Source organism: Pogona vitticeps, chromosome 1 (genome assembly GCF_051106095.1).
Source record: "Pogona vitticeps strain Pit_001003342236 chromosome 1, PviZW2.1, whole genome shotgun sequence".
Lineage (NCBI taxonomy): Eukaryota > Metazoa > Chordata > Lepidosauria > Squamata > Agamidae > Pogona > Pogona vitticeps.
In genome coordinates this window covers 306,710,593-306,782,681 of record NC_135783.1, presented here as the reverse complement: position 1 = coordinate 306,782,681, position 72,089 = coordinate 306,710,593, and the positions used below count along the sequence as shown (strand labels likewise).

Here is a 72,089-nt window from a genome sequence, read left to right as displayed (position 1 = left end):
ATTTCCACGGCTGCAGAGGGATTTAAATACAAGTCCCCTAAACTCTAGTCCAATACCCTCCCTGGCTCTTATTTTTCCTAAGGAAGCTGTGTCTTGGGAAAATGAGAACCAATCCACATTATTCCTCCCCCTTTCTGTTTTCATTTGAGAAGTGCTTGATTGGAGCTGACTTGTTCATAAAAATACCAACACTGTTTAAAATATAGTTTAATCACCTGTGGCAATAGCAATCTCACTTCTTCAAATGATGGTCCTTATGTAGCCAGTAAGGCATATCTACTCATCAGAAGGAGGTATAAGAAGAGTGAAAATTTATCTGCAGAGGTACAAAATATATAGAATGATCTGTGGAGGGGATGCATATTAAACTTGCAGGTGACATAAAACTAGGTAGGGTGCCTAATACTTCAAAAGACAGAGTCAGGTTCCAAGATAACTTTAACAGTTTGAAGAACTGGGTCAACCAACAAAATGAATTTCTCAAGGAAAAATGCATATGTAAAATGGGTGACTGTGATCTGAGATCTTGAGACTACACTGGAAAGCCAAAACATTTCTATTTAATTCACAGCTTGTATTACATTGGAAATAACAATTGGTGCTCACACAGTGGCTGTGGATTGATTTGGGAGTTCATTGTTCATACTGGATGCAATGCAAGTCACATTCCACAGCCCCCCCTCCTTCCTCTGGTCCCATCCTTGCGAATTCTTTTATGCTTTGCTGTGGGGCTGCTTTCTCATTTGAAGCTTCAGACTACTACATTTCCCAAAAATGTTTCTATAGAAAAATAACATGGAAAGGTACTTAAACGTCTAAGAATATGGAACATCAAAAGTCTGAACAGTAATTCACACATCACAATGATTTCACAACAGGGATCACCACCTTCCCCATCCCATTTATTATTCTTTTACCTTACTTTCAAGTAATGCATACAGGAACTACCTCATCTCTAGTCATAGTTTATCATGCCAATGGCTTAAAAACATATGTGACCAGAAATGAAATAATTCTTGCATGTATTACTTAAAAGTAAGGGAGAAAAGTAATAGATGGGAAAGGAAAGGTGACTTTAATGACATTTTCAGGTTTGTCAAATAAGTAAATTGTGATCCTAGCATAAGCTGAAGCTCTTCAAGCCACGGCCTCTGCACTTGCAGTCTCAAGCCAGCCAGAATCAGCAGGCGAGGCACCCTTGACACCACAACAGGATAACCAGGGGTATGAAAAAATTCTTGGCCTAGCTAGCCCTTCTGACTGATTTCAACAAGGTAGCCATCTGGCAGCAGCCTTGGGAGACAAGGGCAAGCCTTCAGTTACATTCAACTACATCAGGCAGTGTAGGCTTCAGAGTTTGTTTTGATGGGCGGTGGTGTCCGCAGAGGTGGTCCACTGGGTGGGTAGGGTTTGATATCCTGAGGGTCCTCACTTTTCTGGAATTGTTTCCCATTGTTGGTAGTCATTGTTTGGTAGGGAGAGTAGACCTTTGGTCTAGATGGACGGGGTATAAATCTAATAAAATACATAAATAAATCAAAATAACATAACAGATGCGTAAAAATTTTTTAAGTGCCAAACAGACAGTTGTTATGGTTTTCACCCCATCCCATTCTACCCTTGAAAACAGCCTACATCTTAAGACTACACTTTTTCCCAGTTGGCAAATTGCTCTGCAGAACTTCCCACTCAGCCATCTCATGGTGGTGCAGAAAGAGTGTGCAGTGGAGCATAAGCTCCTGAAAGTTTTATCCAGTGGTAAATTTTCAGGAATGTCTCCAGTGGTGGAGTGGATGAATCAGCCTCTCTAAGTACATCAGAAGCCTCACTGCCAGGTGATAACTGACCACAGCAATTACAAATACAATAATAGTACTGAATATTTGCTATTTGCCTTGATGGAGGAGTATATGCACTGGAGAAGTCATGGATCTTCAAGGTATTCAAAGTAGGTAAAACATACAGATTTTTTTTAAATTAAGTAAAATCTAAAGGAATATATCTTTCCACCACAATCAAATTACATTGTAATGTCACTGCCTTCTGGAATTCATACAAAGAATTTTGTTCTCAACATCTCTGAAAAAAATATTCATACCCTGAAAAAGTGTACACATGTACACAGATTTTCTGATACTTCGTGAGGGTTTATATTGCTACAGAAAAATGTGCTGCAAATTTCTGTGAAGCTAGTGGAGACTCGATAGACATCTGCAAGGCATCTTAAAGACTGCCCAGAATCCCTGTGTGTTAATAATGTCTTTGTATCTCAAATCCAACTTAAAAAGTACAGCTGAGCAGAAAGCTTTTGTTAAAAGTAGCATTTTGAAACGCTGTCAGTAACTATCATAAATATTTGAGAAGTTAATATTTTAATCTTCAGCAATCACACTGAAAACATTTTGAGTGACAGACAGTGCTTCATTAATAGAGTTCTGTATGTCTAATTGCTTTAGGCAATGAGAGTTGCATTATTTTGACACATGACATGCAATTAGTACATGGTCACACGGCTAAAGGGAGATTTTACACCTTTTTTCCTTCTACATTCAGAGTGAATAATTAGCATATTTTTTCTGCTTAGAATAATCATCAGAGCCTTAGATCAGAAATTGTCTAATGAGGTAAAACTCTAGTTGTTGACATTAATACTTGTGACTCTCTTTTTTTGGCTGTTATAAAAAGTAGATCTGCTACTACTCAACTTCACCTTTCCCAAGATGTTCAAAAAATTCAGAAGTATTTTCTTGTTATGGAAGAATTACATTTTTTTAAAAGACAACAAACAATTATTGCAGAATTGCTATAGCTTTCATAGCTGCAGTTGCTTCAAAAAGACATGCAGGGGATGATTTTGCTTGTTGTAACACAAATCTCATACAGTGATCATAATATTAATGTATTATCCAGGTGTGGAGTTCATGTGTGCTTCTTCATAAAGACATACACGTGTAAGCATGTGTGTTATTTGCCTGTTGAGTACTAAATTGCTTGCTTGCTTCCCATATAGAGTGTGTGCAAGGTTTTTTTCTCAGTGAAAATATGACTTGATTGCATTCTATTTGATAAATAATTTGAATTAATTGAGCTAGCCTGTTCTAACAGAACAGAAAACAGATAGTTCACCTATGCTTTAATCCAAGTGAAATCCGTTGCTAAAACTTGATGCAACTCATATTAATCGAAAATAGTGGATTCCATAATGTGGGTAGCCTATTTAAAACACCAATTTCTCCCTTTAATTGCTAATAATTAAAAAACCCTTTTGGCACCAACATCTGAATATCAACACAAGGAGCTGGCATTAGGATACCTGTGAAAAGTAAACAAGCTGGTGTCAGCAAGACTTGATGGGTTACACAACTTCTGTTTAAACAAAGCTTTAACTATTAATGGATTTACCAGAAGATTATTGTGGAACAAAAGAATGGAAACCTTTACACACAGTCTGCTATCACATAGTGAGATATGTAGCCGAGGCATGCAAGGTTACTACAGCTCAGTGCTACAACAGTTGCCTAATCCTACGCAGTTTTATATGCTCACACAAACCCAATTTTCAAAAAAAATAATTTTACATCAGGATTGTCCTTGCCAGAGGAAAAATATTCCAACTTTAAGCAGGGTAAAATTATCCATCTCTCTCTTAAATGTAAACTAATGGAATAACATGAACACTAGGTTTCAAAAATGTTGTTGTTGAACATGGAACAACTTGAAGCATGCTGTACTCCAGTGTATAAAGGAATTCAGTATTTGTCCACTAGATTCCACCTTAAAAAGCTTGATCTCAATTTTTTAGCGATGCAACCCATGGTTTTCATTAGCCACAGACTTTGGTTCAGGGCCCTACACTTGCCTTTGTTGTTTTTTTTTAAAGGCTTTCCCCCTTCATGTGGGTCCATCGACTTGAATGTTAAATACACATACATTAGAAGCTTTTTAAAAAGCATAATTTTGATGTCTGTAAAGACTACATTGTGGTGGAAAAGACACTCAAATTTGTAGTCTAAATTCATAGTGATGTACTAGTCGGTGGGAGACTCTTTCAAGAAATACATCAAACATTTAGTGTCCCTTGTAACAAAGGGCTGACTTAAGCTTGAACATAGTAAAATACATTTTATTAATATTCTAAGATCTTTCTGTTCATTTGCATGCATATGAAAGTGAATTTAATTTGCAAGTGGTATAACAGATACTTGGAAATTTCCTAAGATTTGTGTGGATTATATATATTGTAGAACTGCGTGTGAGTGTGGGTGTTTGATGTCTCAAAGTAGTGGTATGTTTTTAGCACAATTTTTGTCATAGCAAGAAAGCAAAAGCAATGTGCTACTTATATACTGCCCCATACTGTATTTTGAGGTGTAGTTCTGCAAGCCATTGATAAAAGATGGAATTAAGCATTTATCTTCCAAAAGACACTGAAAGATTGCATCTTTCCCTCATACTTGTTCGCTGATTAAGCTGTTTAGCTGCAAGGTTGCATATAACCTGTTCAGGATGACACAGAATGTATCACTGAGAATCTGGTTAATGTATTTTCTTCTAGCATAAACTGCAAATGACCCACACAGGGAAAGGACTATACATATTTTAGCAGAGATTTAAAGTGGAAATAGATTTTAAAAAAAGCAACAACAGAGAGAAAGAAAGTCAAGCTGGAAAGAGAGCTACATTTAATAAAGGAGAAATATAAAAGGTGAGAGGATTGAAGGATTCATAAGGAAGCCATGAATTCTCCCCTCTTTACATGGTTTGTAGGAGCGAGAGCTGTTGCAGAGAGTCTTAGAACCATCTATGACCATTCTTCACACAGTTCAGAGGGGCTGAAGATGAGTGATACCAGCAGTCCCCTTGGACAAATATTGCACAATACGATATTTGAACTCAAGCCCAATGTAACTGGCTTTGGCCATTATACACCTTGACTTGTGAGGGAGGTGTCATTTGCTGCTTTGATTCAGGCAGCAACCTCTATCAGAGCAACCTTTCCTACCAGACAGTTGATAAGAGCTGGAAGCTGGCTTGGGGGAAATTTCAGCACTGCTGCAAGCCAGCTACTAAAGGGCACTTTCCTGGGGGAGGGGGGAGACACAATTTGTGGTTGTATAACTCAGATACATGAAACCTAGTTTTCACTAAACTTGGAGGGATTATAGAAGAGAGTCTGGACAAACTTCTCTGTGATTTTGGTGTCTCGGGGTTCCTGGGAGAAACTTTCCTGGGGGACTCCTCCTTGTGAGTGTATAACTCAGACATCTGAAACCCAACCTTCACCAAACTTGCAGGGCTTGTAGAAGAGACTCGGGGGAAGCCATTTAAAAACCCTTCTAAAAGGGTTTTAAACTCAATATGAATCAATGAATGAATTTGTGAATTCATCAGAAAAAAATATAGATTTGTGATTTGTGATTCATCGACCTTGACGAATTACAAGTCGTGATGAATCACCATTTCCCCCCAATTTTTGTTCATCTCTGTTTAATATGCTTGAATGTTTACTGCCAGGGAAGAAAGCCATATTTGAATATTTTTTTCCTCAAGTGTCAGAAAAACGTGATCAGTCTAGAGGACTGTGAAGCTACACTTTGGAAGGGTGGGGTGGCATTTGATGATCTGCCAAAGCAAAATTCTTTTCATAAAATGTCAGAACCTAGCCTTGGGCTTTTTAATTCCTTCTCTTGTTTTTAGTAATCTAGTTATTTAGATTTGCATCTTGCCTTTCCAGAATTTTGGTCACTTAAATCAAGAACTTGAACTCCCTCACAAATCTGTGAATTCAGGAAAATGGCTGCACACAAATGCATTTCCTTATACATACACATCACATCATCACTCCCTGCACAAACTTTGTACAAAATAATCAAAATTTACAAATTTCTTCATAAACAACATGGAAAGAACTATATTTTTGTTTTTAAACAGAACAAAGAGAAACAGTTTTTAGTTCTTAGCTCTTAAATGTCTGACTTTGAAGCCTTGTATATTAAACCACATTTATGTTGTTAAATTAAGGTTGCCATCTCTTTTTTTCTGACATACATCTCATCTCTAAGAACTATATAGGACAATAAGCAGATACAACATTTTCTTCTCAAATGTGGGAACAGGTGCATCTATTGATTCTGGCCAGTGTTGATTGGTGACCATTCTGTTCTGCTTGGTTTTGATAGGAATTTAGAAATTTAAACAATTCTTTGTAGCTGAGATGAAAAAAACTTGAGATTTTTAAAAAAATGAATATGGGAGAGGCCAATATTGAAAAAATTCCCTAGATTTTGCTTCATTACTATGAATGTCACTTCTTACACTGGACCAAATTAGCTCACATCAGTTTCTCCTATGTAAGAACAAACTGACACAATCCAATATTCATCATGTTTTCCAGTGCACGTGTGGAGCACATGTGCCAGTTGACTTATTTGAATAGAAATGACAGATGTGCTCATAGATCTACTGCATCTACTGAAATGACCAAAGCAGCCTTTGTGGCCGGAGGTGTTCCTTATTTTCAATGAAGCTCATGCAGTCTTGTACAAAATAGCTGGACTCAGAGGACAATGGAAACATTTCATGCAGCTAATATTGGACACGTACGACTGGATAAATAATGTACTTTTAATTAGAAGAGATTTTCTGACATTATCTACCTTGTGAATTATAATGGTGAAAAATCAGCCAAAAGCTTCTTTACATTTCTGTTATTTGCAGTTCTCGGGTTGAATTTCTATCTGCCACAATTGCTAACAGAAATTAGGTTGCAGCTAGCTCAACCAGAAATTCAAAAAGGATGTGACTTTTTCTTTCAAAAGTCACAATTTATAGCTACAGGGTCTATTCTTCTTTCAAAGAGCACATATTACACTAATTAAGGGTAACGGGAATGACAGGTCTGCACAGAGGAAGCTTAAAGTTTCATAGAAATAATCTTTAGCAACAATAATAGTATGGAAGGAAAGGAATGTGGTCCCAGGTCTATAAAATATATATGTAATACTGTTGCTGTAAAGGGTATTATTCAAATATGCAAAGATAAACACCGATTTAAATGCTATGATGAATTAGAATCTAGATGCAGAATACAAATAGAAGGAATCATTGTCAAAGATTTTACCCTAATAAACAAATATATAGGTTTGTTTTATTTTAGCATAATACAGTGGTTACCGGAAAGAACTATCTTTTAGAGGCTGCATCTTTTTTCTCAGTTTTCTTGTTGTTGCAGGGAGGGGCTCCAGGGACCACGCATGGCCCCTCCAACTATGTGTTGCTTGTCTATGCAAAGCTGTAGCCAGATTTCTTACAGGATGGAATATAGGGGTCATTTTCATCTCTCATATTTTCACCAGCTACATGGACTTCCTGTTTCTGTATAACATTCAAAGTGCTGATTTTCACCTCTGTAACTCCTGAATCACTGAATGTATAACTCCTGTAACCAGGTTACCCAAAGGACGGCCTTCCTCTCTACTAGGGCTGTTGTCACCATCCTTTTAGGTCTTTGTGAATGCTCCTCTTGACACATACAATGAAATCAGGAGATGCTGTGGGACTGCCTTATGCCACTTTCAAGCACTAATCCAACTAACTCAGTGTTGTCTACACAAACAATCAATGGTGGGGAAAAAAAAATAATTTCTTCCCCATTTGAGGGCCGCATTTCCGAGGGGCCAGTCTTTTGGGATACATGTAACCATGGTGGGAGTGTCTAGAGCCAGTAACCTACTATTCTTTCCCTCTGACATCCCTTTTTTGCTTTTCCTATGTGACACCTGTTCTCCTCCCCCTCTTTCTTTCCCAACCAAAGAAGGGGAAGATTGCTTTTCTTAAAGAAAGCTGATTTGGTATCTTGCTGATGGCCAGGCTTGAGGGCCACCTGTGGAAATAGGCCCACAGACTGTGGGTATATTATGTGTTGTCATATCAGAACCTTATAAGTGGGATAGTTAAGACGTAGTTTTGCTAGCTCCACTCTCCACTCATGAGTTTCCATGGCTGAGTAAGGATTTGAACACAGGTCTCCTGAGTCCATTCTGTCCCCTACACCACACTGGGTATTCGAACCCACAGGTTATCCAAATGAAAAGGTTAACAAATTACAGCATCCCATTGATTTTCTGTTGAGCAGAAAGTCCTGAAAGCAGGGTAGCACAGAATTGTACCACTTGGACAAACAGTGCTATTGCACAACCATAGGACAGGTTTTCCTTATAGGAACTATAACACAATGGTAATGGGTAGGTGGCATGATTCTACATTATTACATTGGCCAAGCCTTTTGCTGAATAGGGCGCTGGCCATAGTGTCTTTCCAAAATACCAGAAGGGAAAGGTGACAATAGTTTGTGTTGATGAAAAGTGTGAATATTTGCTTAAATGCTTTTGGTAACTCATCATGCAGTTTTCACTTAAATGCTAACAGTCAACAACATCCATGCCACATTGCACTTAAGTTTTATTTTGATTACTTTTTGATCTTATGGATCATAAGGAAAGCTTATTTCTCTTGATGTCATTCAAATTTGAAATTATTCCACAGCCTTCTTGAAAAGCAATTCTATTCTATTTATAATACATTCTCAAGCAGTCTATGATCCATTGCCCTCATTAAGGCTTAATAACAATAATGTGCCATTAAGCCTATCCTGACTTATGGATATCTTTCCAGCAATTTCTAGGTATCAATATTTGCCATTCCGTCTTTATGGTAGCACTCAAGGACTTTACAGCCTGTAGTATGTACTGCTTGCTCAAGGCCACAAAGGTGACAGGGCACATAACCCCACCAGAGAGATAGTTGGGATTTAAACTCCAGGCGTTCCTATTCACTAGCTATAAGAGTTCACAATGAAGAGTTCTGTACAGTTATGCAGGAATAAGGCCCACTAAATAAAATGATACTTATTTCTAACTAGACAGGAATAGGAGAGCTCACAATCCTGTGCTCTTTTACTTGAGGAGAAGCCCCAGGGGATTCAGTGGAAATTAGTCCTGAGTAGCAATGTATAGGGTTGTGTTAGAACTGTTCTCTTGCAGATGATCTCTGTTGCTATTACTCTGTCATTATTACTCATGTACCAAACTTTTATTTAATATAGTCTTGTGAGAGTTAAAACTTTCTTTTTAAAATCCTTGCATAAATTATTTACTCTGCTCATTTTGGAAACCAGTGGTAATTATGGTGACTAGTTAATTATAGCTTCTTCAGAACTTGACAACAATGCTAATAATGCAATTGAAGAGGTGTGTGCGGTTGATCTTAATTGGAGGAGATGACATTATTTACCAGAATAAGTGAAGGTACATAATCTCACATTCCTAATTATCAGTGACGAACCAACATCAAAAGAAGTAGAGGCTTCACTCTTTTCAACTGAAGGCCCCCAATATTATTTTTTCCTCTACATGTCTGAATTATTCAACATTTGCATTAAGTACAGCAGACAGGTCAACATTCTGCCTCTTTAAGCTAACACTTCTCACCCCATTACAGCAGTCTTCTTTTAATTCACACTTACCAGATTGCATTACATGACCCAGTAAGTGCTAAGGGTTATACTAACCCATGAATTGAAGTTAGTGAGGGTTCAATAGTTTGTGACAGGTTGATTTGTTGGGCTACAACACATCTCATCTTTAGCCACCATGGTTAATGGTCATCTTGATTGGAGATGATAGGAGTTGCAACCTGAAATATTTGGAGGACATCAGCATGGTAAATGCTGCCCTGGAGCATAGGTCCTGTGAAACTTTAGACCCTATTATGATTTGATTTTGGAAAAGTTATATTTCAAGACTACAGTTCTCATACTGGCTAAAAGATTTTAGGAACTGCAGTACAAAAAAAACTTGCAAAAAACCTTTTGTAGTGGTGCAGTTCTACTTCTGCACAGCCTCACTCTGTTACTAGGTCCCTGTCTAGAGCTCCATACTTTAATTGTTTTTCTTCCCCCATTAACTTGGTTTGTTTATACCTACAGCTAAATAAAGGCGGTTAATCAGGGTAGGCAACGGAAGCTGAAATCCAAAATAGAGGGAGAAGTAACAAAGGTCTTCACTCTTGTTTTAAAATGCCTACCTTGCCCTGGAATATAATGAATTCCCCTTATTTTAAAATATCCACTTGACTTCATAGTGTAGCATGGGATGACCTATAAAAAAGAACCCTTTCAAGGATTGCTGCCTTGCCATGGCAAAGGGGCTTGAGTAACTCAGAGAAGCTATGGGCTATGTCGTGCAGGGCCACCCAAGACGGACAGGTCATAGTGGAGAGTTTTGACTAAACGTGATCCACCTAGAGCAGGCTTTGGCAAGCCACTCCAGTATCTATGCCAAGAAAACCCCATGATCAGAAACAAAAGGCTAAAAGATATGATGCTGGAAGATGAGCACGTCAGGTCAGAAGGTGTCCAACATGCTACGGAGGAAGAACAGAGGACAAGTACAAGTAGTTCCAGAGCTAATGAAGTGGTTGGACCAAAGCCAAAAGGACGCTCAGCTGTGGACGTGCCTGGAAGTGAAAGGAAAGTCTGATGCTGCAAAGAAAAATACTGCATAGGAACCTGGAATGTAAGATATATGAACCTTGGTAAGCTGGATGTGGTCAAACAGGAGATGGCAAGAATAAACATTGACATCTTGGGTGTCAGTGAACTAAAATGGACAGGAATGGGTGAATTTAATTCAAGTGATTATCATATCTACTATTGTGGGCAAGGAGCCTGTAGAAGGAATGGAGTAGCCCTCATAGTCAACAAAAGAGTGGGAAAAGCTATAATGGGATATAATCTCGAAAATGATAATAGAAAGATAGAATGATTTCAATACAAATCCAAGGCAGACCTTTCAACATCACAATAATTCCCAATTTAGGCACCAACCACCAATGCTGAGATGACTGGAATTGAACAATTTTATGAAGACTTACAACACCGTCTAGAACTGACACCAAAGAAAGATGTTCTTCTCATTCTAGGGGACTGGAATGCTAAAGTAGGGAGTCAAGAGATAAAACGAAAAACAGGAAAGTTTGGCCTTGGAGTTCAGAACAAAGCAGGGCAAAGGCTAATAGAGTTTTGTCAAGAAAACAAGCTGGTCGTCACATACACTCTTTTCCAACAACACAAGAGGCAACTCTACACGTGGAAATCACCAGATGGGCAATACCGTAATCAGATTGATTATGTTCTCTGTAGCCAAAGATGGAGAAGCTCTATACAGTCAGCAAAAACAAGACCTGGAGCTGATTGTGGTTCTGATCATCAGCTTCTCATAGCAAAATTCAAACTTAAACTGAAGACAGTAGGAAAAACCAATGGGCTAGTCAGGTATAATCTAAACCAAATCCCTTATGAATACACAGTGGAAGTGAAGAACAGATTTAAGGAACTCAATTTGGTGGACAGAGTGCCTGAAGAACTTCGGATAGAAGCCCGTAACATTGTACAGGAGGCAGCAACAAAAACCATCCCAAAGAAAAGGAAATGCAAGAAAACAAAGTGGCTGTCCAACGAGGCCTTACAAATAGCAGAGAGGAGAAGGGAAACAAAATGCAAGGGAGATAGGGAAAGCTACAGAAAACTGAATGCGGACTTCCAAAGAATAGCAAGGAGAGACAAGAGGACCTTCTTAAATGAACAATGCAAAGAAATAGAGGAAAATAATAGAAAAGGAAAAACCAGAGATTTGTTCAAGAAAACTGGAGATATTAAAGGAACATTTTGTGCAAAGATGAACATGATAAAGGACAAAAATGGTAGGGACCTCACAGAAGCAGAAGAGGTGTCAAGAATACTCAGAGGAATTATACCAGAAAGATTTGGATATCCCGGACAACCCAGATAGTGTGGTTGCTGACCTTGAGCCAGACAACCTGGAGCGTGAAGTCAAGTGGCCCTTAGAAAGCTTATCTAACAACAAGGCCAGTGGAGGTAATGGCATCCCAGTGGAACTATTTAAAATCTTAAAAGATGACTCTGTTAAAGTGCTACATTCAATATGCCAGCAAGTTTGGAAAACTCCACAGTGGCCAGAGGACTGGAAAAGATCAGTCTACATCCCAATCCCAAAGAAGGGCAGTGGCAAAGAATGTTTCAATTACCGTACAAATGCACTCATTTCACACAATAGCAAGGTTATGGTCAAAATCCTCCAAGGTAGCAGCAGTATGTGGACCGAGAACTCCCAGAAGTACAAGGTGGATTTCCAAGGGGTAGAGGAACTAGAAACCAAATTGCTAACATCCGTGGATTATGGAGAAAGCCAGAGAGTTCCAGAAAAACATCTATTTCTGCTTCATTGACTATGCAAAAGCCTTTGACTGTGTGGGCCACAGCAAACTATGGCAATCCTTAAAGAAATGGGAGTGCCTGAACACCTTATCTACCTCCTGAAAAACTTATATGTGGGACAGGAAGCAACAGTTAGAACTGGACATGGAACAACTGATTAGTTCAAAATGGGGAAAGGAGTATGAAAAGGCTATATATTGTCCCCCTGCTTATTTAACTCATATGCAGAATACATCATGCAAAAGGCCGGACTGGAGGAATCCCAAGCCAGAATTAAGATTGCCGGAAAAAATATCAACAGCTCTGATATGCAGATGATACCACTCTGATGGCAGAAAGTGAGGAGAAATTAAGGAACCTTGTAATTAGGGTGAAAGAGGAGAGTGCAAAAAACGGTCTGAAGGTCAACATCAAAAAAACTAAGATCATGGCCACTGGTCCCATCACCTCCTGGAAAATAGAAGGGGAAAATATGGAGGCAGTGACAGATTTCACTTTATTTGGCTCCATGATCACTGCAGTTGGTGACAGCAGCCCCTGAATTAAAAGATGCCTGTTTCTTGGGAAAGCGATGACAAACTTTGACAGCATCTTAAAAAGCAGAGACATCACCTTGCCAACAAAAGTGCAAATAGTCAAAGCTATGGTTTTTCCTGTAGTGATGTACAGAAGTGAGAGCTGGACCATAAATAAAGCTGACCGCCGAAGAATTGATGCTTTTGAATTGTGGTGCTGGAGGAGGCTCTTGAGAACAAAGAGAAAAAAACCTATCAATTTTGAATGAAATCAACCCTGAGCGCTCAATGGAAGGACAGATGCTGAAGTTGAGGCTCCAATACTTTGGCCATCTCATGAGAAGAGAAGACTCCCTGGAAAAGACCCTGATGTTGGGAAAGTGTGAAGGCAGGAGGTGAAGGGGACAACAGAGGATGAGATGGCTGGACAGTGTCACCGGAGCGACCAACATGAATTTGACCCAACTCCGGGAGGCAATGGAAGACAGGAGGGCCTGGCATGCTCTGGTCAATGGGGTTATGAAGAGTCGGACATGACTTAATGACTAAACAACTGCAACAATAAAAAAACAAGGGTATTCTTCTTTCTGTTTGGAACAAAACAGACACATGTGAAGCAATGTTGAACCAGCGAGCCCTTGCAACAGATGCAAAAGAATAGAGATACATTCCCTAGTTTCAAAGGCTCCTCACAAACAAATATCAATCTATCATCTCCTCAAGCATCCCTCACTGTGAACCTGGTCTCTCTGCTTAGAGAACTGAAGAAACATAGAAACTCATTATAACTTTATTCAGTGCCTACCCTCACTCACAATATTCAGATGCAATCTTCTAACATGGTGGTCCCAACTCTGGGTAACCCAGGTATTCTTCGACTGCAATTCCCAGAAGACTTCACCACCATCTGGCTGGGGTTTCGGGGAATGGCAGTCCAAGAATACCTGGGTTAATCCAAGGTTGTGCTCCACTGTTCTAATATGTCCATTTAAATATTACAGTTCTATATGGCTCTGTGGCAGCTTGCAGGCAAGACTTACTGTACTGCTATTAAATTACTGCTGACTCCAAGCAGTGCTGATCTACTTGACAAGGCATGGGCAGCTCCCAAAAAACATTGCCACTAAGTTTTTATTCTGAATTTTAAGAATCTGTAAAGTCTTGTGTTAAGAAAGCTGCATGATTCAAGTTTTATATTCCTGTTATCTTCTAATATCTTACTTATTCTGTATATTTTATATAATGTTTCCTTGTATTTTCGGATCTATGACTGTACAATAAACTCAACTCAACTCATTGCCACTGTTTATAGAATGCTATTGTTATGATTTAGAAACAATTTAAATACTGTATCCATACAGCCCTACTATATTTCCCCCAAAAAAACCTGTAGGTTGAAGTCAAATCAATGGCACAATGGATGGGGGGGGGGGAACAGTCTAGTTCTAATTATATTTGCAGAACGATATTGCATCTAACCTTCCCTCTTTCTTTAATGGTCACATGAAGACAAGGCATAGGTCTAACTTACCCCAGTATGCTCCATAACCAATGGGTTAAATTAAAGATTCTCCCAGTGATGAGCCTCAGCATGGTCTGAATCAATTGCAAAAGAGTACTTATATCTAGTAGGTGATAGCAACAGACATAAACCTTGTCATTGATTTTACAGGTTGAGTTTGTATCATAATATATTGACACTCTATTTTATTCAGGACTTGCTTTGGGGTGTAGCCTCATTCGCCATTGAATAAGAGGCTAATAAAAATGGTAGTAGAAATAGCTTTATGACCCTCCATTGACTTGTATTTTACATCATATTATCTTATTGCTGACATCTGAATTAAAGGTTAACAAACACTAGTTAATGGGTTATCTGTAAGAACCTACACTCCATGAATACCTACCACTGTCTTTCTACATATCGTACTCTACATGCATTGCGAAGACAAAAAAAACTGGCAAATGCCTAATGACTTCTGATTGACTCTTTTTTTAGGAGTACGAAATATCACATTTTTGCTATACTACTTCCAATTAAGTGCATATCTACCATTATAGCAATCTATCATCGTTTTAACAGCATCATTAACTTCCTCAGTGTCTCACAGATGCTTTGTGCTTCTTTCAAAATTAGCAACGGCTTCATTTATACAAAGTGCAGAAAGATGGAAAACAACTGTAGAAAATCACAACCTCTCAGGTATATAAATAATTAAAGAGTGCTTACTGAGAAAAAGATGTGGCTACCTTGAAAGATAAGATAAATAAATAAAAGAAAATGGGTGATGGGGGGAAGAGAGAGAGAGAAAATAAAAGTACTTACTCTGCAAAAAAAAAAAAAGTACAGTGATAAAAATGTACTAACCTTATAAAAATATAAATTATTTCTCTCTCCCTCTGGTAATTATCAGGAAATATGGTTTATCATACTATAAAAATGTACCAACCCCATAAAAATATACTAAAATATTTTACTATCTATAATAATTATCAGGAAATATGCTTAATAATTGAGCAAAATGTACTAATCCTATTAAAATACAGTAAATTCTGATCCTATCTATAGCAGTCTCTCCACAAAAAAAGCACAATAAATTTGGCTCCAGAACAAAATGTTTGAAAATACGGCTGTGATTATGGAAGCGTGAGGAATCTGACATCAGTTTGAGATTTGATGTGCTCATTTTGGTATATACCAGGCAATTTATGCTCCCAATTCTTCTCAGATTGATGGATAGCTACAAGTGTGCCTGAAAAAAACATACAGGTTTGAAAAGCACACATAGAAAAAATATATACATTTCAAATGTGTGCAACACACTGCTTCAGCATATTCTAATACATTGGGAAAGTGTTCACAGAATTGCTTAAAAGGCACACAGTGAGAGGGGAAAAACAAGTGAAGAAAGAGAGTGATCTAGTCCTGTTAAAAAAACAAAAACCCAAAACTGGATGAAACTGGGATCAAAGCTGGTATAAAGATGGAAAATGGAGGGTATCTATAGATGTTGATTTTTAAACGAGCACATATCTCCCATGTTCCAATTAGCTGAAACTGGTTTTGATTCTTCTGAAAAAATAACAAAGGGAGAAAAGCCTTAAATTAGCCTACTCTTCCATAAACTGGAGAAAGTAACTTTATATGACATATGAAAAATATATCCAGAACATTTAAGAGGGACTTATATTTATTAATTTCTTCAAATTAATGTTACTTTCTACATTAATTTGAAGAAATTGACAAAGTAGTGGCTTTGTTGACATGGTGGTCTATCCTTTACATGCACTTACATGCTTCTCCATTAATTTAAATTTAAATCTGTACAGTATTAATCAAGTCTCTAATTTTGTTGTAAACTAAATGACAAATAATCAATTTGCATAAAACATTTAAATTATTTTAACTGAAATTTGAAACATGAACAGATGTATACAGTATTCAGAAAATATGAAAGCAACTCTGATTTGGAGATTGTATCTGAAAGTCATCACATACTGCTGGTTTTAGAATCTAACTTTTTTAAACTGTTATAAATGAAAGTTAAATAATACAGTACTTATATTCCCCAGCATGTGCCTATCACAGGATACAGGGTGAATCTATAGCATTACAACTTCAGCTTTATTTACTTGTAAAGTTCTTTCTTAACTATCAATGAATTTCATGAGATGTTCTATGCAACAAAGTTGCATTGAGAGGATAGTGTTATACATGTCATAAAGTAAGATGGAAGAAAAGAAAAGACAAAATATTCCAATTTTTAAATCTGGCAGCAGCTACATCTTTTCTAATCTCAGCTGAATTTTAATACTTCTAGAAGACATGCACAACTTGTGACCTGAGACAATTGACCTAGTAATCCTGAAATATTAAATTTTCCTCCAGGAATGTGATTGTCCTGGTTTTGCTAGCATTATGAAATTTAGAATAGATGAAAATTTATTTCAAGTTATTTGTGACCCAAGTTTGCCAAGATCTGCATGTGGGAGAAAGTGCCAAATTTGCCATAGCTGATGGATGGGAGCACTGGCAGCATGTGATTTGAGGGTGGGTGCTCCCCTGAAATTTAGAGGTGAATCATCCCCTCAATCCCACTCTACAGACAGGAGTCAGCATAGCTATTCACATATGAATCAGGCAAGAATTACATGGAATCAAATGAAAGTGCTGTGCTTTCAAAAGCAATCCCATGCAGGAAGAGTAAAAGCAAGTGTCCTTAAAGACAGCTACACATTAGGCCAACTATTTCCCACTAGCCAAGAGGGCATGGGGAAAGGCTCCATGTTCTTGGCTGAAAAAAATATTTTTTATAAATCCAATATCTGTAGTGATGCAACAGTGGGAAAATCATGGTTTTTTTATCACAGTAAATTGTCACAAAGCCAAAAGTAGACAGGTGTAACACTACATTATAAGATAGCCAGGTGCAAGGGAGAGGAGATGCTCCATCAAAACAACCAACCCTAATACATAGGAAATTAGCAGGAGAGGACCAAGTCTACCGCTGAAATTTTCCCAGTAATGTCATGTTTTTAAAATGTGGGAGAACAAATTTGTGGTACTGTGTTTGTGTACAGATTTCTAAGATGTCCTATATCAATAGTTCTCAGGGCAGGATAAAATAAATAAAAGTACCTTAAAACTATCTAAAATAATTAAAACATGTTAAAACACTTCAACAATTTAAACAAAAGTAAACTAGGAAAATGACCAATTGAAGAGAAAGCCATGCTCTCACTAGACCCTGAATATGCAGGTGAACAGTCAGGTTTTAACCTGGCCCTGAAATAACAGTCAGTCAAGCTTCCAAGTTTAGATAGCTGGACAAATGAATGGTTGAAAATTAATGGCAAATGTAGAGAATGTACTAACAGTTTCTATCATCACATGAAGACATGCAGAAAGATGCTTTGAAAAAGGGGGTAGTAAGTACAGTGGTGCCTCGCTTAATGAGGATAATCCATTCCAGCAAAATCGCTGTAGAGCAAAATTCTCATTAAGCAAAATAAAAAAGCCCATTGAAACGCATTGAAAACCCTTCAATGCGTTCCAATGGGCTGAAAACTCACCGTCCAGCGAAGATCCTCCATAGGGGCAAGGAATCTGTCCTAGAAAACAGCAGGGGGGCATTTTGAACCCCGATGATCAGCTGTTTTTAGATTGTTGTAATGCGAAAATCGGTTCCCAAGGTAGGGAACCGATCACCGTGATGCAGATTTTTCCCATTTAAACCATCGTTTTGCGATCGCAAGAACTTAATCATGAAGCGATTTCCTCACTAAGCGAGGCAATCGTTAAGTGAGGCACCACTGCAGAACTTATAACCTAATTTTGGAACAAGAGGAAAAAGAGATAGAAACAGAAGTTTTGAAATCAATTTGGCAAAACAATATAATGACAGAAATTTAAAAAGAGGATTGGACAAAAATTTGGAAGATGAGAGTTTTAAGATTAATGTTGGTAAGAATAAAGGATTTATTTAAAAAAAAATAGATTAAAGAGGCATATGACTCCGGTGAAATTGAATATAATAAATTCAGACTATTCTAAGGCCTGTTGGAAATGTGATGAAATTGGCACATATTATCATATGTGGTGTGAGTGTAAGTGGATTCAGAAATTTTGGAAACTGATTTTTAAGGGAATATGTGATATATTTGGAAAAGATATCGAACTCAATTCTAAAATTGCTTTGTTTTCAATTTTTTATAAGACAGAACTTTGATTATTGCTCAAAGGTATTGATTTCCAATTTTGTGACAAGTGCTAGAATATTAATACTGTAGCTAGATTCTGGAAAGATAAAAATGATATTAAATAAGAAGATCGGTATAATGAAGTATGGGACATTGCATTAAATGATAAATTGACTACCAAACCTAAGATGAAAAGAGGGGAAATAAGTTCAAATATGTTTATGCTATTTGGGTACATTTGTTGAATGTGTGAAAGGAAAGGGGAAAGCCTCTGAACAACAATCAATACAATTTTGGAAAGGAGGTTTTGTTAAAAGTATTGTTCCAAAGGGTCCTGTGGGTATAGGAGTGTACAGTGGTTTAGATTGTATTAGTAAGTATTTTGTATTTTTGTTTTTGTTTTTGTTTTGGAAATTTAAAAATAAATTTTAAAAAAAGGTTAAGGCTGTTCCACAACCACTACAGCTGAGAAAGCCATTTCCAAAATCTCCAAATGATAGGACACAGAGAGGTCTTCTTTCCACAGAGTTTAACAATTGAACAAGTATATATAGGGAAAGGTACTGCCCCAAATATTAAGGCAAAGTTTGCATGGTTATCTATTTCACTAAAATGTAATTATTTCAGTCTCTTGTTTCTAAGAGATACATGCTCTGGAATGGCAAAAAGAGATTTGTTTAATTTATTATTGTTGTATTTTCATTTCCACACAGAAAGACAGTAATTTATGGAATTATCTCAGGTGTCAAAACAAACTGGCTAGCTTAGGATACTAAACTCCTTGATTTTGGAAGGTGGTACCTTTTACTTCAGGCAGCACATGTCATCAAATTACCCTAATTTGGCCAGATTATGACACAGATTATCCACTTGAACTGATATGCATATAGCTGTCCCAGAGTGCTTTAAAAAGTTGCTTTCAAAGAGACCATGAGATTTATGAATAGAGACAGACCACCTGAAGATACTATGAAGCAGCACAAACTGTCATCCTTATACATGTTTGCACCTAATTGTGAACCCCCAAATGCCCCTCATCCTGAATTCACAAAACAGCTGATTTCCTTAGACCAGCAATATAATTCCTCTGGCCTGAACCTCTCTTACAAAAGCGTGGGATATGAACCTCCTTTACAGTATGAATCCACTCTAAAGAGGCAATTCAGGAACTAACCCTTGCAGCAGACCTACACCAAGATAATTTTGTCCAACGTAATCTTGTTAATTCTTCCAACAACAGGATCATTCATCCACGTTCCTGACAAATTTAGTTGAATTCTATGCCTGTGCTCTGGCAGCAAGTACGTTTTGTTAAGACTATTGACTGGACATTACTTATGGCTTTACTTATAGCTATTGGAAAACTAATCATTTTGTTGAATACCATGCAAGCATGTAAAATGGCAGTGACAACAAAATATATGGAGATAAATTATGTTTTTATTTTTATCATCATGTGTTATTATTCAATTAATCATATGTAGATGGCCCCATAAAGGGCCATGTATATCTTCTCTTCCCTTGCCAGCTAACTGACGTCAGCTGTAATGCAGTGCAGTGCTGAGGGTTTGGCAACACAATCAATACTTAAGTAATTTATGATCAGCTTCAAATAATCATATCCTATTGATTGACGTGCCAAATGGCTGGCAGCTTCAGAAATTATGGGTCATGCAAATTGCTCGCTTCCCACAAGTTCAATTAAGCATCTTTATGTTGATGTAATTAAAACAGCAGTGGCATCTGAGATTTATCAAACAAATGATAGACCTAGAAAGATAGCCTACTAAAGTGATAAAAAGAACTTTATGAATAAAAACTGTAAGCATTTATCCTCAAACCATTACTGGACTGGGCAAAACAGAAACATGTTTGACAATTCTCTTTTCTTACTTCCCATAAGAGCTGAATATTTTTAATTCATTGATTTTATCTCTCAGATACAACTGAGAGATAAAACATTACCAGGAAATGATACAAACCAAGTTCAAATTACTGAGTTATGCACTAAGAAAATTCCATTCATTAGACTTCACGTAATGTGCTATTAAGTCAATTCTAATTAATGGTGATCCGCTAGTAGGGTTTCTGAGATACATGAGTTATTTAGGGGGTGATTTTACCAGTGCCACACCATGGTTTCCATGGCTGCATGGGATCTGAACTCACATTTCCTGAGTCCTAATCATATTCTATATCCAGTACACAATACTGACCCTCTACAGTGCACTGGTTTCATTGGAATATGTCATATTTCATTGGAATATGTTTTCTATGCTCTAACTATTGTACAGAACGAAATAACCAGAATGACCACAATTTATGGCATTGAATCATGTCTGATAAATGAAAAACAACAACTCTAGAAATTCAGCAAAATGTAATTAAATGTATAAGGGAGAGTGATTTTGCCCTGACCTCAAATGTTCCACAGAACTACTGATTGTTTTTGTATCTGAAAAAGCCTCTCAAACATGAGCTCCATGAGCTGCTCACCTGAGGTAAAACCCAGTTTTAGACCAGCAGGTTCTTCCTTCAACCCCTAGAATCCTTGATGGGTTTTTGTGTCATGTGTGAAGTCATCAGTTAAATATTGTCCCGTTCCCTGAGATTTCAGGGTCAAAACCTGAAACCTAGCCTTTAGTCAAAGAATCCCTATATGGCTGTTACCAATATACATGTAGAGGAATAACTAGTTACTGCTTTTTCCACATGGAAAGGGATGTATCTGAAGATAAGAAATGTCTACTTGCATGTAGGCTGTGCATATGAGCAAGGCTATGGAAAATCTGGGTTCTTGATTGTATTTAACCAGCAGCTTCCAAACAACCATACAGGGAGCAGCAGCTTCTTCTTTTCTAAAACATTCCTTTCTGGGAGAAGAAAGGGACGATGGAGAGAGAAAGAGATAGCTTCACTTTTCTAAGTGTTTTGGAGGGAAGCAAATTCATAATGACTGTATAGGGCCCCAAAGCTATACCAGGCAGACTCTTCAGCAACGTATGCAAAAAGGTGTGTATGACTGACAATGTGAAGACATCCTGATGAATATAAGGGCTAATAAAGTAGTTACTGCTAGGGGCTCTGCCTCTCAGGGTTGGTTGGTGACAGACAGGAAAGCTGAAAGCTACAATATCTAGAGGGGAGCAAGTGAAAAAGGCAAAGAGCACAATGTTTGAAACCAAAGTTGGGACAAGAATAAATGTAGATCTTCTGGGAGACCTCTGGATGATCTTCAGTTTGCAGGATGAACCAAGTAGCAACTGTTGACTCTAATTCTGGGGTGCTGTGAATCCACACTGAATTTTAGACTGCAATTTACAGGAGCTATCCAAAGTTCCCAGAACTGGGCCAGCACCATCAGGAACACCTCTGGAGTGCACAAAGAGTAGATTCACAGCACCCCTGAAATTCTCATCACCAATTGCCAGGGGAGGAGGCCCAAAACCAAATCAGTGGCAAATCCACAACATTCTAGTCCTTGTGACTTTTGGGCCGGATCCTGAGACTTGAAGAATGAAATACAAAACCTGAGGGCAGCCCTTCATTACATCCCTGAAAGAACCTTAGCAACCTTCTTTCTTAAATAATAGAAACAGATGTTTTCAGTTTAGTCTTGAGCAGCTTTAAGAAGTGGCAGGATCAAGCTATCTCTGCTTTATGTTAAAGACACTTCTAGCAATATATTTCCAATTTATTATGCCTTTGTGTGTACATAGAAAGTTTTCTCTTTTAGATGTTTTTATTGTTGTTGTTTTGTCTTCATAAGCAGCAAGCAGTGGGATGGCAAGTACAGTATATCTCATCAAAGATTATTCAGTGTAGCTTATTCTTTTCCCCGTTTTTCTTAGTTGGAAACAGTTGTAATGGTTTACAGTAGCTCCTCCGCCTAAGATGGCATATAGGGGGCAAAATCGCCACCACCTGATAAGGAAATGGTAACAGGGCAGACTTTCTCAAATGTCATGTTCTTGCTTGACCAGTGAGAGTGACTGAAAGTGGTGGATCGCCTTCTGGGAGTTTTTTACTGGATGACATGATGGGCAATATCCTATTGGCATAGTTATGTTGGCATAAACCAGATCTGGGCACTCAAAACAATGAATTTAAATTAATGAAAAGCTTCCTATCCTTCCCCCCTGCCCTTCAGGTTCCAAGGCTCTCTATAACTCCTTTTTTTTGCTTTGGAGAAGCCATTAGGAGCCCTGGGTGGCAGGAAGTACCAGCAGATCACTACCAGAGGCCCCAGTCTTAACAGTGACAGTCCAACATTGATCTGATCCCTGATATGATCTGATTCAGATCTTTTACCTGGTATGACTCAGCCTTCGTCCCTTCCAATCTGGGCTTGGATCCAGGCCAATACAGTATATCAATTTCTAAATAGATGATCACTCAAAACCAAGAGAAAACAAACATCCCATATAGTCACACACCTATCCATTCCCAAATCAAAGTAAAACCAAACAAACATGCACTTTAACTTTGCTAGAACCTGAGTGAACTGAATAGAAACACAATGTGATAAGTGTGGAAAGCTCACATGATCTCACAAAAGGACCTTTCATACACTTTCAGTGATTTAATAGCGCAGAAGTCTCTTATCTTCACAGGTTGGATGCAATGCGAATGGTCAAAAATCTCTTTCACCTTTTTCATCAGCTCATGTTACTTCAACATCTTCCTTATAAGGCATTCTAACTTTCTGTTTCCATTTCCCTGCTTCTCTGCAAATCTTTGCATGTCTTGAACTCTCAGAATGTTGAATTATCACAGTGTGAATTAGAACAGTCCCAGTTTGTTACCCAGTCAGGCCAGAGTTGTCCAGTTTAGTCTAGTTCTTACTAGAGTCAACACAAATAGCCCTGACTTCACCCATAAATTGACATTGGCCAAAAATCACACACTGCCCAATTCCAAACTGCTACAGCAGAAAGATTAGGAAGAAGCAAACTCCAGTCAGTATGTCTTTTTCTTGTATATGATCATACAGTTGTTCACTGAACTGAAATACCACCAAAGTCAGAAAGCTAGAGTACCTACTAAAAGCTTTAAAACTGGGTGTTTATACAATAATACTGAATTAAATTTCATCATACCCATCACCTAAATTTATGACTTTTTTCTTGAAACTTCTGGATGGTTGACTATCTAGATTACTGTTTCAAGGAAAACAGGTCTAAAATCCATACTGGAATCTTTTAGTACTCTAAAATTATGTTAGTGAGTTGAATATGTTCTTGAAATTTAAAAGGGTGTTAATTAATTTAAAAGTAACACAGAAAGCAGGTTTTATACAGAATGTCTGCTGAAGCTGTTTAAATATGGTGCATTTTAGAGTCCTACTAACAGTAGTAAACATCAGTCTTTTGAAGAGATGCAATATCTTTTTCAAACACCCAAGGCAGTGCTCTCATGAAAAACTCAATGCAAACACAAAATAAAGACTTGTTTCCTAACCATAGCCAAGGGAGTGCATTAAACACCATAAATAACACAGGCACAAGAGGTTTTAAAGCTACCAAGCAATTCTAAGAAGAAAAAAGCCATGGGAGAAGTGGAGATTTACTAGCACCTTTTAATTTGGAAAGTGGGAGAGCAACAGGAAGAAAGGAAATATATGAGGAGGTCATTGGTAGTAATGGATTAAGAGAAAGTGATGCAAAGACCTCCTTAAGGCAGGAAATTTGCAATCCTAAGTAAACAGGGAGCAATTCCCAGGAAGCAGAAGGAGTCAGATGATTGGAAGAGTAGTATTTCAAATTGAGGTATAAATAAGTTTAAATCCAAGTACTCTAGCTTGACCCATTAATGCATCAAGCAGGTGGAGGTTGTTATTGTATAAACTCAGATCCTGAAAGACCTCTTTCTCCTGCATAAATTTAGCTATCTGACATTAACCTCACAGTCAAGGTCAAAAATCACCAGCAAAGCTAGGAAGAAGAAAGGAAATGCAAAAATTAACTTAATTTTTGGCTAGAACTCATTACTTTGGCCATCTCATGAGAAGAGAGGACTCCTTGGAAAAGACCTTGATGTTAGGAAAGTGTGAAGGCAAGAGGAGAAGGGGACAACAGAGGATGAGATGGCTGGACAGTGTCTGCGAAGCAACCAACATGAAATTGACACAACTATGGGAAGCAGTGGAAGACAGGAGGGCCTGGTGTGCTCTGGTCCATGGGGTCACGAAGAGTCGGATACGACTAAACAACTAAACGAATGAACGAATGTTAATTTACTGTTCAACACTCTTAGACTCACAAACAGTTAAATAAAATGAGTAGGTCAGTCAGGTACTTAGTTAGGTATGAATTTCATGCCTCCATCAAAATGAGCAGACTTCCCCATCCACTATAATCATCATTTTATCTAGACTAAATTTTAGAAGGATCACATGGTTGGCAGTATGGAAAGATACCATGAGTCAAAACAACGTAGTTCTATTCCTTCTCTGCACAAATCATCCAATAAGGTGGAGAAAACTCCGAGACAAAATTTTTGAAAGCATTCTTGATGAGTGCCCTGTCTTCCCTGATGCTCTGGCTCAAGGGGGGCGGGAACTTGCTAACAGTGTTGGAATGTGGGGCAAGGTGGGGTTTCCATCCTCCCCGCAATCGTTTGCCCATAACATTAGCCTGCTACTGTGTAGACTAGAAATTCTATAGCTATGCGTCAAGCTTCATGGCATATTAAGCATTGCATGTGCAGCTGTCTCTCTCTCTCTCTCTCTCTCTCTCTCTCTCTTTACTCTAGAGTAAGTCTTCATGATCCTGATTTGGATCAGAACCAGTTAACAGGGTGGGAGAAACTTAAACCTTTCCTATTTGTTTAGAAAAAAACAGATGCAAAAAAGAAATACAGAGCGGCATGCTATCTGTCTAACATCAATGACTGACACCCCACCCCAATGTAAATAAATGTAAATGTACCCTGCTTCGAAAGCTACCCCAGGACGGATAATTGCAGATAAGTGAATCCCATATACAGCAGAAGAAGACCTTTCAGCAATCACATTACTGAAGGCTGGGTAGTCTCAAGCCGTGTTTCTTGCTGTGAGAAATAATAAGTGTTATAGATATACTAATGTACTTATTTAAACCAAAATTGGGATGTTTGTATGTTTGTAACACTTATTACTAAAATGTTGAAGGGTAAGCAAGTAATATGAAAAGTGAGACCTAAAAAATATGCTTGAAGATGCAAATACTGTTCTGCATTATCAATTACTACACAAACGATTTTGTATCATGAGGGCTCTCTGCCTTTGCCAATGCGCAAAACATTTTGGCAGAGCTTGAAAAGTTGCTTTAAAAAGAAACAAATATAACAGTTGAAATTCTGTAGCACTGCTATACAAAAGGCATAATATTTGGAAGCAAATCACCTCAAATAAAGATATCTTCATAGACATCATCTGTTGCACACCAAGTCATGTGGCTTGGCATGCATCAGATAATATCTATGGAGGGTGCTTTTTTATAGCTTTTTGCAATTCACATCTAAAAGCTAGCAATGCTACAGAATTTCAGCCAATGGCACCATATTGTGGTAGGATGCTGTTGCTCCCCCTCCCCCCAAATTCTTCCATTACTGCCCAGTTATGGATTGCTTCAGCCTCATTCCTCTTTAAATAAATTTCCAAGTTTTCTATTCTAGGACTTCTTTTTGGAAATAAATTCTGCTTTTCACATGATTTCAAGGCATAAGTTCTTGGGAACAATGGTGGTGGGAAGATAACTTGATAGTTGGGAAATGAGGTACAGTACTGGAAAGGCCCTGTTCAAAGAACAATTAAAAGGATCTTTCAAATTTTGAGTATAATCTCTTGGTCGTCCAGTTGGAGGGTTTTTTCCTGCATTTCTTTGATGCACTCAAAAGGGATGTCAGGCCTCCAGGAAGTCTGAACTGAAGCCCTGCCTTCTGATTTGGATGACCCACCCCTTATACGTATCAAGAAATGCTTGGTTTAATTAAATGTACTCCACCAGGAAAGAAATAGACCCTGCACATGCTTAGACAAACATTCCTGTGAATCAGTATTAATTCCTCACATGAGCCAAAATGATATCCTGGGATTGAAACCAGAATTCTAATTAATGCCACAGGCTCTACAATTAAGTCCTGACAAGCCCAAAGTAAACCAGGTACACACAATCCCACTGAGCAGTTTGTGATAATCGAGTGCATTATCATAAGGTTGTTATGTTGCATTGCCTGCTCTTTTATTTATTGGCATTGGGAGGAAATGCAGTTGGCTGCATATTGTTTTGCCAGTTTCCCCACCCTGTTTTTAACAACATGCTAATATCAGGATATCAGTATAAATACACATACAATTGTCAGTTAATATTATGGTATGATTTCTGCAGTGCCTGAGGCAACAGATCAGTATTGTCAGAGGGGGAGAAATAATATGGGAAAAATAATGCTTGTTGTTGTGTGTTTTAAGCATTATTCCATTACCAACACATGCTTCTGTAAAGTTCAGTTTGACTAACCTAAATGCTCTATATATCTATGCAATATCATATGCTACACATGCATACTTGTGAAGAAGCTATATGTGATGCCAAAGGAGACTTGTATTTTCAGGCAAACCATTATCCACTCTGAAAGCCACTAGATATAGAAGAAAGGATGTGTGTGACAGTGTATTCATCGAACAAATATTGATGCACAGGACAAGTTAGCCTTATACTAATGTATCTTGGGGTGCATCTGGGCCAAAGCCTTAAAGCTCATCTGGACCACATTGTCATATCAGATGTCACATAGGGCCTCCCCTTATACATTATTTAACTTAACTGCAGATTTTTGTATAATCCACTCAGCAATGGACGGGATGACCTTTGACTAACTTGTCAGCTAATAAATCATCCAACAATATGCCTCTCCAGCTTACTTAGAGGAAGTTATCATGTGCTCACATGACCAAACTGCAGTGTCTGTAAGGTACAAAGAGGGAGAATCCACCTAAGTCCTTCCATTGACAAAACTGCACAAACAGACGTGTGGTGTTCCCATTCCCTTTAAACCCCTCAAAAACTGCTTCAGAAAGTGAGGGACCTTCAAGGGGCTGTAAGAACTGTCTGGAGTGGATTTCAGAACTACGGCAGCTGCAGGTGGAGTAATGGAGCACGTTCCACCACATAAACAGATGACCATTAGCTGAAAGGTGGCCCAAAGTACCATTAGCCCGAAGTACATTCAACAAATTCCTACACAGAATGACTTCAACACTGGAATTTCTTCATGTGTGAAGCAGCCCTTATAACGATAACTGACTCATGTAAGCATGCTCTGTTGTGAGTAGAATTACCTGTCACTCATGTTACTATAAAATGCCTATGTTGCAAAAGCCATGCGTGTCATTATAGATTTAGCAGTACTAGCAACATCCTCTTTTGTTAAACAAGGAGGCAATAAGACTAATTAACACTCACCAGGGAACCTGAAATAATGATCCCGCTATCTTTGGAGAGCCAATTACCCCAAATATTCACATTAGCTACTTAGTGCTTCTTTGAAAGAAATGTCTTGATTTCTTCTTCTCTTTTTAATTTAAAGCATTATATAATATGTAGCATCACATTATAAAATGTTATGTCACATCCTGACAGAATACAGCTAAGGGTACATTGAATACATTGGGAGCTTATAATCTGTAGAAATTAATATGAGCCAACTTTATTTGGCAAAGGAAGCTTGGGTGATACCTCCACCTTCTTATCATTGGGGAGAACACACCAGAACAAATCAGTCTGCCACAGTGTGTCACTATTGCCTCTCACAGAGACACAAGAGAAAACATCATTTTCTGTGGAGAACACTTGTAAGATACGCAACTGAACTGTGCACTTGACTTACTTGTCTGTGCATGCAATGTGCAGCATAATGACCCCCTATCACTAAGATAACTTTCTAGGAATGCTAGTTCTAGAAATCTCTTTTATTTCATATAGACATACAGTACAACTGTTAAAACAAAAGGGGAAGTAGGTGTTACTAATATCCTATTGTCTAAATGCAGAGCAGAAGGACAATCATGTAAGTGTCTTTCCCACACTTCCAGGAGGCTTCCGGTTGGATGACCAGTTGCATGACCAATGCTGTAACTAGATGAAGAACAGACACATATCAGGAAACTTGCTGGAGTGCACAAGGTTGCTTATGTTTTTGTGCTCTGCACTTAGGCAGTGGAATAACAGCCAGTATGTTTAGTTTGTGTGTGTGTGTGTTTGACTGGGCCATCATGGAATTGTTCAACTGACCATATGGGTGAAAAATGAATGAGATGACATTTTCTGCTAAATGGGCCAAATAGTCCCAATTGAGATCAGAAATTGCTGTTAATGTGAATTTTTCGATTCTACACTGTAGCAAGTATAGTTGCTGAGATAATTCTACATTTTTTTAAGAAAAGAAGGAATAGAATAACTTTGACAGTATTTGTGTGGCTACAACTTGATCAGTGATACCATGCTTGCATTTACAGCATAAGTGCACATCTCTTAATGGCTTGGCCTTTTGTTCCTTGTTCCTTGATTCTTTTTAATGTTGTAAGCTTACTTAAGTTTAAAAAAAACCTGAAGCCTTTCCATAGATTGACATACAGTTGTGTTGCATGACCACTTTAATGCTATGTATGAAAAGGATTGTGTGACCTCTTAGTTGACATTCCTATGGCATTTTAGTGTGTAGGAGCAAAATCACAGGTGCCAATTATGTGCAAGGCATGTGACAACAATGGTACCTTGTGCCATTCACAGGGACTTCCAGGATTTCTCATCCATTCACAGTATAGGATTACTATTCATTTGACCCATGGGATTTTAGCCCAAATGAATAACACCCTTTTCTGGTCTGTATTTCAGAATTACTTTGAAGATAAGATCTGGCTAGATAGGTCAATACTGTAGTTTAGGTATCTAGCTGCAGAGCCAGAGGTTGGGAGTTTCATTCCTCACTGTGCCTTCTGTGAGTAGAGCCAGGCTGTGTAGCCTTGGGCACACTGCACAGTCCCAGGGGGCCTCCACAAGAAGTGAATGGTAAACCACTTCTGACTGCTCTCTATCTGGGAAACCCTGAGAAGGGGCAACGTAAGCCCAAGACAGAAGGAGATTGATCACTGGGGTACCAATGAAAAGCCTAAACTCTCTGTAAAACCTCAAACCCCACTTTGGAGAAGGAATTCCTCTGCTTATGTGGTTGGTAGTCATTTTGTTAGGGCAACATGTAGGAGAATAGAAAATATTGGCATTTGCTTTGCTCTCATTTCCAGGAGGTAGGGAAAATTGGGCTTTCTTGTCTTTTTTTAAGTGGCTACAGATCTCATTGCGATTGATTACATGTCTGTGTGTGTGAAGCTGGTGCCATTGTGCAAGATTTGAGTGAAATAGGTGACAGTACATTAGGAATAGGGCCTAAACTATCTAGATTGTGTGATCTTTGGTGAGTGGGAGTAAGGAAAATGGTGGGAGCTTTGCCCACACATTGAAGTTCCATCAGTAATTGATGGCACTGAATTTCACCCATCATCCCAGCTCTTTATTTTCCCCATGCTCATGTTTTTCCATTGTTCAGACATATACGCATACATACAGTAACATACAGCTCTGCTCTCACCTGTCCGTCACAGCTGGGCAGGGGACCATCAGCCAATGAGAGGATGGAGGGTGGTGCAGAAGGGGGAGGAGCTGGATTATATAAGGGGCGTGTGTGATGTGTGTGAGAGAGTTTTTGAGAGTTTGAAGAGATGAGATAAATTGATTGAGAGAGTGAGATAGATCTGTGAGAGTTAGTCAGTGAGGGAAAAGTCTGTGTGAGGTACATTAAATGAGAAACTTGATTTACAACTTGATTTACTACCTGTGATTCACTCCTTTTATTTTGCCAAATCAATAAACACAGTTTTTGTTTTAGAACACTTGTCCTTTTTGATTACTGAATAAACTTTGGTGACAGCAGTAGAAGAAGAGTAGTGAGCACTCTAGGAGGCCTGTATTGGTAGAGGCTGCAGAGTGGCCCGCTATACATACAAATACTTCAGAATATTTGAATACAAATCAAAGCAGGTAGGCTACAAATCATATCAAAGCAAAGTAGTTGTGAGTTGTAAGACAAATAACCCTGAGTGAAAAAAAGAAAATTCACGCATTCCTAGGAGGAACATAGCTTGGTGCTTTGTCCCAGAATCCTGTGAGGGTATCATATGAGGGAGCAGCAGATGGCCCTGTTACGCTGCCTGTGACGTGGCACAAGTACAGCAGTTTAGAGTGCCCTGCCTTCCCTGCATATTTCTTGTTCCTTCCCTCTAATATGGAGAACAACATCCAGTTGAATTCAGTTATCTCTTACAATGTTTGCTACCTTGTAGGAGTACAGTCAAGAAAGATGTGATCTGCCTTGTTCTCTGCAGGTGCAGCTTCTGTACTCATGCATGAGTTCAGGAGAACTCTTGCCATTGTCAAGATTTTGAGTAACCAGCAAAGTGTGATATCATCACTTCCTTTGAGTATTTACCTTAAGGTCTATATTCTTTGATTCTTCCAGTTGAAGATCACACCAGGACTTTGATAAGTACTGTACCAACTATTCTCCAGTTATTCCATTTATTCAGTTCAGCTCTATTTAATTTAATGGATTTATAATTTTCATGTTGAGGGTGGCTTTTTCTCCTTGTTTGTACTGATCTTCTCTTACTCTTCCAACAGGAATCCCAGGGTTGATTTCCTACTGAGTTAAAATTGCTTGAATCGCATCATTCATATAAAAGAATCCAGGCAATTAGATATTTGTTTTATTGTAAGCCCCATTGAGTTTACTGTTATTCACATACTTAAATCATTTCCATTGATCAATGGTCCTTTGACCTGATGGTTCCCATTGTTAATAATGATACACATTATCAATATTTAGATGGCACCTCACTTAGCATAAAACTCCGCTGATTAGGATAGACTGTAGAAAGTGGTGCAGACCAATAAAGCAGTACAGCTGAAAATGTGAATGGGCTGCAAAAATAGCTGCTTAGCTCCAGCTTTATGGTGACGCTTTGGGATTATTTTTTCTTTTAAATTTTTCTCTAACTACAGCTGAGAAAAACTGATGGAGATTGACAGAGAAAGTGACACCAGAATGACATGAAGCTGTCAAGTAAAAAATCAACCTAAAAAAAAGAAAAAAGAAAAGGAAGGACCAGGCAAACATTAGGAATGTTCAGCTCATGGATGGTGCTTCCGGCCTTTAATGAAAAGCCCACAAGACTTCTTTCTCTCCACACAAACTGGTGGTGCAAAACAGGGCCTGTGGGAACACAAGAAGAGGGGGAAGCCTGTTTCTCAGAACGATGAGAGAGAGAGAGAGAGAGAGAGAGAGAGAGAGAGAGGCTGTGAGCATCATAGCACTTTCAGGAGAGCGTTTTCTATGCCTTTCATTAACCTTTTATCATATGTAAAAGCATTTGAACAGCTGATTCTGAGCTGCTGGATAGCTCAATAATGTAGTTATCTGACTGCCTGACTGCCGAGCCAGAGGTTGGGAGTTTGATTCCCCGCTGGGCCTCTTTGACAGGGGCTGGACTCAATGATCCATAGGGTCCCACAACTCTGCAGTTCTAAGATGATGATGATGATTTTAACCTGCAGTCTTGAGTTGCACCGTGTGATTCTGTAGACAACATTGCTTGATTTGTAATCTACTGTTTCACAAGCATCACTTCCACTGCAAGGAATCCTTTTAAAAAATCCATCCCAAATTATCACATCAACAAACAACCAGTAAATAAATATCTAAAACAAAGACATTGTTTATATGGGCTGGAAAAGTATATGTTAGAAATCTGTCATTTGCCTTTTGTAAAGAAACTAATTTCTAAATTTTTATCTTTTGGCAGTACATCATTGCAAAGACATGAATTAAGTTATTAGAAACACACACTTCTCATGCATCTTCTATTTGAAGTCAATGTATATGAGCAGTTCTATAGGTATATATATGCAAACATATAAGTTTATGTATGTGTAATTTTCTGCTTTCATTATCTTTGTGCCAATCATGGCATACAGATGACAATGAATGGACAGAGGCTGTCTCTGTATACAGTCTTTCCCAGAGCCTGTAATAATGGTTGAAATCAATGTAAATTTGTTTCATGTTTAAGAATAACATTCTGAAAAAGAACATCAGCAGGAGTTTTACTTCTTAAAACCATTGGCTGGATATCTCCCTTTAGAGGGGATTTAGCTCAGTGGTTCAGATATCAGGTTGCAGAGACAGAGGTTGGGAGTTCGATCCTATGTTCCTATGATAGAGCAAGCCTATATGGACAAGCTGCGGACTTCCAGGGCACCTTCCCCCCCCCCTCAGAAGAAGGGAATGGTAAACTACTTCTCAGTATTCTCTGTCTGGAAACCCCTAAAAACGGTTGCCATAAGTCAGAATTAACTTGATGGCATATGATTATTATATTATGTCAATCCATTCTCCAGAGAAGGAATGGTCTATTGCTCTCTTTAAAAACTCATCATCGTTTAGTCGTTTAGTCGTGTTCGACTCTTCATGACCCCATGGACCAGAACACACCAGGCCCTCCTATCTTCCACCACCTCCCGGAGTTGTGTCAAATTCATTCTGGTAGCTTCGATGACACCGTCCAGCCATCTCATCCTCTGTCGTCCCCTTCTCCGCTTGCCTTCACACTTTCCTAACATCAAGGTCTTTTCCAAGGAGTCTTCTCTTCTCACTTTAAAAACTAGACTCATATTAGTTATCCCAAATTTGGCAATATAAATACAATTGGACTATAATACCCAGGTACCTTAGCTGACATAGTCAAGAGTCCACAGTATTTCTTTGGGTCAGTCAGAGTAACAGTTAAAACCATGCACAGGCCCCAGGTCAGAAACCATTACTGTATAACATGCAAATTGGATACTTTCAGTACATTTCACCATAGCACTGTAAGAAGTTTGGGGAGTAAGGATAAATTTATCAAAAGGGGGTTGGACTTGATGGCCTTGTAGGCCCCTTCCAACTTCACTTTTATATGATTCTATGAAAAGAGGTGTAAAGCGGCTAACCTATTTGATCCCAGGCAGTTCCAGAGGTTATAATGAACCGATTCCTACTGCACTCATGACAACTGCACTGCCCCACAAATTAAATATATAAATATACTGAGTTTATTCTTCCATGGTAAACTGTTGAAAAACAATATTACTACAGAAAAATCATACTCCAACAGGCTCCATTCAAGATGAAGCTGGGATAGTTGCATGCCCCCACAAGGTTTTCTGTACACAAGAAATACCCAGCCTACTGCTGAACTACCCATCCCATGATGGCTGCCCATTTGAAAAAAAAAACATCTTAATGAAATGATTAAGCAAGTTACACCACTGAACATTGGTGACAAATCAGGGAATTAAAAGCAAGAACAAAACACCATTACAAGCCAAACGTGTACTTTAAACATATGCCGTATATCAGCAGCAATTTTTTTTAAAAAGCCTAGATTTTAAATGCTCACTGTAAATGGGTTACTGCCGAATTTCACTGTCAGGGAGGACTACACATCCCAGGACAGGGGCCAAAACTGGTTCCCGGATCCACCTGTGCTTTAAATCATAAGCAAACTGAAGTGAAAGTAAACCCTACTGAATTCACGGAATCTTGCTGATAAGTAAGCCTGCCTAAGAGCAGGTTGCAAACTACATGCTTGCGCCTCCAAAAGGCATCAAAATAACACCACGATGATTGAAACTTCTTCGAAGCAAAATGACAAATAATTGAAACACTGTTCGTTTGAGCTGCCTACGAAATTGTTCTGAAGCCAATCCAGTGAGTTAATAGTAAAGTTAATGGATACAGTGTGTTGCTCTTTGAAATAGACCAACACCAGTGACAATGTGGTGCCTACAAACTGTTGGAATTACAGGTTAGATGTTGTACAAAGAGATACCATGTCCCTACTGCAGGCTTTTGTCCATGGGATGTAAAGAGAGAAAAACAAGAAAATTCAGTCCTGATTACAGCTATTGCTGAACTTATTGTCTCTGTCTCTATCTTTACTCTTGCTGCTATTACTGTACTTGGCCCCACAACCTTTCCTACTCAACTCAGTTATCTTTAAACTTCTCTTGGGCAGGTATTCTGTACTGGCATCTATGCCCCGAAGTGTTCTGTTATTTTCTAGGTGCATGTCGTCTTCCAGACATAAAATTTTTGCTTTTCCTTTTCTGTGTGAAAGTCAGAATGTAAAAGCTGAGCTTCTTCAGCATCTTGGTGTCTTGTGTGATTCTGTGTAATGAGATCAATAGGTCAGCTACACAAACCACTTATTATTATTATTATTATTATTATTATTATTATTATTATTATTGTTGTTGTTGTTGTTGTTGTTGTTGTTGTTGTTGTTGTTGTTGTTGTTGTTGTTATAAGTGAAAATTGCAAGAAAAATTGCAGATCTGCTTGCCAGACAAAATGTACCCAGGAATTCAGGGTCCCTTATCCATCCCACTGTAGTATATCACTACTACAAAGATACACAACACTCACATTTCATTCACATAGAGAACCCTATTTGTTCACCTACACATCTTATTGAGACAAATTATTGAAATATATACACACAATTCATCCATATATTCCTCTTACTCATGCATATCACTCACTCAACAGCAATCATAATGAATGGGTTCAGTTCTCCCCCCTTTATCCTACAATGGTGATATCAATTTTTGAATCTTTTTAGCTACTAGGGTAGGTATGTCCTGGGGCTTCACAGGTTATCTAATAAAGACTTAAATATGCATGTGATCATCTATTATTATTATTATGCTTATTCATGGGATTTTTATCCTACCTTTCCACTAAAAAAAAAACAGCTTTCAAGGCAGCCAACAAATCTTGTTGTTTAGTCGTTTAGTCGTGTCTGACTCTTCGTGACTACATGGACCAGAGCACGCCAGGCCCTCCTATCCTCCACTGCCTTGGTTTAAATTCATGTTGGTCCCTTCGATGACATTGTCCAACCATCTCATCCTCTGTCATCCCCTTCTCCTCCTGCCTTCACACTTTCCCATCATCAGCGTCTTTTCCAGGGAGTCTTCTCTTCTCATGAGATGGCCAAAGTATTGGAGCCTCAGCTTCAGCATCTGTCCTTCCAGTGAGCACTCAGGGTTGATTTCCTTCAAAATGGATAGGTTTGTTCTCCTTGCAGTCCAGGAGACTCTCAAGAGCCTCCTCCAGCACCACAATTCAAAAGCATCAATTCTTCGGCGGTCAGCTTTCTTTATGGTCCAGCTCTCACTTCCATACAACACTACAGGAAAAACCATAGCTTTGACTATTCGGACTTTTGTTGGCAAGGTGATGTCTCTGCTTTTCAAGATGCTATCGAGGTTTTTCATCGCGTTCCTCCAAAGAAGCAGGTGTCTTTTAATATCAGGGTTGCTGTCGCCCTCTCCAGTGATCATGGAGCCAAAGAAAGTGAAATCTGTCACTGCCTCCATATCTTCCCCTTCTATTTCCCAGGAGGTGATGGGACCAGTGGCCATGATCTTAGTTTTTTTGATGTTGAGCTTCAGACCATTTTTTCCACTCTCCTCTTTCACTCTCATTACGAGGTTCTTTAATTCCTCCTCACTTTCTTCCATCAGAGTGGTGTCATCTGCATATCAGAGGTTGTTGATGTTTCTTTCGGCAATCTTAATTCCGGCTTGGGATTCCTCCAGTCCAGCCTTTCGTATGATGTATTCTGCATATAAGTTAAATAAGCAGGGGGACAATATACAGCCTTGTTGTACTCCTTTCCCAATTTTGAACCAATCAGTGTTTCCATATCCAGTTCTAACTGTTGCTTCCTGTCCCACATATAGGTTTCTCAGGAGACAGATAAGGTGGTCAGGCACGCCCATTTCTTTAAGGACTTGCCGTAGTTTTGCTGTGGTCCACACCGTCAAAGGTTTTTGCACAGTCAATGAAGCAGAAGTAGATATTTTTCGGGAACTCTCCGGCTTTCTCCATAATCCAGTGCATATTAGCAATTTGGTCCCTAATTCCTCTGCCCCTTCAAAATCCAGCTTGTACTTGTGAGAGTTCTCGGTCCACATACTGCTGAAGCCTACCTTGGAGGATTTTGAGCATAACCTTGCTAGTGTGGGAAATGAGTGCAATTGTACGGTAGTTGAAGCATTCTTTGGCACTGCCCATCTTTGGGATTAGGATGTAGACTGATCTTTTCCAGTCCTCTGGCCACTGTTGAGTTTTCCAAACTTGCTGGCATATTGAATGTAGCACTTTAACAGCATCATCTTTTAAGATTTTAAATAGTTCCACTGGGATGCCATCACCTCCACTGGCCTTGTTGTTAGACAAGCGAACAAATATAATTAAAACAAATTGAAAATATAGACACTGAGACTATTAAAATATTACAATTATCAAAATATTTAAAATTAGGACAGTGCTCAGTAAATATCTGAACAATTTAAATATCCAGTTTGAATATAGCTTTCTTCACATTTTCCTAAAAGTAATGAAACTGGGAACTAATCACAGCCTTGAAGGGGTGCATTTCACAGTCTAGGAGAAAGAAGAGATAAAAGCCCTATTCTGTGTGTTGATCAAACCGCTTTCTAGAATTGTTGGTATTTTAATTATTGAGCTGAAATTGTGGCCCCTGTACAGTGATAGCATAGCATCTCACCATGTCACTTATGGTTTATTTTAGAGTACTAGTTTCGTCTCTCCTCTGTCTTACTTCCATGTCATTTCAGTGGAGTCAATGAGCTATTTGTGTATTTTGGGACCGGGCAGCACTGTTCTGTTCACTAAAATTAGTGATGAAGCCCACTTTGGCAGAACCTGTGCACTGACAAGATTCAGGAGAGATTAACATCATGGTGCCATTGCACAAGGAACTTTCTTCATACCCATCAAGTATTTGAAGGGAGGTAACCATTGAAGCAGCATAAGGTTGTGCAGTCTATACAGTGGATTTCCAGCTGTCAGCGGAAGAGTCCCAGTGGGAAAGTCCCCAGAATTCAAGGGAATCTTCCTATGCTTTGGGTTATGGTCTAGACTGCAAATGGGGAACATTTGGACACATCCTCCAAAAATCAAACATCTGGGATTCCCATTGCCATTTTTTTTAAAGACATTGATTACCAAAATTTTAATAGAAGAACAATTAAAGAAACACTCCTTTCACAAGTGCTGGTACAGCAAGAAATGAAACTCTAGCATGCTTTTCAAATGTTAAGCAATTTACCTTGCTAGAGGCTACATATTTAGAGCAGGAAAGCACTTCAGCTAGATTGATACAGTTGTTGTTTCAGCGCTTGTCCAAATAGCCTTTTATGTTGCAATCAAGTAATAGATACAAGATTGACAAGTAACAAAGAAAAGGAGCTTTCAGTCAACAAACAGACTAAAATCCATTATTGCCGTGTGTGCACTGTGTCCTAGACTTGTAAACACGTCTTCATTGATCCCACAGAAAGATAGCAATATCTCCCCTTGTATAGCTCAATCAAGATGCTTTTCACAAAGAAAAAGTGCAAACAGTACTGAAAACACAGAAAAAAGACTGTTACAGTCAAGCAGTAAATAATAGCTGATGTCTGCAAACCTATATATAACCTCTCAAAATCCTGTCAGCTGGAATGAAAGTTATAACCTCTCCATTACGCATAAAAAAGAGATCAAAATGCAAGCAACGGGTGGGTAAGTTCTCTTATTGTCATTCATGTTTTAGCAACTGACCAAATCAATGAGAAAAAAGAATCTCCCTTTATAGTCTGGCAGAATTTGAAAGAGTGCCTAGAGACTGGTCAAATGGCTTAGAAAAATGTATTATCGAAGGCTTAGAAAAAGTTGCATTATTCAGAATTTTTCTGAAAATACATATACAAAAGACTATGTGGTGAAGAAACTGGAGAGATGATGTTAGATGAGGAGAAAAAGGGTTGACTTTACTAGTTGAATCTAAAACTTTATAGGAGGAGAAAAAGGGTTGACTTTACTAGTTGAATCTAAAACTTTATATGCCCACAGAAACTCACTCAGAATATTGGGCAAAACTAGAAAACTATGGTTTTTACCAATTGTGTATCTGGCATTTGTAGAACTGCCCACTTACGTTGTCAGCTGTTTCTCTAGCATGACTTCTGTGTCTTTAAATGTTGTGTGGCAAGGCAGAAATGAAAATCATGAATCTGTTTCCCAACATGAAGGAAAAAAGGCAAGTAACTCTACCAGCTGGAAGTGCTGCTTTTTCCACCAGGCAGTTAATCCCCAATGTTAAATTTCCAGGACTGGTTCACACTTCCACACTACCAGGACTGGTTCACAAGAACCACTTGGCTTCATCCCTAAACTTTTATAGGAAGCTGAATGAACCAATTCCGTTGAAAAACACTGTGTCTGAAGTGATGGGAAGTCATGTGGGTCTAGAAGTCATGCTGCCCAATTCATACAGAAAAGTTATCTCCAGACTTCTCTCATTGAGCTTTCATTAGATTACATGCCCAGGGAAATGAAACAAAATGAAACAAAATGAAATGAAATAAAACAAAACAAAAGAACAGCAACTAGAAATGCATGAGTACTTCTAGCTCCTGAACAAGGTTAAGATATAATGTAAGCCAGAGGTTGGGAGTTTGTTTTCTCACTTGGCCTCCTGTGTGAAAAATCAGCCTGTGTGGCCTTGGGCAAGTTGCACAGAGTAGCCCCGGAAGAAGGGATGGTAAAACGATTCTCTATCTGGAAAACCCTGAAAAGTGTCACAATGGGCCTGGAGGCACATGACTATTATAAACATACCAGTGTATCAGTGTTCAAAATTAATTGTTGATTATTTTCTAAAAATGATAATACAGTATTATCTATATTATATTATGGCAGTTCAATTGCTTTATCATAATTGAAATAGCCTTGTGAATTTGAATGCCCCCCCCCCCAGATTAGTCAGGAACTACACATCTCATCCATTAAAACTGCATCTTTGTAGGTTTTCAGAATCAGGCAAAAGTGCAAATAGGGAAACGTCGCATTTAATTTGTTGTGATTAAGTTTCAATTCAGCTTTACAGTATTCTTTTATACTTTTCAAACCAGACACATATTTGAAACCTGATAAGTTTACATTAATACATTTTTATGCCTAAACTCTGCAATGTGAAGAGGGAGGGGCAAAGGTTCTGTCCAATTCTCCTCAGGTGAATGACATTTTCAAAAAAAAAAATTCATGATTCAAACTGCCATTAAAGAAACCTTTTGTTGTTGTTGTTTATTCGTTAAGTCGTGTCCAATTCTTCATGACCCCATGGACCAGAGCACATCAGGCCCTCCTGTCTTCCACTGTCTCCCAGAGTTTCGTCAAATTCATGCTGGTAGCTTCGATGGCAATGTCCAACCATCTCGTCCTCTGTCATCCCCTTCTCTTCTTTCACATTTTCCCAACAGTCACACTTCCCCAACATCAGGGTCTTTTCCAGGGAGTCTTCTCTTCTCATGAGAAACCTTTAGAAATCTTAAACACCAGAAAGATTTGCCTCTTCAGAAGCAACTACCATGCAACTATTCTGATTTTTCTGAATAGTTTGTCACTTTGTAAAAAAAAATGGCTATGGGGAACAAAATTTGTGTTCTAATTTTACAACATCAGCATTCCATTTCATAACTTCAAGCAGGGGATTCATTTTCTGGATTATACTAAACTATTTAGAAGGGATTCGGTATTTAGAAATACAATGGAATTTAAAAGAAAAAAAAAAGAAATTCCACTTCCCTGCGACAAACTGAATTGCTACGAGTTTTATTATAAGAGGACTTCATGACCAACCAGGTCACTTAATTTACTGCCACATTTATCACATAATCTATATGTGCATATGCAGTATTTAGTTCTCAGCCTACACCCTTATGGGCAGTAACTTGCCATACAAAAGCATCCAATGTAATTTACCAAAATAATCAATCTTTACTTGAAAGAGTCTTGCTCATTGCGGACAGGAACAATTTCCGTTAGGTTAAGTATAAGTTCTTCAGCCTCTTAGAAACACTTGTTCTTGATGGCCATTTTATTGTTGTTATGATAAGCAGTCATGTTTTTCTAAAAGATGTACATAGACAAGTGGGGATCTCCATAAATTCATGATCCAACAACCCATGTGAGAAAGGATCAGACAGAAGGGCTGGGTGCTCAGAAACGCATACGCCAACTCTGTCTTCATATCTTGTTGAGAAACAATACTACAGCAATTTTTTTCTTTGTTTTACTTTAGTGGCCATTGTACATAACATACTGGTTCCTCTTAGTATATGCTGAATTTAATTTCCCTCTGACTTCACTGTCAGCAACTCTGATCTCCTCCCACCCCCAATGTATTTACTTTATATATACCAGAAATTCAAATAACAGTTTGAATTTGCAAAATTGTCTCTAGTCCATGACAGCTGTAGTCATGTTCTGGGTCAGGCAAAACTGTTACTGGATCACTAAAAGATTACATAAGCAGCTCATGTTACCTGGAACCCTTCATAAGGTAAAAATGGGTATAAACCTTGTGGCTTAAGCAGAAAGCCCCCATGTGATGGTGGCCCTGGCTGCCAAATGGCAAAATGGAGTTTTAGATTCAGTTGGAGGTGACAAGGGTGTAAGTTTTCAGGCTCTCCATCTTACTCAAGACAGAACTGTGGCTCTCACATCGTCACACCCTGTCCTTAAAGACCTGTCAATTGCCTTGGGAGAGTCACAGTAGGTCTGGAGTAGACAAATACAGAGCTGGTGCAGGTATAAATCAACGAATAGGAGAATGGATTTAGGTATCCCACTACAAATATAGATACAGTTTCTATCAGTGCACCATAAACTTTTTATGAATGCATGGGTCTGCGTCTCTGCAGGACTGTTTCCATCACCCTTCCATATATAATCTACTGACCAACCCTGAATGATATACAGACCAGCCCTATTCAGGCATTCAGGATAAGGTTTAAATAGACAATAGAAGGGGTGAAGACAGAATGCCCCATCACCCTGCTTTGGGATAGTTTGCCCCATTCTATACACCAGAATAAGGCTACTATGAAAACAGCATTAGAGTGCCTAGCTATGTGGAGATAGCATCAAAAAGGGTAGCTGATGGACCTGTCATCTAAGAAATAGAGATGAGCATGAATTTAAAAACGAATCACCACATTTGTTTTTAAAAATTACTGATTTGTCAATTCATATTCATATGAATCAATGCCTCAATGAATAGAAATCAATGAATGTTGAGCTATTTTTGATTTGTCAATTTGTCTGGCTATAAAATGGGGCCCCGTAAACCTAGAGACAGCAAAATGCTGGGAAGCTTCTTCTGACTCTACAATCCCTCCAAGTCTAGTGAAGACTGGGTTTCATATGTCCGAGTTATACACCCACACATTGGGCCTCACCAGGCAGCTAGAAGCACAAAAATCACAGAGATGTTTCTCCAGACGCTCCTCTACAATCCCTCCAAGTTGGCTGAAGTCAAATCTGATTTGACTTTGGAACTGCCCTCACTAGCTGCAACCTGTTACTGGAATTCAACTAATATTTAAATATTTATGGTGTATATTCAGACTTGGGAAACAGCTAGTGCCAGTTCTATGTGAGATTCTACACAAGTTTTCTTTTCTGATAAAGACAAGTAGCCCTACAATACATCTCTGAAAAAAATTTAAAGAAGAGAAACAATTAAATTTTCAAAAAGGGGGGGGAATCACATTTTACGGAGACTGACAAACATTTTTAATTAAAAAGGTATATCAAAATCATACTCAGAATAATAATAAATTCTTTGTATCTCTCTCCCTCTTTGTGTGTGTGTGTGTGTGTGTGTGTGTGTGTGTGTGTGTGTGTGTGTGTGTGTGTGTGTGTGTGTGTGTGTGTGTGTGTGTGTGTGTGTGTGTGCAATAGGTGCTCCTTATTAAGGATGAGGTTGTTGCTGTTGTTTTGACTTTTGACTTATATATCACCAAGAGTGCTGGCTGGTTTACAACATAATAAAGCAAGCAACACTTTGTCCCTCTCCCCCAGTGAGCTAGCTACTCGTTTTACTGATCTCAGAAGGATGGAAGTCTGACTCAACCTTGAGCCAGCTACCTGAAACGGTTGAGTCTGAACTCAGGTCATGAGCAGTACTGCAGTTTACCCACTGTGCCATGGGGCTCTCTCGTGGCCTTGTCAGCTAGGATTACCAAATATCCTGTCTTCCCTCTGCTACTATTGCTCTCCTGTACAGATACTGCTATTGTGACTGAGTGATGAGTATCACTATTGGCATAAAATGCTGACAGAAAAATTCAACATGCAATAATAAAATTGAACTGGCAAACCAGAGTACCAGAAATGTAAATTAAATTGATAGAGCAAAGAATCACTTATTAGTCCCTGCAGGAATAGAGTGGGCAGCACTTAAAAACGTGCAGCATTACTCGCCACATACACCCTTCATTTTCACAAATGGAGTCTGTTTCAATTCTCAGCTGTTGCAGGATGGTTTGACTGGGAGCAAGGCAGCAATAATTGGGTAGCGGTTGAAATGAGCTTCATTTGAGAAGGGCTGAAAGATCCGTTGCTGGGTGTGCAGGAGTGTGAATTAGAATTCCAAGAATACATAAAGCAACTAATTCTATTCTTTAGAAGTGGAGGCATAAAAGAATTTAAGGTTTTCTTATTGCAGGCTTTAATTGAGGCCTAGGTTGTAACTCATTTTCATCCTTGAATGGGTGGTAAAAACATACACAGCAGGTAATTCACACTACCTGAAAAACTGTTGGTGCTGTAAGAAGACTAATCAGGGTAAGCTTCCAGTAGCAAATTATCAGCTACAAATTAAAATCTTGGCTTGTGTCTGCTAAAAGCAACCTTTTATTTCCCACCAATATACATATGCCAATATTAGTAACAGTTGGATTACTCTAGAATATAGAGGCTAAGGTTGGGCAGGAGGAGAGGAAGATACTCTATTCCATTTCCATGGCTGCAGTCCTGTACACATTAATGACACAATAAAAATAATTTTAACAGAGGGAGCCACATTAGTCTGTGCTAGCAAATCAGGTGAAAACAATAGGAAAATTTAAAACAAAGAGGACAACAATGTGGTGGCACCTTAAATACTAATTGCAATATTTTTAATGTGAGATTTCATGGACCTGTCCACTTCCTCAGACATGTGAGAAGTTAGTTGTCCATGAAAGCTCACATTAAAATATAGCAGTCAGTCTTTAAAGTGCCACAATGTTTTTGGCTTTTTATTTTTTTTATTTTTCTTTCATTTTTGCCTGAACTCAATAGGACTTCTGCCTGAACAGGCATGCATATAAGGGCATGGATAACACCAAAGAAATATGAAATTAAGGCATTTCAAACAACACTAAATCCAAGAGCAAAAGGGTGGAACTGGGTTTAATTTTTAAGATGCAATAAATGTCAAGTTTTGCAAGGCAAAACTTTTTCTAGCTCTTTACAAGGCTGTGCTACAAACTTTAGAAAAAAACACACATGAAGATTTGAAAACACTAGGTGATATCCTCCTGTGTAATAAGCAGTCACAGTAAAATTTAATTTAAATAAAATGAAAGCTTCCTAATCGTCTCCTTCCAGGTTCTGAGGTTCCCTCGGTGCTCCCTTTTGCCCTAGGAAACGTTTATGAGCCTTGGGATGGGTGGGGGAAGGCTTTGGTAGTTAAACACTGCTGCTGGATCATTGCTGCTCAGATTGGGACCATCAGCTGCAACTAAGAGCATTTTTTTTTCTTATTAAAGACTCCTCACTCACCATCTCGAGACTAGCAAAGGCTTCCTTAGGCAAAAGGAAGCCTTGGGGAGCCTCAGACATGAAAGGAGGACAGACAGGAAGTTTTCATTTAATTTAAATTAAATGAGGTTTAAATTAAATTTTACTGGGCCTGATTATTACATACACAAACACATATGTTTGCATGACTCATGCCATATTTCAATTTAAGAGAACACAGCAAATTAAGAACAAAAAGAAAACAATAATTCCAAAAAAAAAAAAAAAAACACAGACACCAGAATTCATACAAAAACCTCCCCAAAAGTGTTAAAAAGTCCACTTACAATGTCCTCGGAAGATGCCGGCCACAGAGACTGGCGAAATGTTAGGAAGAACAACCTTCAGAATACGGCCAAAGAGCCCGAAAAACCCACAACAACCATTAGATCCTGGCCGTGAAAGCCTTCACGAATATACCAATCTGATCTCATTAAAGAGAAATTTCTGTAGTTAGGGTACCACCAGGAAAAAAACTTGTCCTTGTTTCCACCACCCTAATATTTCTAGCTGTCAGAATACAGAGAATGGAATCCAAAACAGATCTTATGGCAGGATCATATCAGAGAAAGTTCTCTTTCATATATAATGGTGGTGGATAATGTGTTTATGTGTGTGAAGTTTAGGGAAACTGAAAAGCAATTTCAGTGTTGCAAAATAAGTCAAAATATTGGGGAATTTATGAAATCTTTAGGAGATTATGAGTGGGTTTCCATTATTAATTTAGCCCCATTAATATGCTACATACATGGCCTTTCATGTGAGGTATTTCTGATCATGAGGACCCCTAAATTCGCTGTTCTTTTCTTACAGGCTGATCTTAAGCAGAGCTCCACGTTCTACATTATTCAGGATTTAACAACTTCTGTCCCTAATTTGGAAAAACAGATCCTTTACTGAAAGATCTGCTCTGTCCAAACGTGCTTCAGTTTTTGCAGTGTCTCTGCTGAAGGAGCCTGAATTTAGACTAAGCCATCTTGAGTATGAGATATATAGCTTAAGTTTTGGTTAAGGTCATGGTTAATTTGAATGTTCCTAATTTTCTGTTACATTCTAAATATGTTTTGTATTTTTGTGTTTTCTACATGTTTCTTCATTTCCTCTTTAACCTGCCTATTCATTCATTAATAATGTTCAAATAAAATCATAAAATTCTTCAATAAGATATAGCACTGGGGGCTCAGAGTAGCACTGTTTCTTGGAAATTGCAATTCATCTGTATATTTCTGTAAAAGGATCATTAATTGCTGCTTCATGAGGTTACATTCCTCTTCACTTTTATATTAATATATACAGCCAACTGTCACAATGGTAATTTGAATGTGTATTTGAACAATATATAGGATGCAACTGCTGCTTTGCCAATATTAATCTTTTATATTTCCTAATTACAACACTAAGTTGCTTTGCTGTGAATGTCGGTTCCGCTGGCACTCGTTGTTATGTAGGCCTTCTTTGCCCTCCCCCAATGGAGTAACGCGAGACACGAATAGCACATCTCCTTACCCAAGGGGAGGGGGGATAGGAGTGTCCTTAAAAGGACACTCCCCCATGTGACCAGCCTCTTCTGAGGCTTTCATTCCCACTGCAGATTACTCATTGTACTGTAGGAATTTTTGCTGCGCAATAGCGCACCTGAAGACAACAACATCAGGGAGAGGGGGGCATTGGTGCCCCCTATAGTTTGGCCTGAACAGCTTGGATCCCCAGCTAGCCTGAGCTAACAGGCTTTGAAATTTAAATTAGTTGGGGGGAAAAAGGCTTTCACGGCCGGGATCTGATGGTTGTTGTGGTTTTTTCGGGCTCTTTGGCCATGTTCTGAAGGATGTTCTTCCTAACGTTTTGCCAGTGTCTGTGGCCAGGAGCTTCAGAGTACAGGAGTCAGAACTCTGTGCTCTGTTGCAGTTTGTTTGGATAGTTGAGTATTTATAGTTGTGGGATCAGCTTTTGTCCTTTACAGAAGATGGGTGATTGTGGTGATCAGTGTGTTTTTTGTTGTGGGTGTATTGTGATAAGGATGAGAGATTATATGTCACTGTGATTAATGGGTGTCATTAGCTGGTCTTTTGTGTGCAGTGATCACTAGTCCTTGTGGCTGGGTAGAGTTCATTGACCTTTTTGCAGGCTGTATTTTTCTCAGTGCTGGGAGCCAGGTGTTACATACAGCACTGATGTTACCTGTCTGTCATGGGTTTGGAGGGAAAGTTCCATCCTATGGGGAGTGGAAGGCGGGACATCAGGAGGAGGGGCTGTACTGTATATATATGTGAAGCCTGTGTGAAGAGAAGTTAGAAGAAGCAGCAGCTGGGAAGAAGAAGCTGGTGTGGGAGTCTGTGTGTCAGACAGGGTACTACTGTGTGTCAGTCAGTACCAACCTGATAGGTTCAGGTGTCTGTAGGGTTAGCCAGAACTGATAGGTTCAGGGTCTGTGCTTTAGTTAAATGCGTTCTGTGTGAACCAAACTAGTGTATGTATGATTGAGACTAAGCCACGTTACTGTATCTTATACATTTGATCATTTTATTTTCCCTGTGTGTTATGTAAATAAACCTTATTCCTTTATTTGTTAAAAATCCATCCCTGGTCTGTGTGACTTCTTATAGGGAATGGTTGGTGGCAGCTTAGTGAAACTGTGGCATATCCCAGTAGGTCTGGGTTTGTCACATTGATTGGTGTCCAGCGTGTGGGATACGACTGGTCCAGTTGTCCAGTGGTCCAGCAAAGCCTTGGCAAGTGTGCCCAGAGCAAGGGGGGTCTAGTCAGGGACAATCTGAGGGCGCGTAGGTAATCTTCTAGGCGTACCTCACGGGGAGGTGCGCTAGTGGAAGAACGTGCCAACTGGGGACTAGATTAGGGAGCTCTGAGGCAACCTGTTTTGGCGGGAAAAAAGCTGAGGCAAAACTGTGTGAAGTAGCAGTGATCTAGCCTGCCTGCTGAGAGGCCTAGCAGAGGGGGGTAGACTCTGGCTGGCAACAGTTGCAAGTTAGTGCTGAAGAACAGCAGCAATCTATAGAAGGCTGGTTCTGAGGCAAAAGAGAGAGAGAAAAAAAAAGTGGTCGCTTTATTTTGAGGCTTGACTTTTGAAAGCAGCCTGTTCTGGGGGGGGATTATGCCCTTGACTCGAAGCCAAATGGCAGAAATGGGTGAAGTGAAAGACCCCCAGGTTGACCAAGGTTCTGAGGATGAATTTGGCTCAGTGCAGGGTGACAGCACGGGAGAACAGAACCCAGAACTCAGGAAAATGCTCATAGCCCAACAGCATGAACTGAGGATGAGGCAATTTGAAATGGAGGAAAGATTAGAGAGAGAAAAAATGGAGGAAAGGGAAAGAGAGAAACAACGGCAATTTGAATTAGAGAGAGAGAGAGAGAGAATGGAGAGAGAAGAAAGATTAGAGAGAGAGAAAATTGCTCTGGAAAAGGAAAGGATGGCATTTGAGTTACGAAAATTGGAAGTGATGAATCAGAACAATAATAACAATAGGGATTCTGAGGGAGGCCAATTGTCTAAAGCTGACCTGAAGAAATTCCCTGTGTACCACAAGGGAGATTGCCCTGAGGTGTTCTTTTCCTTGGTGGAAAGAGCGTTTGTGGACTTCTCAGTAAGGGAAACTGAGAAGATGACCATTATGTGATCTTTAATCAGTGGCAGCCTGGCAGAAGTCTATGCAGAGATGCCAGAGGAGCTGCTAAAAGACTTCTCTGAGTTTAAAAAACTGGTGTTTGCCAGACATGGGATAAATGCGGAACAGCTGAGGCAAAGATTCAGGTCACTCACCAAGAAACCAGAGCAGACTTTTACCCAAGTGGGGGCCCAACTGGTGAGGCTGCTAGAGAAATGGCTATCTCAGGAGGGAACAGAGACCTACCAGCAGCTCAAAGACCTGATAGCGCTGGAACAGTTCTATTCAGTCCTGCATGGGGAACTGAAGTTCCAGGTGAGGGAAAGGAAACCGAAATCTGTGGCGGAAGCAGCCGAGATCGCAGATTTTATTTCCCAGATAAGAAAGCCCTTAGGTGCTGAGGGGAAATCGATAGGTAAACCCAAAGAAACCTACAGCAAGTACTCTCAGGGACCAGGGAAAAACCAGCAAGGGGGAGGGGCCCATGGTGAAGGGAAGCCCTCAGACATGAAACCAAGACCTCAGATTTTGGAGGGAAAACCAAAACAAGATGAGAAAGACTCAAAATATAGCAGAAAATGTTATTTCTGTCAGGGAAAGGGCCATCTAATCTCAGAGTGTGAGAAATTAAAGCAGCTAAAAGGAAATGTGCCTCATGATTCGAGTGGAACCAAGCCAAAAGCTGTGTTCTGTGTCCAGAAAGAGCAAAGCTCCTTGGCACTGAGGGAGCCTGTTGCCATGGCTACTCAATCTGGAACAGTGACATCTGCTGATCAGGCTGAGGAAAATGGTCCTCTTGTGGAGGTCAGGCGCTGCTTACTTGTGAGAACAGATTCTCAGTTGTTTGAAACAGCAGGGGTGGACGTAGGAATACTTGACCATCAGTATCGGGGGTTAAGGGATACTTGTTCCCAGGTGACCCTGTGCCATCCAGATATTATTCCTAGGGAGTATATAATCCCAAATGAGAGCATAAAGGTGGCAGGGATTGAGGGACAGGTGATCTCGCTGCCAGTAGCGGAGGTACCTATGAACTTTCAAGGCTGGAGGGGAGTTTGGCGGCTAGCGATTTCATCGACTCTGCCAGCAGCCGTGCTCGTGGGAAATGACCTGGCTGAACATGTGAAACGGGTGCTGGTGATTACACGCTCACAAGCTACCACGGGGACAGTTCAGGGGGGTACTGTCGAGCCCGAGATGGAAGCAGGTGGGGGGAGTTCCAAGGCTGTGGTGGACACCTTGACCACGGACAGCAGATTTGGCCAAGAGCAAAAGGCAGACGCCACTCTCCAGAAGTGTTTCGAACAGGTGACAGACGCCCAGCTAACACCTGAAACCCCAGTGAGATTTCGAGAGAAAAAGGGAATTTTATATAGAGAGACCCTGAGGAATATCTCAAAAGGGGGAGATGGGATCAGAAGTCAGTTAGTGGTACCTGAAAAGTATCGCCCCATGATCTTACAAAGGGGGCACTCTGACATGTTTGCTGTGCACTTAGGGGTGAACAAAACACAACAGAGAATTACACAGAATTTTTACTGGCCTGAAATAGGGAAGCAGATCAAGGAGTTCTGTAAACAATGTGATGTGTGTCAAAGGCAGGGGAATAACCGCGACAGGACCAAAGCAAAGTTGTGCCCTTTGCCTGTGATTGACACTCCGTTCAAATGCATAGGGGTGGATATTGTGGGACCTTTGCCCAAGGCCACAAAGAGGGGGAACAGGTTCATTCTCACCATTGTGGACCATGCCACGAGGTACCCTGAAGCCATACCCTTGACTAACATTGAAACTAACACAGTGGCAGATGCCTTGGTGGGGTATATGTCCAGGATGGGATTTGCCTCAGAAATAATCACAGATTTGGGCGCATCGTTTACATCGAAGCTCATGAAACGGTTATGGCAAATCTGTGGAATTAAACACAAGGAAACCACTGCCTATCACCCTGAAAGTAATGGGTTAACTGAGAAGTTCAATGGGACTCTAATGCGCATGATTAGGGCTTACTTGGCAGAGAATCCAAACAATTGGGACCAGAAGCTGCAATCCCTTTTGTTTGCTTATCGATCAGTGCCACAAGCCAGTACCGGGTTCAGTCCGTTTGAACTTTTATTTGGGAGAAGGGTGAAAGGGCCCCTTGATTTGATCAAACAAAATTGGGAGCAGATCACCCAGGATGACCCACAAGACGTTGTGACATACATAGACACCTTGATGAATGACCTAAAGAGAAACCTAGAGCTAGCAGCAGAAAACCTGCAAGCTCAGAAGGTCAGACAGAAAACATGGTATGACCACAAAGCCAGAGAGAGGCACTTTGACCCAGGGGAGGAAGTGCTTTGGCCTAGGCCCTGCAAAGAGAACAAACTGCAGCTGGGTAGCCCAGAAATAAAATACTTGGGTCACATAGTAGGGGGAGGAGTGATAAAACCCCTAGAGGCTAAGATAGAAGCAGTTCGTGATTGGCCTAGACCCAACACCAAGAAAAAAGTCAAATCATTTCTTGGGTTGGTGGGCTACTACAGAAAGTTCATCCCGAGGTTTAGCGAGATTGCAGCTCCGCTGACCGATCTGACGAGGAAGAAGACTGATGACCGCATCCCGTGGACCAGCGACTGTGAGGAGGCGTTCCAGAGGTTGAAGGAGGCCCTCATCAACTATCCAGTGCTGCGTGCTCCAGACTTCGACCGGGAGTTCATCATCTACACCGATGCGTCTAACAGCGGGGTAGGAGCAGTTCTTTGCCAGGAGGATGAAAATGGTGACCAGCATCCAGTGTCCTACCTGAGTAGGAAACTCCAGAAAGGTGAGAGACATTTGGCAACCGTGGAAAAGGAGTGCCTGGCCATAGTATACGCGATCCAGAAGGCCAAGCCTTACATCTGGGGAAGACATTTTATTCTGTGCACTGACCATTCACCACTGCAATGGTTAAAGACAATGAAAACCCACAATAGTAAACTTATGAGGTGGGCTTTAAACCTGCAAGACTATGACTTTGAAGTGAAGGTGGTCAGAGGGTCAGTGAACTGTGTTGCTGACGCCTTGTCAAGAAGACCTGAAGAATGAAGTCGGCGAAAGAAACATGGACTATGTATATATTTTGGTGACCAAAGGTTAAATGTACCTGTTTTTTTTTGAACTTGGTTTGTATGAATAAAGGTAACTTGATGTATTGTAAATGGTAAATGTTTAACTTAGAGTGTAAGTATAAGTAAGTATGATATTGTACGTATAACTGTTTTTGTGTGTTTTAACCAGGTTGTTTTTTTGGTGAAAAGCACCTTAGCTTTCCCCCTACAAAACAACTTATAAAGAGGGGAGGTGTTACATACAGCACTGATGTTACCTGTCTGTCATGGGTTTGGAGGGAAAGTTCCATCCTATGGGGAGTGGAAGGCGGGACATCAGGAGGAGGGGCTGTACTGTATATATATGTGAAGCCTGTGTGAAGAGAAGTTAGAAGAAGCAGCAGCTGGGAAGAAGAAGCTGGTGTGGGAGTCTGTGTGTCAGACAGGGTACTACTGTGTGTCAGTCAGTACCAACCTGATAGGTTCAGGTGTCTGTAGGGTTAGCCAGAACTGATAGGTTCAGGGTCTGTGCTTTAGTTAAATGCGTTCTGTGTGAACCAAACTAGTGTATGTATGATTGAGACTAAGCGACGTTACTGTATCTTATACATTTGATCATTTTATTTTCCCTGTGTGTTATGTAAATAAACCTTATTCCTTTATTTGTTAAAAATCCATCCCTGGTCTGTGTGACTTCTTATAGGGAATGGTTGGTGGCAGCTTAGTGAAACTGTGGCATATCCCAGTAGGTCTGGGTTTGTCACACCAGGCTTTGTTGAATTTTAGACTTCCTTTTTTTGTTGCTGAAGCTGTGCTGATGGTTGTGGGTTTCAGTGGCTTCCCTGTGTAGTTTAACATAATGATTGGTGGTGTTGTCCAGTACTTCTGTGGTTTGAAATAGGATTTCATGTCCAGCTACTGCTGATTTTATTTTTATTTTTAGTCTGCAGTATCTCTGATGTTCTTTGATTCTGGTGTGGATGCTGCATTTTGTTCTTCCAATATATACCTGGCCACAACTGCAAGCTATCCAGTATACTCCTGCAGTGGTGAAGGGGTCCCTTCTGTCCTTTGCTGACCATAACATTTGTTGTATTTTTGTGGTGGGCTTGAATGCTGTTTGTAGGTTGTGTTTTTTCAAAAGTTTTCCCATGCGGTCCGTGACTCCTTTGATGTATGGCAGAAATACTTTATTTGTGGGTGGCTGTTTTTCTTCTTCAGTTTGGTGTTGTTTTATGGGTTTGATGTCTCTTGTGATTTCGTTTTTGGAGTAGCCATTTGCCTGTAGGGCCCAATTCAGATGGTTGAGTTCAGTGCTGAGAAACTGAGCTTCACAGTTCCAATTTGCCTGGTCTACCAGTGTTTTGATTATGCCTCTTTTTTGCTGTGGGTGGTGGTTGGAGTTTTTGTGTAAGTACCAGTCTGTGTCGGCGGGTTTTCTGTAGACCTTGTGTCCCAGTCGGAGGTCAGTTTTGCGTATGATCATGACATCTAAGAACGGGAGTTGGCCCTCTATTTCTTTTTCCATGGTGAATTGTATATTTGGATGGATGCTGTTGAGATGGTTTAGAAATTCTTCCAGTTTTTCTTCAACATGGTTCCAAATTGGAAAGGTGTCATCCACATATCGGAACCAGACTGTGGGTGCGACGGGTGCTGAAGCCAGGGCCTGTTTTTTTGAAATGTTCCATGTAGAAGTTTGCTATAACTGGGCTAAGGGGGCTCCCCATGGCCACACCATGTGTCTGTTCAGATTTTTGCCTTGGTGGGGCGAATAGGTCATAGCTAGGCTAGCCCATTCCATTGTGGGGAAAGTAGAAGGAAGTAGGATCGGTGACTGTCCATTGAATACCATGGAAGTGAGAGCACATTCGACCTTGAGGCCCTGTGTATTGTGAGGTTACAGTGCTGGGGAGTAGGACATGTTGGGGCCCTCCCCAGGCTGAGGGTCACCAAAGAGAGGGGACTTACAGGCCCAGGGATCATGCTGTCTTAAGACCAAGAGACAATGGGACATGAGACTCACCTGTATAAGGTTGGTGAGGGAGTCCCATGAAACCTTCGGCACCCTCACTACTACAGGTCCCTGGTTCTATCAAGAAGTTGCCTAATAGTTTTGCAATAAAGTGTGGCCCTAGATCAACCCATCACCTGTGTCTCGCCTCTTATTCCAGGGTGGGAGGGCAAGGTATGCTTTCAAAGTTTCTTCTTAGAACTGTGTGTGTGTGTGTTTCCAGAATCTCCCCAGAGACTGTAGATTGGAACCTGGACTTATCAGGTGAATATGTTTCCAGATGTCTGACCTTTGTGCCGTACCTGTGACAAACTGACTGACAAGCAAGAAAATATATTGAAGTAGTCAGAAGAGAAGACTAATGGTAGACATGATAACAGTATCTGAAGGGTTGCCACGGGGAAGATGGCATTGATTTATTCTCCATTGTGCCTAAGAGTAGGACAAGAACCAATGGGTGGAAGCTCATTAGAGGGAGATCCAACCTGGAAATAAGGAGGAATTTCCTGACAGTGAGAGAGTGGAACAGCTTGCCTCCCAATGTTGTGGGTGCCCCATTGCTGGAGTTTTTCAAGAAAATATTGGACAGCCATCTTACCGGGATGGTATAAGGTCCAGGATGGTATGAAGTCTCCTGCCTTGGGCAGGGGTTGGACTAGAAGACCTCCAAGATCCCTTCCAACTCTACGATGGTTCTATGATTATATTCATCCCATCATGATTACAGGCTGCCCGACCTAGTTTCAGACTGTAACGCCAGAACAGGGCGTGATTCCTTACTTTATTTACAACTCTCCTCAGCTGGGATTATGTCCTGAATCATAGAAACGAAGGACAACATGGTAGCCAGCCAATCATTGTCCCACAAAGGAATTATGGTAGTGAAGCCATGACAACCAGGTTAACAAATCTGTATGTTGGTGACACAACTTGTTCTTATTTTGCTCCTTCGAGGCATAAAGGCATGGAGGAGAGAGGGACTTTTCACAAAGTTCACAGGGTGTGGACTATGGAGAAAGAACTAGGGCTGGATCACATCTTCTTCATGCTGCAATCAAGCATTAATAAAGCATGTGTGTTTCATATGCAGTGAAGGCACTAAAGTAGGCCTGACCCTTTCCATGATCACTTTCTTCACATGAAAACAATCAGTTAAAGAAGAGGCCTCAGTGTAACAGTAGAAGCTCTACACATGCAGAAGAATTAGTCTTGTGTGTACACCCTCCATGGTTACCGCAAAGTTGCTTTCCCATGAGCTGCACCCATTTCTTGAGATCTTAAGAAGGCAAGTGACACCTGCTTTAGTTACATCTCATCTGGATTATCGCAATGTGCTATATGTGGATCCGCCTTCCACAAGTGTATGGCAGCTTCAGCTGGTTCAAATGGTTATGGCTAGGTTACAGGGAGCATGAACTATAGGGTTTGGGTACAGACTATCTGAAGGATTGTATTACCCCATATGAACCTACCCAGCTTCCACCACCTACCCAACCTCATTTGATGGGGGGACAGGGCCTTCTCAGTCTATGAATGAATAAATGAATGTGTGGTGTACACATACTTTATTTATGCCTGAAGAGGGTTAGAGACAGGGGTAGAATCTGGCTTCTTTGGAGGAAGCAAATTTCATACAAGTGCTTTGGGGCATAAGGTGACTGTGATGGCAGAAGGGTTGCTTCCCACCCCCTTAAAAATCAGTCAACAATAAAATTCTCCAGCTATCCAGGCCACATTTTTTGATTGATTAAGGCTAACGATTGTTTCCAAGCAAATTTTGCACCAGAAAATGGGGTCCAGTGTCTGAGCAGAGACTTGCCTCCATTGTGAGTTGGGAGACAGTAGGTGGGACTTGGTGAATCGCAGCTAAGCCACTGCCATCACACTGAAAGCATCCACTAAATTTGCATCTCTCCCAATTTTAGGAGTACATTCAGGATAGCAGTTTCTTGCAGAATTTTTTTGTTGTAGCAAAACTGAACAAGGGTCTTGTGGCACCTTAAAGGCAATTGAGTGGTATTTGGCATAACCTTCTGTAGTCTGCAACACACTTCTTCGGCTGTTTCAAGTCTTTGAGAATGTCCATTCACAAGAAGACCTGAAAACAGATCTCGGTTCAATGGTTTGGGAGGTACTGTTTAAAAAGTCTGCACCAGAATGTGGCAGTACCATGAATTCTCTAGTAGCAGCCTTTGATTGTTGTCGCTGAACCCCCAGTTACAAACTGTCTCCATTCCAGTGGTTTGAAACCTCCCTTCCTCTCCCTCCCCTTGGCAGGCCCTTGCATTGCCGCAGTGTTTTGTCAATATTTCACACTTCTTTGTTAAAAGGAGTAGATGGTTAACACCTTCTCACAGACCTAAAAGTTTACTCATACCAATAATTATGTTGTTTTAAAGAAGTCAATAAAACATTTCTTGCACCCTCTCTCGAGTTCCTTTTTTCTTCAGGAGAAAGAAAATCTTGACTTTTTTTTTTACAAAAAAAGAAGATTGTGCTAATTTTAAGCCTGTGAAATTCTCTGTTGCTTTTAAGCCTGTGAAGCCATCTATTATGTATAATTTCACACCTTAAAATCAAGTTTAATCACATATACATACACGCCATTCTGCCCCCTTGTCACACAAACCACACAGAATCATAACACAAGAAATAGGACGTTTTCTTGTCTAAAAAAACACATGAACCATCAAACATAATCTGACAGTTTATTACTATTATTATTATTAATATTATTATTATTTTTCCACTCTTCAACTTTTCTTTCTGTTTCCTTTGTGCTTCTTTCCAACATATTGCAGAAAATAATAACTAGGGGTTTTTAGTTTGTAGCCTGCAACCTTATGTGCACATAACTGTGATTAAGATCTTATTGAAACAGTGGGCAGGATCTAACAGTAGACTGCAGCTGGCAGAATGAGAGAATCCAGAAGAACTGGAAGGGACAGGATCCCTTCTCTGCACTGTACCTCCTTGTGCACCTCCAGGACTTTCTCTGGGAGGCTTGGCAATCATTCAGAACTGAGAGAGAGCTGTGTGAGGGTCAGAGATGAGAAGAAACTTCTAGTGCAAGTGCCAGCATGACTTTGGAATTAGCACAATTAAATGCTGATTTTCCAGGGTCCCAGTTCACATGGAGAGCGCCAACACATACTACTCCCCCTTCACACTTTTCTCTCTCCACATGTGGGACATGAAATTGGAAGCATAGTAGGGTGGAGCTAGAATGCTCCCCCTAACCATGAAAAATACACAGGATTTGCTGATGATAGATAAGGACACTTCATGTTGCCTGTCACTGATTACTAACACAAATGACCCATTTACTAAGTGGTAAATGTAAAGAAGTTTCCATATTTACCTAGTTTAGAAGGCATGATGGTGGGGCAGGGGGAAGTGGCATCATATTGTTATTACTCTAGGTCCCTAGCAATTGGTTAAGTATACATCTGTAGTGGGTCCAAAAGAAAGCGTCAGAATAGGACAGGAAGAATCTGCCTTACACTTTTGGATCATTGGCCCTTCTAATTCTTTAAACAGAACACTGCTCAATCACTTCACACATGCAGTGGTCCATTGCGCAAGCGGTTGTACAGTTTTTGAGCTTCTGCAAAGAGATGATACTGGATACCTCCTAGCATAAGCTCAGAACCTGACTACTGTTACTCTTTGTTTGACCTTATTGTTAACCCCCAGAATAATGCTTTGTATTAATCACATGGTCCAGAAACCAAATAAATAAACAAATAACCACCTACACAATTGACTATTACACAGGTTCTGCTCAGTGTTGTCTAAACCAGGTGGCAGAAGTTCTCCCAGGTTTTAGATACATGTCTGGCCAAATACCATCTGGAGATGCTAGAGATGTGCTGAATATAGTCTGACAGAGATACAGTCTTTCCTTATGGAGCTCAAGGCAGTGTACATGGTCCCATCATTTTATTCTCACCACAACATGGTGAAGTAGTTAGCCTAAGACATAGCAACTGACTTGTGCCATTACCTTGTTTAGAAGAGCCTCGTGGCGCAGTGGTTAAACCACTGTACTGCAGCCAAAACTGTGCTCACAACCTGGAGTTCAATCCCAGGTAGCGGCTCAAGGTTGACTCAGCCTTCTATCCTTCCGAGGTCAGTAAAATGAGTACCCAGCTTGCTGGGGGCGGGGCAATGTGTAGCCCGCATAATTAACTTGTAAACTGCCCAGAGAGTGCTTGAAGCGCTATGGGGTGGTATATAGGCAGCACGCTTTGCTTTGCTTTACCTAGTAGACTTTGTAGCTGAATAAGGATTTGAACCCAGATTTCCGTGGCTGAACACTCTATTGGTACACCTCAGTAGCTGACCCTTCACAACAGGTAATTCAGACAGATGGCACTGGCAACAAGGAAGTTTGCTGAGTGCTTCAAGCCCTTTGGGAAGCACACACATTTGCCTTCAATATGTAGATTTGTGGGAGAATTCACTATTTTCAGTGACATTAATAGTGGCCTTTTCCTTCCTTCCTTCCTTCCTTCCTTCCTTCCTTCCTTCCTTCCTTCCTTCCTTCCTTCCTTCCTTCCTTCCTTCCTTCCTTCCTTCCTTCCTTTTACAGGAGCACGAAATAAGATATGAACCAGCACATGTGGGCTCACAGTAATTAGTGAGGATAACATTTTCCTCTGATACTCATGCTGACATACAATTATCCAGATAGTGATTCATCACTGTGGCTGCAGCTACTTAGGGCTCAATCACATGTGAGAAGAGAACCCCAGTTATACCAATTCTTTTCATCCATCTATTGTACCGATATCATTTTTCCCCAGTGGTCATGTAGTATATATATCGTCAGAAGCTGTTTTCTTGGGAAATCAAGCTTCCTTGTCCTTTAAAAAAATTTTTTGAGTAGTCCTTTGGTCTAGATGGGCAGGATAGAAATCAATCAATCAAACAAACAAACAAACAAACAAACAAACAAACAAACAAACAAACAAACAAACTAAGTGACATATCAATAGAGCAGTGGAATCCTTCTCTCCTCTTTCCTCCTTTCCCTTTCCTCCTTTACTCAGTTGTCTCCTTTTCCTTCTTTTCCTGTATATCTCTTCAGGCCTTCCCTCCTGAAATTTCTTAATTTCTTACTCTGATTTTTTCATCTTGGATTATGTTTGCTTGTTTTACTTTCTTAATTGATGTTTTTAATTTTATTGCTTTTATGGACTGTAAACCACCCACAGTAGATTCATCTTGACAGGTGGTATAAATAAATAAATAAATAAATAAATAAATAAATAAATAAATAAATAAATAAATAAATAAAGCCTATATATATAAGATCTTGGCTTTCAGTTTTCTTTTCCTTTTGCACAGTGTCAGGAGAAGGAAGCAGGTTTTAAAAGACTTGAAAAGAATTGTGAAGAGCGGGGTTTTAAAAAGAGAAAGAGGAGAGATTAATGTTATGCCCCTTTATAAGCAGGGAATGTCCCTTTCTTGGCTCAAGCTCTCTTTCACTCACAAAAGGTGTGGTGGGAGGCTGTCTCTTTCTGAGCAACCTATTCATGTTCTTTTTGTGGCGGTGGTAGCTTCTAGCAGCGATTTACTGATATCCCTTTAAAAACTTTTTTTTAAAAAAAGGGAAGAAGCACAATGGCCATGAAGTGGCCACAGTGCTCAAAAACCCGACCCCTTCATGAAGGAAATAAATCGACAGCAACATTCACACGTGTTGAAATGATAAGGAATGAAGCAATGTATGATCAAGTACATTTGAAAGCAACCCTCCCAGCAAGGGTGAAATAAACTGATTGCCGAGACAGATGAATTAATGTTAGCCGTGCATCATGTGAACTGAAAATTTTGAAACAATCCCAGTTATGGCCCAAATGGCATAACTGAGGTTCTTTTAGCAAGTGTGATTGAACCCTTAGATATATTTTCCCACATGGCTCTATTGACAGAGACCTTTTACATGCAGAGTATGACAACATCCAAACTGGTCTACAGCATAGGCTTGGGACTCCTGCTTGAATCACTCATGCTACTGTACCAAAACCATTTTAGAGACTGCTAACATGGGGCCAAAATATATGTTATAAATAGCCTGTCATTAGATGGTGAAATCCATTTATATTTCAGAGATTTGATTCAGGCAAAGCTTTTGTTGTTATGTGCTATCACATTGCATCTGACTGATGGTGACTCTAGAAATTTGTCAAATTTCTGCTAAATAAGACAAATGGATAAACAAATAGAATTCTCTTTTTGCTACACAGCAGAAATACAGAGATTCACAGATGAGAATAGTTATAAGTTCCCTAGATTCCACCCCTTTATCATCAACTGGCACTAAAAGTTTCAATAACTCACTCTGAGACATTTGTAGAAGAAAAAAAATTAAAACCATTTATTTACTTAAAGATGGTTGAAATTCAGGCTTGTGCATACTGCTTTCTTTATTTCATACATACTACCAACCAACTGAAAGATCAACAGCAACAAAACAACTCCCACCAAATGAGGAAAGAGAGAGAGAGAGAATACTCAGCAGAGAGGCAGGGCTCTCTTTGAATTTCAAAAGCTAGAAGGAATGATTGGTTAGTGCTGGATAGACAGACAAGTATCCCAGCCCAGAAAAGTCCTGCCTGATCACTCAAACTATAGACAGCATGTGAGGTTGTAAATAAAATTCCAATACCTTTGTGACAGAACGATCATACTTTCAAATGAAAGCCTGTGATTACCTCCCAATGCTATATCTCAAAAGGGCTCTTACCAGCAGCTTTGTTGACTCTGTTTATGCCTATTAAGATAAAGGAACAAATCGCTAAAGGATATAAATACTTCTGGCCTTGGAAGAAAGGAAAAGTTATTACCAAACTTAGTTGAAATTCAGTGGAAAAAAAGAAAGAGGAGCTACTTCTCAGTCAGAAACAGAACAACGGGGTCAAACAAAGAGAAGCTTTCAGATAAGCCAGGGAGCTTAATTGAGGACTTTGACTTGATCAGCCATTATTACTGTTGTTGTTTATTATTGTTTTCCACTTTAAACATTGAGCACAACAAGAATCCGACCAGAGGAGGAGAGAGAGAAGACTCCTGTTTTTGCTGGATAGTTTTTCCTTATCATGTGAGAGGCCTGACTTTGCACTTTTGCAGAGTTCTGACTAGTAGCTGCCAGCCGTCTTTGAGCAGACTTTGAGGGTTGTTTACGTCTGGGATATGAGTTGTTTTGGTTTGTTTGGGCTTGATTAAACCCCAGAATGTGTGGTCTGCACCATCTGTGGATCTGCAGCTGATTGAGAGCTTTCAACAAGGGAATTGCTGATTACATTTGGTGGTCCCTTTTGGGGGTTATTGACTGCTGCCCTTCCCAGTGGATATTTATATTTTTACATTTCATACCAAATGGAAATCCTCGATCTTACCTCCTGTCCTCCAGTGCTAAGGCAGATATAGTGTAACACCCAGATATCAATTACACCTGTTTCGGACTCGGGAGCTGGTAGGACAGGTGGAGGCAATCAGCCCTCTAAAACATTGCAGGCCTGGGAATGTGACCACAGTGTTTCCAAGCCTTCTACTTCTCTTAGGAACTTTAGCACATATAGTGGTGAACATTGTGATAAAGTCTACCCTGCGGCTCGGAGGAAACTGAAGCAAACCAAGATAACTGACTTTGTTAGTTCTCTGAAACCCTTAACAAACAACATAGAGAATTCTGTTACTCCTCATATTGACTTATCTGAAACGCTTTTGACAAATGGTCAGATATTGGAAAGTAGCCAGTCAATAGAGCCTGCTAAATAGCACAGTGAATGTAGATTTTGGCAAGTTAAAACTATCAGATTTTGCATCAGATCTGGTTTTGGGTCTTGATGGTCTGATGTTGCCAAATGAGTCTGGGATCCTTAGAGCAGTGGTCCCCAACCTTGGGCCTCCAGATATTCTTGGACTACAACTCCCAGAAGCCTTCACTACCACCTCTGCTGGCCAGGATTTCTGAGAGTTGAAGTCCAAGAACATCTGGAGGCCCAAGGTTGAGGACCACTGCCTTAGAGAACAGGAACTGAACTGTATAAAGGTCGAGATGCTAGAAATCAAAGACACTATGCCAATAACAGGGGAGCATGATTCTTCTCAATCTTGTAAGTTAGTCTCCTTGGACTGTGATAAAGCAACTCCATCAAAGGAACTAGGTAGCTGTAGATTACAGGGTCTTTAATCAGAAATTTAGAGCTATATTACAGCAATTAAATCAGTCTGTGACCACTATAGTAGGTCACTTGATGGAATATAAGAGGCATATTGCAAAGAATGCAGTAGACCTGTTGAGCCAGAGTCAGGCTGAACATCCACGGTGTGTGTCTGATAATATGAAATATTATAATCTCTTTCCCAAAACTATTGACAGAATTGACAAGCTTTCACTAGAAGAGTTACTTCTATGTGTTGGATCACAGACAGATGTGCAGGGAAATCTTATTGCCACTGCACCACCTACAGCAGATTCTCTAAATCTTTTGTCTGCAACAGACTCTTCAAATGCAAAGCATCATCCTCCAGGAAAGGATCCCTCAAAGATCAGTGGAAAGGCATCTGCCCTACACTCAGCAAAGGCCAAGCCCAAACATGTGAATATAAAGGAGGCTCTGAAACAAACATCCAAAAAAAAGTATGAATTTTAAACTCTTATTAAAACTACTAGAATCAGCAGAGTGTATTGCAAAAGGGAAGGATTCCAGTGTTAATACTCAGCATGTTGAAAGACAAGCTAATGACTCAAAGAGAGATAAATTTAACCCCATGAGGCCTCTTATGAATAGTGGCATTGACCAGTTCAAGGACACCATAACTTCAGATTTAATCCACTCCTCTAAGCAGAGAGCGCAATCCTCCAACGGGGGTCCTCAGCAGCTACAGATAAAGATTATTTTACCCACCAACCAATCCAGTGTGAATCCTGATTTGGTTGTAGGCTACCCAATACCAGTCATTATAAGAAATAGGGGCTTGAATCCAAGATTTAACAAGAGGAGAAGTAGATGGAATAATGAGACTTTAGGGTGAGCTAACACCTATGGGCGCTCTAAATCTATACCTTAGTACATGCGCTCATAATCTCAAGATTAGACCACTGTAACACACTCTACGTGGGGCTCCCTTTGAAGCTGACATGGAAACTTCAGGTGGTGCAGAATGCAGCAGCCAGACTTCTTACTGGAGTGAGAAAATACCAGCACATTTCTCCTACTCTGGCCATGCTGCACTGGCTGCCCATCCGTTTCCGCATTGACTTCAAAGTGTTAATGCTTACTTATAAGGCCCTAAATGGTTTGGGACCTCGATACTTGGCGGAACACCTGCTCCCGCCTAGATCTACCCGGATCACCCGCACGAATCAGGAGGTGAGGCTAAGGAGCCTAATGCCGAGGGAGGCCCCGGAAAGAAAGGAATAACCTTCCTCTGGCAATTTGTGCGGCCCCTACGCTGGGCACTTTCAAGTGTCAATTAAAAACATGGTTATTTATTTATTTATTTATTTATTTATTTATTTATTTATTTATTTAATTTATATGCCGCCCACTCTACCCAGAGGTCTCTGGGCGGCTTACAATAATTAAAATTCAATACAATAAAATGATTAAAATACAATTAAAATACAATTAAAATACAATTAAAATTGCCATCATCAGGACCCACAGTTGTTATTTCAATTAAAAGCCTTCTGGAACAGGAAGGTTTTGACCTGGCGCCGAAATGTCATCAACGTCGGCGCCAGACGGATTTCAGTTGGGAGGGTGTTCCATAGTCTGGGGGCTGTTACATACAGCACTGATGTTACCTGTCTGTCATGGGTTTGGAGGGAAAGTTCCATCCTATGGGGAGTGGAAGGCGGGACATCAGGAGGAGGGGCTGTACTGTATATATATGTGATGCCTGTGTGGAGAAGAGGAGACGCTGGGATGTGAAGAAGCAGCAGCTGGGAATAAGAAGCTGGTGTGGGAGTCTGTGTGTCAGACAGGGTACTACTGTGTGTCAGAGTACCAACCTGATAGGTTCAGGTGTCTGTTGGTTAGCCAGAACTGATAGGTTCAGGGTCTGTGCTTCAAGTTAAGGGTTCTGTGTGAACCAAACTGTATGCATGTATGAGTGAGAATAAGCCACGTTACTTTATCTTATTCACCTGATCAGTTTATTTTCCCTGTGTGTTGTATTTAAATAAACCTTATTCTTTTATTGGTTAAAAATCCATCCCTGGTCTGTGTGACTTCTTATAGGGAATGGTTGGTGGCAGCTTAGTTAACGTGTGGCAGATCCCAGTAGGTCTGGGTTTGTCACATTGATTGGTGTCCAGCGTGTGGGATACGACTGGTCCAGTTGTCCAGTGGTCCAGCAAAGCCTTGGCACGTGTGCCCAGAGCAAGGGGGGTCTAGTCAGGGACAATCTGAGGCGCGTAGGTAATCTTCTAGGTGTACCTCAGGGGGAGGTGCGCTAGTGGAAGAACGTGCCAACTGGGGAGACTAGATTAGGGTGCTCTGAGGCAGCCTGTTTTTGGCGGGAAAAAAGCTGAGGCAAAACTGTGAAGTAGAAGTGATTTAGCCTGCCTGCTGAGAGGCCCAGCAGAGGGGGGTAGGCTCTAGCTTGCAACTGTTGCAAGTAGTGCTGAAAGGACAGCAGCAATCTATAGAGGAAGCTGGTTCTGAGGCAAAAGAAAAAAAAAGTGGTCGTTTTATTTTGAGGCTTGACTTTTTAAAGCAGCCTGTTCTGAGGGGGGATTATGCCCTTGACTCGAAGCCAGATGGCAGAAATGGGTGAAGTGAAAGACCCCCAGGTAGACCAAGGTTCTGAGGATGAATTTGGCTCAGTGCAGGGTGACAGCACAGGAGAGCAGAACCCAGAACTCAGAAAATTGCTCCTAGCCCAACAACATGAACTGAGGATGAGGGAAATAGAAAGGGAAGAGAAACAAAGGCAATTGGAAAAAGAAGAAAGATTGGAGAGAGAGAAAATTGCTCTGGAAAAGGAAAGGATGGTGTTTGAGTTAAAAAGATTGGAACTGATGAACCAGAACAATAATAACAATAGGGATTCTGAGGGAGGCCAATTGTCTAAAGCTGACCTGAAGAAATTCCCTGTGTACCACAAGGGAGATTGTCCTGAGGTGTTCTTTTCCCTAGTGGAAAGAGCGTTTGTGGACTTCTCAGTGAGGGAAACTGAGAAGATGACCATCATGCGATCTTTAATCAGTGGTAGCCTGGCTGAGGTCTATGCCGAGATGCCTGAGGAACTGATGAAAGATTTTGCAGAGTTTAAAAAACTGGTGTTTGCAAGACATGGGATAAATGCGGAACAGCTGAGGCAAAGATTCAGGTCCCTCACAAAGAAACCAGAGCAGACTTTTACCCAAGTGGGGGCCCAATTGGTGAGGCTGCTTGAGAAATGGCTATCTCAGGAGGGGACAGAGACCTACCAGCAGCTTAAAGACTTGATAGCGCTGGAACAATTCTATTCAGTCCTGCATGGGGAACTGAAATTCCAGGTGAGGGAAAGGAAACCGAAATCTGTGGCAGAAGCTGCCGAGATTGCAGATTTTATTTCCCAAATAAGAAAGCCCTTGGGTGAGGGGAAATCTGTAGGTAAACCCAAAGAAATCTACAGCAAGTACTCTCAGGGACCAGGGAAAAGCCAGCAAGGGGGAGGGGCCCATGGTGAAGGGAAGCCCTCAGACATGAAACCAAGACCTCAGATTTTGGAGGGAAAACCAAAACAAGATGAGAGAGAATCAAAATACACCAGAAAATGTTATTTCTGTCAGGGAAAGGGCCATCTAATCTCAGAGTGTGAGAAATTAAGGCAGCTAAAAGGAATGGTGCCTCAGGATTCGAGTGGAACCAAGCCAAAAGCTGTGTTCTGTGTCCAGAAAGAGCAAGGCTCATTGTCACTGAGGGAGCCTGTTGCCATGGCTACTCAATCTGAAACAGCTACATCTGCTGATCAGGCTGAGGAAAATGGTCCTCTTGTAGAGGTCAGGCGCTGCCTGTTGGTGAGAACAGATTCCCAGTTGTTTGAGACAGCAGGGGTGGACGTAGGAATACTTGGCCATCAGTATCGGGGGCTGCGGGACACTTGTTCTCAGGTGACCCTGTGCCATCCAGATATTATTCCTAGGGAGTATGTAATCCCAAATGAGAGCATGAAGGTGGCAGGGATTGAGGGGCAGGTAATCTCTCTGCCAGTAGCGGAGGTACCGGTGAACTTTCAAGGCTGGAGGGGAGTTTGGCGGCTAGCGATTTCATCGACTCTGCCAGCAGCCGTGCTCGTGGGAAATGACCTGGCTGAACATGTGAAACGGGTGCTAGTGATTACACGTTCACAAGCCACCACGGAGACAGTTCAGGGGGGTAATGATGAGCCCGAGACGGAAGCAGAGGGGAGTTCAGAAGCTGTGGTGGAAACCTTAACCACAGACAGCAGATTTGGAAAAGAGCAAAAGGCAGACGCCACTCTCCAAAAGTGCTTTGAACAGGTGGCTGACGCCCAGCTAACACCTGAAACCCCAGTGAGATTTCTGGAGAAAAAGGGGATTTTATATAGAGAGACCCTGAGGAATATCTCAAAAGGGGGAGATGGGATCAGAAGTCAGCTGGTGGTACCTGAAAAGTATCGCCCCATGATCTTACAAAGGGGGCACTCTGACATGTTTGCTGCACACTTAGGGGTGAACAAAACACAGCAGAGAATCACACAGAATTTTTACTGGCCTGACATAGGGAAGCAGATCAGGGAGTTCTGTAAACAATGTGATGTGTGTCAAAGGCAGGGGAATAGCCGCGACAGGACCAAAGCAAAGTTGTGCCCTTTGCCTGTGATTGACACTCCGTTCAAATGCATAGGGGTGGATATTGTGGGACCTTTGCCCAAGGCCACAAAGAGGGGGAACAGGTTCATTCTCACCATTGTGGACCATGCCACGAGGTACCCTGAAGCCATACCCTTGACTAACATTGAAACTAACACAGTGGCAGATGCCTTGGTGGGGTATATGTCCAGGATGGGATTTGCCTCAGAAATAATCACAGATTTGGGCGCATCGTTCACATCAAAGCTCATGAAACGCTTATGGCAAATCTGTGGAATTAAGCACAAGGAAACCACTGCCTATCATCCTGAAAGTAATGGGTTAACTGAGAAGTTCAATGGGACTCTAATGCGCATGATTAGGGCTTACTTGGCAGAGAATCCAAACAATTGGGACCAGAAGCTGCAATCCCTTTTGTTTGCTTATCGATCAGTGCCACAAGCCAGTACCGGGTTCAGTCCATTTGAACTTTTATTTGGGAGAAGGGTGAAAGGGCCCCTTGATTTGATCAAACAAAATTGGGAGCAGATCACCCAGGATGACCCACAAGACGTTGTGACATACATTGACACCTTGATGAATGACCTAAAGAGAAATCTAGAGCTGGCAGCAGAAAACCTGCAAGCTCAGAAGGTCAGACAGAAAACATGGTATGACCACAAAGCTAGAGAGAGGCACTTTGACCCAGGGGAGGAAGTGCTTTGGCTTAGGCCCTGCAGAGAGAATAAACTGCAGCTCAAATGGGCAGGACCATATAGGGTCATTTCCAAGATGTCAGACCTGAACTACCTTATAGAGCAGGAGGAGAACCAAGCAAGGAGGGTGGTTCATGTGAATGCCCTAAAACCCTACTACCGAGGGGAACAGAGGGTTTTATTTGCGATAAGAGCAGCTGAGAGTGAGGAAGCTGAATTACCCTTCTGGGAGGGTAGAGGGGAAGTAAAATACAACCCAGAGGAGGTAAAGATCAGTCCTGCACTCACCCAAGACCAGCAGCAAAAACTAAAAATGCTGCTTAGTAAATATCAACAGGTGTTTTCCAACAAGCCGGGGATAGTGAAGGGAGTGATGCATCGGATCCACACAGGGGATGCACCCCCGCAGGCAGTATCCCCATACCGAGTAACGGGACCCTATAGGGACAAGGTGCGGAAGGAGCTGGACGAGATGCTTAGGGAGAACATAATCGTTCCCTCTTCTAGTCCTTGGTCCTCTCCGATAGTCCTTGTGGACAAGCCTGATGGGAGCATTAGGTTTTGTGTCGATTACAGGAAATTAAACCGTGTAACCACTCCTGATGCCTACCCAATGCCCAGGCTAGACAACCTGATTGAAACCATAGGGGGTTGTCGGTTCATCTCATCATTGGACCTGGTAAAGGGATATTGGCAATTAAGAATTGATCCCAGGGATCAAGAAAAGACTGCCTTTTGCAGCCCTTTTGGTCTCTATGAGTTTCGAGTCCTGAGCTTTGGTCTCAGAAATGCACCAGCCACATTCCAAAGGCTGATGGACCAGACCTTGGCAGGGCTCAGTGACTTTACAGTGGCCTACATTGACGACATAGGGATCTTCAGTAATACCTGGGAAGATCACCTGATACACCTGGAATTAGTGCTGCAGAGGTTAAGTGCAGCAGGGCTAACAGTAAAGGCCAGCAAGTGTCAGCTGGGTAGCCCAGAAATAAAATACTTGGGTCACATGGTAGGGGGAGGAGTGATAAAACCCCTGGAGGCCAAAATAGAAGCTGTTCGTGATTGGCCCAGACCCAACACCAAGAAAAAAGTCAAATCATTTCTTGGGTTGGTGGGCTACTACAGAAAGTTCATCCCGAGGTTTAGCGAGATTGCGGCTCCGCTGACCGATCTGACGAGGAAGAAGGCTGATGACCGCATCCCGTGGACCAGCGACTGTGAGGCGGCGTTCCAGAGGTTGAAGGAGGCGCTCGTCCAGTATCCAGTGCTGCATGCTCCAGACTTCGACCGGGAGTTCATCATCTACACCGATGCGTCTAACAGCGGGGTAGGAGCAGTTCTGTGCCAGGAGGATGAGAATGGTGACCAGCATCCAGTGTCCTACCTGAGTAGGAAACTTCAAAAAGGTGAGAGACATTTGGCAACCGTGGAGAAGGAGTGTTTGGCCATAGTCTACGCGATCCAGAAGGCCAAGCCTTACATCTGGGGAAGACATTTTATTCTGTGCACTGACCATTCACCACTGCAATGGTTAAAGACAATGAAAACCCACAATAGTAAACTTATGAGGTGGGCTTTAAACCTACAAGACTATGACTTTGAAGTAAAGGTGGTCAAAGGGTCAGTGAACTGTGTTGCTGACGCCTTGTCAAGAACACCTGAAGAATGAAGACGGCGAAAGAGACATGGACTATGTATATATATTGATGACAAAAAGTTAAATGTACCTGTTTTTTGAACTTGGTTTGTATGAATAAAGGTAAATTGATGTAATGTATATGGTAAATGTTTAAATGCCTAATTGCTATGGTTAACTTAGAATGTAAGTATAAGTAAGTATGATATGGTATGTATAACTGTTGTTGTGTGTTTTATCCAGGTTGTTTTTTGGGAAAAAGCACCTTAGCTTTCCCCCTACAAAACAACTTATAAAGAGGGGAGGTGTTACATACAGCACTGATGTTACCTGTCTGTCATGGGTTTGGAGGGAAAGTTCCATCCTATGGGGAGTGGAAGGCGGGACATCAGGAGGAGGGGCTGTACTGTATATATATGTGATGCCTGTGTGGAGAAGAGGAGACGCTGGGATGTGAAGAAGCAGCAGCTGGGAATAAGAAGCTGGTGTGGGAGTCTGTGTGTCAGACAGGGTACTACTGTGTGTCAGAGTACCAACCTGATAGGTTCAGGTGTCTGTTGGTTAGCCAGAACTGATAGGTTCAGGGTCTGTGCTTCAAGTTAAGGGTTCTGTGTGAACCAAACTGTATGCATGTATGAGTGAGAATAAGCCACGTTACTTTATCTTATTCACCTGATCAGTTTATTTTCCCTGTGTGTTGTATTTAAATAAACCTTATTCTTTTATTGGTTAAAAATCCATCCCTGGTCTGTGTGACTTCTTATAGGGAATGGTTGGTGGCAGCTTAGTTAACGTGTGGCAGATCCCAGTAGGTCTGGGTTTGTCACAGGGGCAGCTGCCGAGAAGGCCCTTTGTCTACAAGCCCTCCCTCTTACCTCTTTGAGGGATGGCTCTTTCAAAAGAGCCCCCTGGCTAGATCTTAACTGCCGGTAGGCTCATATGGAAGGAGGCGGTCCTTCAAGTATCCAGGGCCCAAGCCATTTAGGGCTTTATATGTCAAAACAAGCACTTTGAATTGGGCTCGGGCAGCAACTGGTAACCAATGTAAATTGAACAGAATCGGCTTGATGTGATCTCTAGCGGCTCCACCACTCACCAGCCGCGCAGCTCGATTCTGGACCAGTTGCAGTCGCCGGACCGTCTTCAAAGGTAGCCCCACGTAGAGCGCATTGCAATAATCTATACGAGATGTTACCAGTGCGTGTGTAACTGTCATGAGACTCCGCTCGTCCAGGTAGGGCCGCAGCTGGTATAATTTCCGCAGCTGAAGGAAGGCGCCTCTGGCCACCGAGTCCACCTGGGCTTCCAAAGTTAGACTGGGGTCCAGGAGCACCCCCAGGCTGCGGACCCTGTCCCTTAGGGGGAGTGTAACCCCATTCAGGGCAGGGAAATGGCCCTCCAACCTGTCCGGCGAAGCACCCACTAACAGCACTTCCGTCTTGTCTGGATTGAGTTTCAATTTATTAACCCTCATCCAGTCCATTATCAGGTCCAGACACGAGTTCAGCACAGAAACCGCCTCACCTGGATTGGTGGAAAACGAGAGGTAGAGCTGAGTGTCGTCAGCATATTGCTGACTCCTCAGCCCAAACCTCCTGATGACCTCTCCCAGCGGTTTCATGTAGATGTTAAACAGCATGGGGGACAGTATCGAGCCCTGAGGAACCCCATGACATAAATGCCATGGGGCAGAGCAACTGTCCCCCAGCACCACCCTCTGGACACGGTCAGCTAGGAAGGAGCGGAACCACCGTAAAACAGTGCCCCCAACTCCTAACCCAGCCAGCCTATCCAGAAGGACACCATGGTCGATGGTGTCGAAAGCCGCTGAGAGGTCCAGGAGTATCAACAGGGTCACACTCCCCCTGTCTCTCTCCCGGCAAAGGTCATCGTACAGGGCGACCAAGGCAGTCTCTGTACCAAAACCCGGCCTGAAACCTGATTGAAATGGATCCAGAAAATCCGTTTCATCCAGCAGCGCCTGGAGTTGCCCGGCCACAACCCGCTCCAACACCTTGCCCAAATAAGGGAGGTTCGCCACTGGTCGGTAGTTAACCACCAGCTTTGGGTCCAGGTTAGGCTTTTTAAGGAGTGGTCGAATTACCGCCTCTTTCAAGGTGGTAGGGACCACTCCCTCTCTCAAAGAGGCGTTCACGGCCTCCTGGACCCAGGTGCGAACCCCCCTGGCAGAACTTCCGATTAGCCAAGATGGGCAAGGGTCGAGCAGCGTGGTGGTAGAACGGACAGATCCAAGCACCTTGTCCACATCCTCGGGTCTCAACAATTGAAACTCATCCATTAAAGTTTGACCTAAGCACGGCACACTGGACACATCTTCCAATTTTTCAGTAACAGTGGAGTCCAGCCCACTGCGAATCTGAGTGATTTTTTCCTCAAAATGAATAGCAAACTCGTCACAGCGAGCTGATGAGCAGTCCAGGACCTCCACCGGATTTCCCAGTTGAAGAAGATCCCGGACCACCCGAAACAGCTCTGCTGGACGACATTCTGAGGAAGCAATGCGGCTGGAGAAATATTGCCGTTTCGCCAGCCGTATTGCCACAAAATAGGCCCGATAATGGGCTCTAAGTCGTGTTCGATCGGATTCCCAGCGGGACTTCCTCCACCTGCGCTCCAGCCGTCTCCCCTCTCGCTTCATCGCCCGCAGTTCAGAAGTATACCAAGGAGCTGTCTGGGCTCGGCGAGCAGGGAGAGGGCGCTTAGGCGCAATCGTGTCAACCGCCCGGGTCATCTCCCTATTCCATAGGGTGACCTGAGCTTCGACAGGAGCGCCGACCATATCAGACGGATAATCCCCCAGAGCATTCAGGAAACCATCCGGATCCATTAGTCTCCGGGGGCGGATCATCTTAATCGATCCCCCACCCTTGCAGAGGGAAGAAGAAGCTAATAGACTGAACTTGACCAGGAAGTGGTCTGACCATGACAATGGGGTCACAACCAGCCCCTCCACATCCAAACCACCACCTTCCAGTCCCGTTGAGAAAACCAGGTCCAAGGTATGGCCCTTCTCATGTGTCGGGCCGATGACACATTGAGACAGCCCCATGGTTGTCATGGCGGCCATGAAGTCCTGAGCCGCCCCAGTCAAGGCAGCCTCGGCATGGATGTTGAAGTCTCCCAGCACCAACAGCCTGGGAGTCCTCAACACCAGGTCCGAGACGACCTCCGTCAGCTCAGGTAGGGAGACTGTTGGTACGCAGCAGGGTGGGCGGTACACCAACAGAATCCCTAATCTGTCTCGTGAGCCCAACACACAATACAGGCCCTCAAGACCTCCTCTCAAAGGGATAGGAATCCTGGTCAAGGAGATAGAACTCCTATAGACTATAGCAACTCCCCCTCCCCGACCCTCCGAGCGACACTGGTGCTGGACTGAGTACCCAGGAGGACACAGCTGGGAGAGGGGGACACCACCTTCCTCTCCCACCCAGGTCTCAGTAATGCACGCCAGGTCAGCACCCTCATCCAGAATTACATCATGGATGAGGGCAGTCTTATTTTGTACTGACCTGGCGTTCATCAACAGCACCGTGTGGCTCGAGGGTTTGCTGATATGGTCGCCTGATACCATCTGGTTGGAGGTAGGACTAGAAGAGGGGATAGATGTAAGATATCTAACCTCTCTTCTCCTACGCGGGCATGTTCTACCCCCACCGCCATTCCTTCCCCTACCCAGCACCACCTCAATGGCTGCCCCCTCCAACGCCCTCCCCCCTTCCTGTTCCATCAGGTCCACTGTGGGTCTCTATGCAACTCAATGATAGTTAAAAACAAACAAAACAAACCCACACACCCTTCTAATGCCCCTTCTCCCCTCCCAGCCAGATGGCTGGTGTT

General features: G+C 41.1%; 1 long non-coding RNA gene across 1 annotated transcript; it reads left to right on the top strand.

Annotated features, from left to right (window-relative positions):
• The first annotated feature begins 45,521 nt into the window (after positions 1–45,521).
• On the top strand, positions 45,522–52,189 carry LOC144588664 (uncharacterized). Its single transcript, XR_013544317.1, has 2 exons — positions 45,522–46,499; positions 51,812–52,189. It is a non-coding gene; the product is annotated as an uncharacterized LOC144588664 (long non-coding RNA).
• The last annotated feature ends 19,900 nt before the right edge of the window (positions 52,190–72,089 follow it).